The 72089-nt window shown below is 36.1% G+C and overlaps 2 protein-coding genes and 1 long non-coding RNA gene across 17 annotated transcripts in view; all 3 read left to right on the top strand.

The window, feature by feature from the left end:
- The first annotated feature begins 11917 nt into the window (after nt 1-11917).
- LOC110733241 lies at nt 11918-13705 on the top strand. Its single transcript, XM_021913257.1, has 4 exons — nt 11918-12168; nt 12345-12659; nt 12798-13641; nt 13700-13705. The coding sequence occupies exons 1-4, from the start codon at nt 11918-11920 to the stop codon at nt 13703-13705; spliced, it is 1416 nt and encodes a 471-aa protein (XP_021768949.1).
- Nucleotides 13706-35849: 22144 nt separating this feature from the next.
- On the top strand, nt 35850-58851 carry LOC110733207 (lecithin-cholesterol acyltransferase-like 4). Its single transcript, XM_021913216.1, has 11 exons — nt 35850-36253; nt 39066-39157; nt 41614-41732; nt 43460-43595; nt 43680-43731; nt 53458-53558; nt 56384-56566; nt 56647-56804; nt 56944-56998; nt 57906-57959; nt 58224-58851. The coding sequence occupies exons 1-11, from the start codon at nt 36010-36012 to the stop codon at nt 58584-58586; spliced, it is 1557 nt and encodes a 518-aa protein (XP_021768908.1). The 5' UTR covers nt 35850-36009; the 3' UTR covers nt 58587-58851.
- Nucleotides 58852-68571: 9720 nt separating this feature from the next.
- LOC110733206 overlaps nt 68572-72089 on the top strand; it is an 8014-nt gene continuing 4496 nt past the window's right edge. For 2 of the 15 annotated variants that reach the window (XR_002513608.1, XR_002513607.1), the window contains exons 1-6: nt 68579-69544; nt 70308-70414; nt 70933-71030; nt 71321-71416; nt 71607-71661; nt 71768-71869. This is a non-coding gene — a long non-coding RNA (uncharacterized LOC110733206). Of the gene's footprint in view, nt 69545-70307; nt 70415-70932; nt 71031-71320; nt 71417-71606; nt 71662-71767; nt 71870-72089 lie in introns of all 15 variants that reach the window. The other 13 variants (XR_002513596.1, XR_002513594.1, XR_002513602.1 and 10 more) reach the window with 12 other exon arrangements.

Here is a 72089-nt window from a genome sequence, read left to right as displayed (position 1 = left end):
TGTCCCTGACGGTTGAGAGATAGCACTCCCGGGCCGTCTTCTGATCCCCATTCAAGGAACCAACAGAGCCGTCATCCCTCTCATATTTGATGAGCATCAGAGACGGGATGATTACTGCCTTGGCTACGTTAAGGGTTGGCCGGCCTAGGATAATGTTGTAGGCGGTCAACTCCTCAACGACCAAAAAATTTCACGACAATATGTCGTCCCTGGCCTTTCTCTCCCAGCCGGATGGGCAAGTCAATTCTTCCGGCTGGGTAGACCATCCCACCCCCAAAACCAACCAAGGGGTGGGTGACCGGATGCATGCTGCTGACATTGTATTTTAGCTTTTGCAGGCACTGGAGGCTGATGATGTCTGATGAGCTGCCGGTGTCAATAAGGATTCTTCCAACTAGTTGGTTGGCAACCTTGCATTCAATGACAACCGGGTCATCATGCGGACGGTGGACGCTGCCCTTGTCCTTCTCAGTAATCAAGACGTTTGGGAAGGAAGTGCTTGCAGACGCCTGCTCATCATCATCCTTGTCCATCTTTCGAAGATGGCTCTTGGTGCCCCGAATGATAGGGCCACCACAGGAAAACCCGCCTGCTATTGTGTAGACCGGCTCCTTGTTGGTATCCGAGCTACTAGCAGGCTAGGGGGTAGTCTTGGAGGACTGACCCTTGCTTTTCTTTTTTGCCCCGGCTGGGGACTTAGAAATGTAGAACTTCAACAACCCTTTGTCAGCCAGACGGTCCAACGCCCGCTGAAGACTGAAGCAGTCGTTGGTATCATGGCTGACCTCCTCATGGAACTGACAGAATTTATTTTTGTTCCGTGACTGGACAGAACTCTTCATAGGATTCGGCTTCTCAATGGACAACCGATCCTTTCCCTCCATGAGGATGGAGTTGCAGTCTTTGTTAAACTCGTACTTGGGGACGTACGATTTAAACTCTTTCTTTTTCTTCTGAGACGGATGGTCAGAATCATTAACCGCCCAGATTTCTTTTCTTTTCTTGCTCTTTTCTTTATTTTTGGCCGGCTGAGCAGACCGGCTGTCTTTCGGTTTGTCGGACTTCTTGGAGTCCGACTGGTTACCAGGCGAGCAGAGGTCGGTAGCTTGAATGTAACTTTCCGCCTCCCTCAGGGCCGCCTATAAAGTGAAAGCCCCTTTTCTGACTAAGTCAAACTTAAAGGTCGACCCGTCTCTCAGACCCTTAAAAAAGTCTGTAAAAGCTACTTCGTCAGACAATCCTTGAATCTGAATTCTAATCAGATTGAACCGCCTGACATAAGAGCGCAGCCCTTCTCTCTCCCCCTGCTTAATGGTGCTCAAGTCCAAGCTTGTTTTCTTAGCAGGGATGTTCATTGAGAAGTTGGAAGCAAATAGGAAGGCAAGCTTCCTAAAACTGTCAATGCACCCGGCTCGCAGATTACCAAACCATTATTGGGCGATGCCCTTCAATGTAGCCGGGAAGCAACGACACCAAGTGGCATCATCCAACCCCTGCAGATACATGAGGTTGGTATAAGCCATGAGATGATCTTCCGGATTGGTGGTACCGTCATAGGTACCAACCAACACATTCTTAACCTTGGACGGCTGAGCCGCCTCGGTTATCTCCGATGAACGCAGAAGGTTGTTCACCCAGGCGAAGCAGACGAAGCTTCCAGTCAAGAGGTTGGACATTTTGGTATGCCACTTGACCTCCAAAGAGGGTCGGCTGCATGAAATGAGGGGGATACTGGTCGTAGACCTAAGTAGGCACATACGGTACAGCTCCAATCATATGAGGGCTAGAATGGACGGTATTACCGCCTGTCTAACTCTCATGCAAGGAAGATGCATTCCCGGCAGAGGTATTGTTAAAGTTGTCAGGAAAGTTCGACGTAGAAGCCGACTCAGACAGCTGCTGATTTCTCTTCCGGTTGATGATCTCCCGAGCATCAAGAGATAACTTCTTACTTCTCACCGGCTGTTGAGTCCGGCGGGAGTTATTGTTATTCCCCTTGGGAAGAAGAATTTTGGACCAATCAATGGTCCCGGCTGCCTTCTCCTTTGGATGAGGAGTGGGCTGCCGATCTTTGACTGACTTCCCCTTTTCCAGAGGATTCTTCTTGGCCGACTGACCTCTACTTGGGCCAGCCCGGCTCTGGGTGATCAACTCTTTAATTTCACCCTTGAAACTTGTCATGAATCTTATGAGCTCGTCTCGGGTGACAGGCGCTGATCCAGCTGCCGTTTGGGTTTCCCCTTCCGGCTGACAAGAGGGTCGGCTTGGACCCGCCTGGGAGGCACCCCGCTCTAGAGTCTCTCTGGGCCGGATGCGCTTGATTCTGAGAGATCCGTCTTCGGCTGTAAAGGTTTCGACCTGAGGATCTTCATCCTCATAGTCTGTAAAGACTTCTGGGTCTTCACCCAGATGGTTAGGGGGTGGTACAGACTCTTGAACCATCTTCGAGGTACTCTCCCCACAGACGGCGCCAAATGTTTTGGGTGTTTTTGTCCCTCGGGGGAGTTACAACACGAAGACTGATCCGGGGTGAGCTGTACCTGCAAAACAAACGAAGACACCAGTTGGGTGGTGCTCCGCCTCCGACGCACAAGTTAGAAACTTGAAGGGAGAAAAAGGTGCGGAAATTTAAGTAGGGATCTGCTCGGATTCCAAGCTCAGGATGTCTCTATCAAAGAGTAAAAATGTAATAAATGGTAAAACGTGCCCTCAAAAGGAGGGACATCTCCCTATTTATAGGGTCTTTGGGATTTGTGCCCCTGATTAGGTCACTGTACCCTAATCATTGGTGGGCTGCGCCGATTTGCGGCTTTCTCGGGATTTGGGCCTGAAGGCTGCCTTTTTTCCCTTAATTTCTGGAGTGACATGTGTCAAGCAGGGATTGGTCCATTTTGGGCCATCCTGAGGCTGACACGTGTCATCGTCTGAATGGACCACGTGGCGGGGTAAAATTACCCTAAACAACTAGGGTTGAGGAGATGTTTCCTCCAGCTCTTGAGGATCAGCGCTTTGTTGAGCGGTCTATTTCTCGTCACCAAACTCGGGTGAGTTACCTGGTTACTGTTTATTTGTACTTGTCTTGTACGGTTACTGACTTTATTTTTGACAGTTTTCTCACGAGGTGGTGACAGCGATGGCGAGGTACATAGACGCCTTTCAGAGTCAGCTAGTGAGGATGAGGAACCGAGCTTCCTGTCGTCGTGACGACTTTGCTGAGGAGGTATCTCTTTTTTCTTTATTTTGTATTGTTTAATCCTCCTATTTTCTTTGCATCTGACTTGGTTTAATTTTGCAGGGATAGCCGATTCCTTCACCACGTACTCGGACAAGACCCAATGCTAGGAGGGAGTCGTTCAAGTCTGGCTCGAGGCGTCGCCAACTACTTCTGGTGGCCGATCTGATGCTGCTCGGACCGAGACATTGGAGGGTTCGGGTTCTTCGTCTGAGGGCGCACAGACTGGGCCGATGGGAAAAGGAGGCACAACATCAGCTCCTCCAATGGTTGGTGGGACGTACGAGTTTGGCTCGTCGTCGCATCAGCCACATCAGTCTTAGCCTTTGTCCATCCAGTACTAGGATTAGCCTGGGTGGACTGTCCCTGATTGAGGTTCTCACCTACTGGCGAGTCTGGAGCTGGTGAGGAGCATACTCCTCAATCTGCGATGTTCTTTGATATAATGAACATTCCTCCTCATCTGCGTCCTCCAACACCATAGTTGTACCTATATTTTTTATTTATTTTTATTTTGTAGGACTTTGTCGGTTTGTATTATACTACCTGCATTTTAGACACATTGTATATACAAACTATTATATATTATGACTATATTATCTTTGTATTTTATTTTTCATTTTATGTGCATATGCGTGTGTGCAAAATATTTGTGATTAATTTTACGCAAAAAACTTCTGCCATTTTTTTATTAATGGAGGGTATCCGACTTTCTCCCCCAAAAAGAAATAATGAAAAATAGTTTGGACTAAAATAAGCCTAAATTGAATTAAGCTCAATTAATATCCAAGAAAAAACAGGAAAAATATATTGAATTTTGAGTATAGGGTAATTGAACAAGGGGTGTAATGTCAATGTACAAAATCGAATCGTAGTCAGAAAAACGCGATTTGCATAGAGCTTGAGCTGGCGTTGCACCGCTTTCCGTCGCTGGGCGCTGCATGTCGTCGCAAGAGGCTGCTTTCGTCGCCAGGCGACAGGCTTTGTCTCCGGACGACGAATTTGTCCTCTGGCGCTGTAGTGTTTTCCTCCGAACCCTTTTAGGAGTCGAACTGTATCACTTATATGCATTAATAGCCCCCTAATCTGCCGATTTCTATATAATTTGAACAGATTAATCATAATTATAACCTTGGTTTCTCAACAAGTAATCATGTCTTTAGTCACTAAGATTTTTAGCGATTTTACTTGTGAGTGGTGTCGGTCTTTGACTGCTAAGGAGAGAAAAGAACTTGACTTTTTTCACAAGGGAGGTATTTATGGTATTAAGGGGGTAGATATTGATATAGACTTTATTCATACCGTCTTAGAATATTAGGATCCAGACACACATTGCCTTAGACTAGGCTATGATGAAATTAGCCCTTTACCGGAAGAATTTGGTGCCATTCTAGGCTTCCCTTCATTAGATCTTGCGTTAATTCCTAGAGCGAGTGAGTATTATTATAAAGATTTTGAGCGCTTCTTTAATCTAAAAGACAGAGATCTAACAAATATTGTAGATGGTAGCATAGTTAATCTAAAAGAATTTGCACGCCATTATTTTGATAGACCGTCTTCTGAGTCTTTTCATGTTTATAGAAGAAGGGCTTTCCTCTTTTGCATGCTTAACCGATATCTTCTCGCTAGTGGTAGAAATAATGAGGGTCAAGCAATTATCATATTAATCTTGGAACAAATTGAATCTAGAAGAAATCCAATGCCATTAATTGTTGGAGAAACTATGCTTAGTCTAGATGAATTAAAAATAAATCCAAAAGCACCTTTTCGGGGCCCTCCAATTTTATTACAGGTAGAAAAATAATATTTTTAACTACAGCAATCAAGAACATATTTTTGTATAGTAATATTAATTATTTGCATTGAATTTTTTTGCAGATGTGGCTAATGGAGAGACCAGAATTAGTTAGTCCTCCTGACAATATTAAAAAATACACTCCAAACTGCTTTGTGAGGCGAAAGAAGCGTTTCTCTATAAAAATGGGTCGCCATAAGTGGAGCAAAATATTCGCCTCTTGTAATTTTGCTATCAAATGGGTCATCCCATGGTGGAAAATTGAGAAGATGGTTGATGTCAACAAGCAACCCTTTTGCCGTCTTCCAAGCTTAACCAAGATGACTTTTTATTATCTCTGCAGGGTAAAAAGGCAGTACGGTCTCCTTCAAACAATTCCTTCTGGGGATCTTCGTAGTCCCTATGAATTCCCTGTTTCTCAAGAAGTAGAGAGATTTGACACTTATTGGAGTGCTAGGCCTTTATGGGAAGTGATTACTCAAAAGGTTCCTCCTTCCTTGCCCAATAATGGGAAGAATTGGCTTCTTAATAAGCCTAAAAAGGACAAGGAGAAAGATTAAAGTAAAACCGATGTGAAGAATCATCTGGTGACAAGATAATTCGTGTTAAGGAACATTAAGGTGAAAGAGTTGAATTCAAAACATCTATGATACCTAAGAAGAAGGACACTACTAAAGGCAAAGAGAAAAGAAAAGCTGACTCTTCAGAAAAGAAAGTTTGGTGGAAAAGAAACATGGTGTCCTAGCTAAGGGAGAAACTATTTACTCCAAGATTGAATGTAGGTACTCTAAAGGATGCCTACTAGCTAAAGTAATGGATGATGAGGAAGAAACTGACAAGAATTGGAAGAGAGCAAAGAAAGAGAATAAAGATTGAAGCATTGCATAACTTCCAATTTATTAGACAAGTTTAATTTTTAAGTCAATTTATTTTATTAAGCTTTTATTTAAATTCCATCAATAATGTAATTTTACTTTATTTTATTAATGCAATCTTCAGTTTTATTAATTAAATTAACTTTTATATTTAATTTATTAAAGCAATGAAAACAACTTAAATTATTTTCTAGAAAATTTCTCGAGTACGGAAGTCGAAAATTTTCCGAAATACACCGAAATTTGCCCAGATATTCGCAGAAAATTGGCACCGCAATTTTAAGTCTGTTGCCAAACGCTGCTTTCGTCGCCAGGCGCTGCACTTCGTCGCCTGGCGCTGTATTCTATCGTCTGGCGACATACCTTTTTTTCTTTTGCGTTGATGCTGAGCGAATTTTTGTTGATGCTGGGATGCGAGATTTGTGAAAATTAAAGTGGCCGCACCCTGTAAAGGGTTGCCTACGTATCCTTTCCTAAGGAATCAAGCCAAACGTAGCTCTCTTGAGTGTCCTACTCAAGTAATTATGGGTAGTACTTTTTAAGTTGGTCAAGGTTCGTCATGTTTGAGAACTCATTACCATCCATATCAGTTAGTTTTGCTGCACCTAACAGGATGGTTTTAACGATATATGGTCCGGACCAATTAGGCCTAAACTTGCCTCTTGGATCCAAAACATTTTTCCTTAGCGCTTTTAACACCAAGTCTCCTACTTTGAAGTTTCTTGTCTTGACCTTCAGCCATACGGGTTTGATAGCATTGAGTATGATATAGAGCTTCTAGTCGCTTTTCATCAAGTAGGATTAGCTCTTCATATCTTGTCCTAGTCCATTCGAATTCATCGAGTTTACTTTCCAACGCAATGCGTAGAGAAGGTATTTCTAGTTCTACAGGTTGTATGACATCCATTCCATAGACTAAGGAGAATGGCGTATTTCCTGTTAATGTACGAATCGACGTGCGATAACCCCAAAGTGCAAAATATAGATTGTCAGGCCAATCCTTGTAATGTTCTGTCATTTTCTCGATAATAGTCTTTAGATTCTTGTTAGCCGCCTCAATTGCTCCATTTTCTTGAGGACTATAAGGAGAAGAATGATGGTGTTGAATACCATACTTTTGTAGCAATTCTTCGCATTCTGCTTGAAAGTGAGTTCCATTGTCACTTATCAACTCATGTGGGACTCCATATTGACAAATAATGTTCCTTTCGATAAAGAGTGCTACATATTTTGCGGTGAGTTTAGCGTATGACTGTGCTTCAACCCACTTCGTGAAGTAATCGATTGCTACTAGAATGTATTTGTGACCTCCTGTCCCAGGAGGAGTGATTTTTCCGATGATATCAATTCTCCATGTTGAAAATGGCCATGGTGATGTGTAGGTTTAGAGTAGAGATGGAGGAACATGTTTAAAGTTAGCATATATATGGCATTTAGGGTAATACCCCGTATTTTTTATACGTATTTTATTTAATATATATATTTTATAAGGGTATTTAAATAACTCTAGCATTTTAATTATGATGTTTTAATTATTTATCCCATGTAAATTGGGAATATTTTACAAAAGGAGAAGTCGTTTAATTAATTAATTAATAGAAGTTGGGGTTTTATTTTAGGAAATTATGATTTTTAACAAGTTTTAGTAGGGAAGGGATTAGGAAAAACTAAAGGAGGAAAGTTTAGGGTAAAAGGGGAGATAGAGAAGGGGTATAAATATCCCTCTTATGAGGCAATTCAACGTTGCCCAGAGTGGAGAAAACCCAAGGTAAACTTCTCTCCCTTTTCTCTTTATTTTTCTCTTTCTTTTTTTTCTTTCTCTCTCCTTCCCTTCCCCTCTTGCCTTGCACACCACCACCGGCTGCCACCACCACCACCGGTGGGCCGCCGGCCACCAGCACCAACCGGCAGCCGGCAGCAGCGGCGACCACCGGCAGTGGCGCCGGCCCCCCTGCTGTCGGCAGCCCCTTTTTGAAAAAAAAAAAAAGGTTTTTCTTGTTTAAAAATCAAATCTTTATTACCTATAACTAATCTACGATATAGTCTAATTATAAATTATGAGTTTGGAGATTTAATTTTGATGTTTGGTTATTGTAATTGTGTGAATTAATTTTCAGATTTGGTTTTTAATTAAAAAGCCCCAATTTTTGAAACCCTAGGTTCTTGTTTCATGATTTATTGAAAGATTATGATGTATAATAGGGTAGGCCTTTGTTTTAAGTGTTTTAAAACTATACTACAGCAAGTTTTAAGTATAATAAAGAGCTGGAATTTTATGTAAAACACTTGATATTAGGTTTCTTGAAGAAATTTTAATTACCCATTAATTGGGACTTAATTTATAGTGTTTTAAATATAATTTCAGCTTATTCTAATTAAATTATAAAGGGTTTTAAAATAGTATATATTGTTGGAAATTTGTTTAGAGTGGATATTAATACTCTATTATGGATTTAATGTGTAGGAGACTTTGAAGTAAGCGATTTCTACTAGTCGTGGCAGTTTTAATAGCGTACTCAAGGTACGTACGCGTACTTAGCATATTTCGGTGATGTAGAATCATGCTAGGTTTGTTTGTAATTGGTTATATGTAGAATCATGCTAGGTTTGTTTGTAATTGGTTATAAGTAGAATCATGCTATGGTTTATGTATGGAATTGTGAATTTATGGTGTCTGTGATTGAATTGTGAAGCATGAATTATTTGTGATGGTTTTAGATTGGAAGACTATATTTTGGGCATGTTGCGTTTGAACCACAATTTTATTTATGGCATGTTAGAAGGCATGATTAATTAAACTACATGTTTAATTATGTTTGGAATATTAAAAAGGAATTTTATTATGGTTCAAATAATTTTTATTGATGCTTAAAGCATGAGGAAGGAGCTATATAAGTGTCTATGTACACAAGGAATAAATTGTATGTTAGTGCCTTTGTGCACTTAAGGTGTTTTTAACACCGAGGGATAGGATTTTTGGCGCATTATGCGTTTAAGATGTCTTTGACACTGAGGTAGAATTAAAAAGGGTTCAACATTAAATAATATGTGGTCACTAATTATTCAAGAATTAAATTGGTATGTTTGTTTGATTGAATAATTATTGTTGATTGACTTATTATGCTTTGAGAGTCATCACCAAGTCTAATAATATGTAAATAACGTAAAGTGAAAGAGATTACGCACCAAAACTCTTGGAACGTATATACCTTGAGTATGAACAATGGGGGGGTTATGGGGTTTTATACTTAACCATAACTTCCAATGGAGTACAGGACGTTGTATATTCCTTTTTATTATTTATTATTATGCGCAGGAATTCCGCCACCTTTGTGTGGTTTTGTCGCTGGCACGGTTAGCTCCCGTGCCAGTTAACCTCAAATTTATTTGGGCGAGGTTAATAGGTGGAAACCCGTTCGATGCGTAATCAATGCAAAAATGAATTAATTAGGGTCTAGTCATTGTATTGTGTTGATTGGTGTGTTTGTGAACAGGTGCAATGAGGTAAGTGTGTGTTGATAGGTGAAAGCATGTTAGTGTGGCTATTTTACGCTTATGTACTCAGCTTTGCTAATTGTGTGTGTTTGTGTTTTTGGCCATGTCTTTACCTTGGCCCTATGATGACCCATTTTTAATGGAGAGTAGTGGAAACAAGTAGAGATAAACTTTTCAGGTATTGAAGCATGATCATGATGGGGCATGAGTGAAGAGTGAATCCTATTAGGTTACAATGTGTTTTATGCTTTATTTATTTATGATATATTATGTGTGGACTAATATAAAGGTTTGATTTGGGAACGGTTTTCGAATAAGGGCCTTTAATGGTTCCAAGTTGTAGTTTGATTTTATTTAACTTGTTCGTTGGGTTTTAAACTTTATTTTCGTTCGGTTTTAAACTTTATTTTTGTTTGGTTGACTTTGGGTTGACTTGTTTAATCGGTTTTTAATTTTGAGTCTTCCGCTGTGTATCTTTGATAATTGCCTTAGCCGTTTTAACGGTGGTGGTAATGTCTTAATTATTCCTAAATCGTATTTTTAAAAGAGTAGAATGAGTATTTAAAGAAAGGAATTTATAGGGTGTTACAAAGTGGTATCTGGGAGCTTAGGTTGAGATTTTAAATTACCACTAACCCTAAAACATTTTTCTTACTTGATTTAAACTTGGCCAAGTGTTAATTTAATTATTTAACGATGACTGCTCTAATTTTATTTTTTTTATATATGTATACATATATATATATATATATATATATATATTTACATTTTTTTATATAGAAAAAATTATATATAAGGGCCGAATTTTTTTATTTATTCATTTATTTATTTATTTATGGTCCGAAAATTTTTTATAGAACACTCGATTTTTTTTTGTGTCGAGAAATTGTTTTTTTTTTTTAGGGCCGAAATTTTGATTATTTATTTTTTTTGGGGTAAATATGTATACTTTATTTTTTATGAATTGCAGGAAGAAAGGATTAAGGTAAGTATTATGTGTTAAAAGCTTTTATTAACATGTTGGTGAGCTTGGGTAGGAGAAAGAAAGGGCATATAGGCTAAGATTTAAATTTCTCCCTAGGTGCATAATTTTATTTTGAGTGATCAAGCATGTGATTTGACCAGGTGTTTGTTGATGAAGGCATGAAAAATGTGTATTATTCTATGTGAACCCTAAAGATTGTATGATTGAACACTGAACTTTGTATTTTTTATTTTATTTTATTTTATTTCTTTAGGGAAGGGAAATCTTTTCTAAGCCTTTTTCTCTACAAGATGCCAATCTTTCCTAGCAAATTTACCCAAATGGGATCTCTTGTAAAGAAAAATAATGAACACCCCTATTACTTTGTAGAAAAGATCAGATACTTTTGTTCCTACATGAGCAATGTCCTACGGGAGAAAGTTTATGACACCCCTGATCGTATTTCGGCAATGATTGTCCATTGTCTTCCAGAGGATCCCCCTTACATTGCTGTTAAACAAAGATTTTCTGATTTTTACCTTCCAGGAGATGTCCCAAATTACCATAAATACAGAGACTATTATGGCCAGTGGTATCCAGATTATATTTTCTTAACTAAATATCTCGTAAGGGTGGAAAAAGCTTATTGTCTGTGCTTAAACCTTCCCTACCCTGACTACTGCTATGATAACCCAGTAGGGAACAATCCTCCTCCTAATCAACAACCAGGAAATTCTGCTTCTTCTTCTTCTTCTTCGTCAGGGGGTAATCAAGCAGAGAATGGAGAACAACAAGAGGGTAATAGTTCACTTATGGACATTTCTGATCCAAATCCACCTCCAACTCTAATAATTATAGATATTTCATCGGATGAGGAAGAAGAAGGGGAGTTTGTACAAGTGGAACCTGAACTTGAGTCACCTGAACCTGAGTCACCTGAACCAATGGAAGAGTCAAATGATTCTAATTTCGATCCTTCAAGCTACAAGCAATCCACCGACAAAAGGGACAACGTTCGAAAGGATTAGATCTTATGACTTTCCTCGCCACGAATTCATAGTCTTTATTTTAAAATTTATTTGTTATTTCAGTTTTAGCTAATAAGTGGCATGACCACATCAGTTCCTGGAACACACTTTTTATTTTAATATCTTCAGTCTATTTTAAATTAATAAAATCTTATTTATTTCCTTGATAAATTTTTATTAATAAATTCTTTTGTTTTACAAATCTTCCGTTTCACACCATTATTCCAGTAATCACCATTCCAAGCAACTTATCTCCAACAAACATTTATAAGCTGTGAACGTCTATGTGAATTTTATTTAATTTTTGCTTTTTGTGATGCTTTATTAAATGCATGGTTGGTTAGAAACCAATAATTAATTGATAAAGCTACATTAAGGGAATTTTTAGCAACTGCTATCCCAAATTGTTAGCTTCAAATTCTACTGTAAATGTTTAAAGGTCGTTAGGAAATAGACGAGTGTACGTCTTGAGAGCTAAACCTAGCCATTTCTAATAGTTATCCCTGTCCTATATTCAGGAGAAACAAAATGGCAGGGGGAAGAAGTTCAGGTAGTGGTGGAAACGATTTGAATGAAGTAGTGAGGCAATTGGCAGTAGTTGCCCAACAACTGGCAAGTAATTCAACTGGTAATGGGGATGCTCAAGGGGAGCTCTTTAAAAAGGTGGCGCAAAGCAAGCCACCAACCTATCAGGGCGAGCCTGACCCTGTTGTGTTGGAAAACTGGTTAAGGGAATTTGAGAAACTATTTGGAGCTATGGGATGCCCTAAAACTCAAAAGTGAGTTGTGCTACCTACTACCTGAGGGGTGAAGCTGACCTTAGGTGGCAACAAAACGGGGCTACCATTAGAGCATTACCGGGGTTCAACTGGACCAAATTCCAAGAAAAAGTGAGAGACAAGTTTTATCCTAGCTTTTTGTAGAAGCAGAAGGCTGAGGAATTTTCAAACTTTAGGATGGACAAGATGACAGTTACGGAATACTACACCAAGTTTATTGAATTATCCCGTTTTGCTGAAGGGTCTGTCTCTACGGAGAAAGCAAAAGCTAGGAAGTTTGAGAGTGGGTTAACTACTGATTTGCAGTTAAAGCTGTGCAGGGAGGTATTTGAGACCCTAAATGAAGTATATGGAAGGGCCGCACACCTTTATGCTCTGGAAGAAAAGAAGAAGAAAGAGTTAGCTGAAATAGAAGGAAGAGAGAATAGGAAGGAAGTGGGACAAGTTTCTGGAAACCAACAGGGAAACCAAAATGCTTTTAAGAAACAGAAGTACCACCATAACAATAACTTCCACAACAATAACAACTTCCATGGTAATAACCGTCAAGGGAACCGTAACAACAATGGAGGGGCTAGAAACAATAACCAGTGAAACAACAAGAATGGAAGAGTTTATTTTTGCAAAAGGTGCAAGAATAACTACCCTGGATTACTTGTTGTTTGTCGTGAGGGCAATGCGGTCACTTGTCGTTTTTGTAATAAGCTCGGGCATAGAGAATATGAGTGTTTCTCCAAGAATAGTAATGGGAACAGGAAAAACAATAATAATTCAGGGGTAAACCAAAGGAATTTCCAACAGAACAACAACAACTTTGCTGGGAACAAGGGAGTGCAACAAAATGGGGCAAGGAACATTAACACTACCAGTGGGAATAACCAGCAGAAGATTGGAACTGCAGGGAAACTGAATTTTCTGAGTAAGCATGAGGTGGATGCCACGAAAGATGTTATCACTGGTACTTTTTCTATTAACTCTATTCCTGTTAAAGTATTGTTTGATTCTGGTGCAACTTTTTCTTTTATTTCTAAGGCTGTTGTTGCAAAACTTAAAGACTGCTTAAAGACAGTAGAGGTAGTAGATTTACCAATAACCATTCCGACAGGTGGGATAGTAAATTGTACCACAACTTTTAGAAATGTGCCTTTAGAAATAGAGGGAAAGATATTTTCGTCTGAACTTATTGAGTTCGGGCTAAGCGACTTTGACCTTATTTTGGGGATGGACTGGCTGAGTAATTATAATGCTGAGATTAGTTGTAGATCACAGAAAGTGAAGATGGTCACAAGTGGAAATGAATCAGTGACTTACTGGATGAATGGTAAAACCAAGTATCCAAGGGTAATATCAGTGCTAAAATTAGCAAAGTACATGGAGAAGGAACATCCAGTATATTTCTGCAGTGTTAAGGATATGAACCATGAACAAGTGACAAATCCAGAAAATATAGAAGTGGTCAACGAATTTCTGGATGTTTTTCCGGAGGAGATCCCTGGAATGCCACCTAAGAGGGCAATCGATTTTACCATAGATTTAGTTCCCGGAACAGCCCCAATATCCAAGGCACCATATCAAATGGCACCTGCAGAAATGAGTGAATTAAAAGAGCAGTTACAAGATCTGTTGGACAAAGGGTACATTAGACCAAGTGCTTTTCCTTGGGGAGCACCTATCTGTTTGTGAAAAAGAAGGATGGAAGTATGAGGTTGTGCATTGACTACAAGGAACTAAATAAAGTAACCCTAAAGAATAAGTATCCCTTACCAAGAATAGATGATTTGTTTGACCAGCTGAAGGGTGCCACAGTGTTTTCAAAGATCGACTTGAGATCTGGGTATCACCAATTAAGGATTGCCGACGAAGACATTCCAAAAACCGCATTTAGGACAAGATATGGGCATTATGAATTTACAGTCATGCCTTTTGGATTGACCAATGCCCCAGCAATCTTTATGGATTTGATGAATAGAGTATTTCATCAATTTATGGATAAGTTTGTAGTTGTGTTCATAGATGATATCCTGGTGTACTCGAAGAGTAAGGAAGAGCACGCAGAACACCTAGGGGCAATTCTGCAAACACTAAGAGAAAACCACCTCTACGAAAAATTCTCTAAGTGTGAGTTTTGGTTGGAAAAGGTAGCCTTCTTGGGACATTACGTGTCCAAAGACGGAGTAGAGGTAGATCCAACCAAAATAGAAGCAGTTAAGGGTTGGCCGACACCCAAGACAGTATCTGACGTGAGAAGTTTCTTAGGTTTAGCAGGGTATTATAGACGTTTTGTTAAAGATTTTTCCAAAATTGCTAAACCGATGACCACCTTGATGAAGAAGGACAAAAAGTTTGAGTTAGACGATAAATGTGAAGAAGCGTTCCAACTCTTGAAACAGAAACTAATCACAGCACCAGTACTTACATTCCCGGATGATAGTGGACTATATGATATGTACAGTGACGCATCAAAGAATGGCTTAGGATGCGTCTTATGCAAAATGGGAAGGTGATTGCATATGCATCGAGACAGTTAAAGAAGCATGAAGTAAACTATCCCACTCATGATCTGGAATTAGCTGCAATCATTTTTGCGCTAAAAATTTGGCGCCATTATTTGTATGGGGTGAAATGTAGAATTTGCACGGATCACAAAAGCTTAAAATACATTTTCACCCAAAAGGACTTAAACTCCCGTCAGCGAAGATGGTTAGAGTATATGACTGATTATGATTTGGACATACAATACCACAAAGGGAAAGCGAATGTGGTTGCGGACGCTCTAAGTCGTAAGACTAGTCATGGAATCAACTCGTTGGCAGTGGCTAATGAACTATGTAGAGAAATGATGAAATTGAATCTGGAGGTCGTAGGATGGGGAGTACCAACGGGTATTCTTGCAAATCTAAGCATCCAACCAACTATCTTTGACGAGATTCGAGTCAACCAAGAGGGGGATGTAAAGTTGGATAGGATTCGCGAGAAAATTAAGCAGGGAAAGACTACAGATTTCAAGATCCACGAAGATGGGAGTTTGAGGTACAAAAATAGATGGTGCATACCGCAGAAATGTGAGGAGGTGAAGAGGAAGTTGATGGAAGAAAGCCACAATACACCTTACTCTGTACACCCGGGAGGAGACAAACTATATAAGGATTTGAAGAAGATGTTTTGGTGGCCAAGAATGAAAAATGAAGTTGCTGAGTTTGTGGCGAAGTGTTTAACATGTCAAAAGGTGAAGATAGAGCACATAAGGCCTCAGGGAACGGTGCAGTCACTAGAAATTCCAAGATGAAAGTGGGATTGCATTTCAATGGATTTCGTGACTTGCTTACCTAAGTCAAGGAGTGGAAATGATACCATTTGGGTAGTGGTGGACAGACTTACAAAATCAGCAGTGTTTATACCAATGAAAGAAACTTGGAAGATGGAGCAACTTGCGAAAGCTTACATCAAACATGTGGTGAGGTTACATGGAGTTCCAAAAGATATTATATCTGACAGGGATTCCAGATTTCTCTCAAAATTCTGGAAAAGTGTACAAGAAAATTTTGGTACAATACTTAAGATGAGTACGGCGTTTCACCCTGCCACAGATGGGCAAACTGAAAGAACTATTCAAACCTTGGAGGACATGTTGAGAGCTTGTGTAATAGACTTCCAGGGAGGTTGGGAAGACAATTTGGATTTAATTGAATTTTCCTATAATAATAGCTACCACTCAAGCATAGGAATGGCACCATTTGAGGCTTTGTATGGAAGAAAATGTAGGAGTCCAATTGGTTGGAATGACATTAGTGAGACCATGATCCTAGGGCCTCAAATTATTGAAGACACAGTTAAACAAGTAAGGGAAATTCAAGCTAAAATTCAAGCAGCTCAAGATCGCCAAAAGAGCTATGCAGACTCGAAGCGAAGAGAAGAAGAGTTAAAAATTGGTGATAAGGTGTTGTTAAAGGTGTCACCAATGAAGGGGGTGATGAGATTTGAAAAGAAAGGAAAGCTCAGTCCAAAATACATTGGTACATATGAAATACTACAAAGAATAGGCAAGGTAGCTTATAGGTTAGCATTACCTATGGAGCTTAGTAAAGTACATGATGTATTTCATGTGTCCCAACTAAGAAGGTACATCCCTGATAAATCCCATGTGCTACAACCCGAAACCATTGAGTTAGATCAAAGCTTAACTTATGAAGAGAGACCTGTCAAGATTCTCGACAGTAAAGTGCGTAGTACACGCAATAAGAACGTGAACATTGTAAAGGTACTTTGGTCTAACCAAGAATATGAGGAAGCCACTTGGGAGGCAGAAGATGAAATGAAAAAGAAATACCCAAAACTGTTTCAGGTATGTTGAGTTACGGGGGCGTAACTCGTTTTCTTTAAGGGGGGTGGAATGCGATAGAATTTCGCGCTTTTTCCCTATGTTTTACATACTTCTGGTGCTTTTTGCACAAATTCTATCAAGTGTTTTAGGTATTAGTGCTCTCAAAGAGACACAAAGGAGTGATAAATGACAAAAAGTACAACAATAATATACACAAAAAGGAAAAGTTTTGAGATTTGTTTCCCCAAGTTTCGAGATGAAACTTGTTTTAAGGGGGGTAGACTGTAATACCCTGTATTTTTATACGTATTTTATTTAATATATATACATTTTATACGTATTTTATTTAATATATATATTTTATAAGGGTATTTAAATAACTCTAGCATTTTAATTATGATGTTTTAATTATTTATCCCATGTAAATTGGGAATATTTTACAAAAGGAGAAGTCGTTTAATTAATTAATTAATAGAAGTTGGGGTTTTATTTTAGGAAATTATGATTTTTAACAAGTTTTAGTAGGGAAGGGATTAGGAAAAACTAAAGGAGGAAAGTTTAGGGTAAAAGGGGAGATAGAGAAGGGGTATAAATATCCCTCTTATGAGGCAATTCAACGTTGCCCAGAGTGGAGAAAACCCAAGGTAAACTTCTCTCCCTTTTCTCTTTATTTTTCTCTTTCTTTTTTTTCTTTCTCTCTCCTTCCCTTCCCCTCTTGCCTTGCACACCACCACTGGCTGCCACCACCACCACCGGTGGGCCGCCGGCCACCAGCACCAACCGGCAGCCGGCAGCAGCGGCGACCACCGGCAGTGGCGCCGGCCCCCTGCTGTCGGCAGCCTCTTTTCGAAAAAAAAAAAAAAAAGGTTTTTCTTGTTTAAAAATCAAATCTTTATTACCTAAAACTAATCTATGATATAGTCTAATTATAAATTATGAGTTTGGAGATTTAATTTTGATGTTTGGTTATTGTAATTGTGTGAATTAATTTTCAGATTTGGTTTTTAATTAAAAAGCCCCAATTTTTGAAACCCTAGGTTCTTGTTTCATGATTTATTGAAAGATTATGATGTATAATAGGGTAGGCCTTTGTTTTAAGTGTTTTAAAACTATACTACAGCAAGTTTTAAGTATAATAAAGAGCTGGAATTTTATGTAAAACACTTGATATTAGGTTTCTTGAAGAAATTTTAATTACCCATTAATTGGGACTTAATTTATGGTGTTTTAAATATAATTTCAGCTTATTCTAATTAAATTATAAAGGGTTTTAAAATAGTATATATTTTTGGAAATTTGTTTAGAGTGGATATTAATACTCTATTATGGATTTAATGTGTAGGAGACTTTGAAGTAAGCGATTTCTACTAGTCGTGGCAGTTTTAATAGCGTACTCAAGGTACGTACGCGTACTTAGCATATTTCGGTGATGTAGAATCATGCTAGGTTTGTTTGTAATTGGTTATATGTAGAATCATGCTAGGTTTGTTTGTAATTGGTTATAAGTAGAATCATGCTATGGTTTATGTATGGAATTGTGAATTTATGGTGTTTGTGATTGAATTGTGAAGCATGAATTATTTGTGATGGTTTTAGATTGGAAGACTATATTTTGGGCATGTTGCGTTTGAACCACAATTTTATTTATGGCATGTTAGAAGGCATGATTAATTAAACTACATGTTTAATTATGTTTGGAATATTAAAAAGGAATTTTATTATGGTTCAAATAATTTTTATTGATGCTTAAAGCATGAGGAAGGAGCTATATAAGTGTCTATGTACACAAGGAATAAATTGTATGTTAGTGCCTTTGTGCACTTAAGGTGTTTTTAACACCGAGGGATAGGATTTTTGGCGCATTATGCGTTTAAGATGTCTTTGACACTGAGGTAGAATTAAAAAGGGTTCAACATTAAATAATATGTGGTCACTAATTATTCAAGAATTAAATTGGTATGTTTGTTTGATTGAATAATTATTGTTGATTGACTTATTATGCTTTGAGAGTCATCACCAAGTCTAATAATATGTAAATAACGTAAAGTGAAAGAGATTACGCACCAAAACTCTTGGAACGTATATACCTTGAGTATGAACAATGGGGGGGTTATGGGGTTTTATACTTAACCATAACTTCCAATGGAGTACAGGACGTTGTATATTCCTTTTTATTATTTATTATTATGCGCAGGAATTCCGCCACCTTTGTGTGGTTTTGTCGCTGGCACGGTTAGCTCCCGTGCCAGTTAACCTCAAATTTATTTGGGCGAGGTTAATAGGTGGAAACCCGTTCGATGCGTAATCAATGCAAAAATGAATTAATTAGGGTCTAGTCATTGTATTGTGTTGATTGGTGTGTTTGTGAACAGGTGCAATGAGGTAAGTGTGTGTTGATATGTGAAAGCATGTTAGTGTGGCTATTTTACGCTTATGTACTCAGCTTTGCTAATTGTGTGTGTTTGTGTTTTTGGCCATGTCTTTACCTTGGCCCTATGATGACCCATTTTTAATGGAGAGTAGTGGAAACAAGTAGAGATAAACTTTTCAGGTATTGAAGCATGATCATGATGGGGCATGAGTGAAGAGTGAATCCTATTAGGTTACAATGTGTTTTATGCTTTATTTATTTATGATATATTATGTGTGGACTAATATAAAGGTTTGATTTGGGAACGGTTTTCGAATAAGGGCCTTTAATGGTTCCAAGTTGTAGTTTGATTTTATTTAACTTGTTCGTTGGGTTTTAAACTTTATTTTCGTTCGGTTTTAAACTTTGTTTTTGTTTGGTTGACTTTGGGTTGACTTGTTTAATCGGTTTTTAATTTTGAGTCTTCCGCTGTGTATCTTTGATAATTGCCTTAGCCGTTTTAACGGTGGCGGTAATGTCTTAATTATTCCTAAATCGTATTTTTAAAAGAGTAGAATTTTATTTAAAGAAAGGAATTTCTAGGGTGTTACATTTAGGGCATCTTTTTAAGTATTGATGACAGTCCCTATTCATGGTAGTCCAATAATACCCTTCTCGCATTATCTTTTGGACTAGCATTTTGCCATTAACATGAGTTCCACAAACGTCTTCGTGGACTATCCTCATAGCTCTTTGGGCTTTCTTTTTGCCTACACATAAGAGAGCTCGACCCTTAGGTACCCTTTTGTGTAACTCGTTTCTATGAGTACATATTGGGAAGCCAAGAGTCTTAATGCTCGTTTTGCTCTTTTGTCAGCATGAGGAGGATATTCTCCTTTAGTGACATAATTGAGTATGTTTGTATACCACGGTTCTTCTTCTTCTTCGTCTTAAACCACTTCATCGTCTTCTATGGCTTGAATGTAAGCCGGTTTATGCCTTTTTTATATGGTTAAAGGCATTTGCTCGATTTCCGTAGGAATCCTAACCATTGAGGCTAGTCTTGCCAAGGCATCAGCAAATTGGTTTTCCTCTCTAGGTAGATATGTGTATTCTACCTTTTTCAATTGGTTGGTGAGAGTTTCCAGATAATTTTGGTAAGGGGATAAACTTTCACTCCTTACTTTCCATCTTTTGGAGATTTGGTTGATGATCAAAGAAGAGTCTCCGAATATTTGAAGTTTCTTTACCCCTAATGCCGAAGCTGTTTCAAGACCTACCACGCATGCTTCATATTCTTCAGCGTTGTTGGTAACGTAGAAATCTAACTTTATGGAGATTGGAACATGTTCTTCTTTAGGTGATACTAATAATACTCCAATGCCACATCCCTTTTGGTTTGAGGCTTCGTCGAAGTATAAGGTCCAAGTATCATCTTCTATGACCATCAAGTCTTCATCTGTTGTCTTGTATTGGCGTCGAATCTTCTATTGGAAAATCCGCTAAGAATTCCGAGACCACGGATCCTTTAATAGCCTTTTGAGGCATGAACCTTACATCAAATTGGGCTAGGTTAACTATCCATCTTGATATGCGCCCATTAAGTGTAGATTTTTCAAATAAGTACATGAGTGGATCCATTCGAGATACTACAATGACTGTATGAACGAGCATGTAATGTCTCAACTTGGTTGTGGCCCACACTAATTCGAGACACAATTTCTCAAGTGGTGTGTAGCGTACTTCATACTCAAGCATTTTCTTGCTTAGGTAGTAGATTGTGTTTTCTTTTCCTTCTACTTCTTGTGCGAGCATAGCCCCCATTGTCTCTTTGGTGACTGTTAAGTACAACCTAAGAGGAATTCCTAGAAGCGCTGGTGCTAATACGGGAGGATTTGCGAGATAGGATTTGATCTTTTCAAAGGCTTTTTGACACTCATCGTCCTATATTACTGGCACATTCTTTTTTAGTTTCTTGATTATTGGTTCACATATTGTTGTTAGCTTGGATATGAACCTTCTTATGTATTGCAACCGGACAATAAACCCTCGAATTTGTTTCTCGGTTTTGGGCGGCGGCATTGACATAATTGCTTTGATCTTGGTTGGGTCTATCTATATTCCTCTAGAGCTTATGACATATCCCAAGAGTTTGCCTGAGGTGACTCCAAAAGCGGACTTGGATGGGTTCAACCTCATGTTGTATTTCCTTAGCCTTTCGAAGAATTTTCTTAAGGCTACTTGATGTCATGGGCAATCTTTTGATTTCACAATCATATCATCCACGTAGACTTCAAGCTCTTTGTGCATCATGTCATGGAGTAGGGAAATTGTTGTTCGTTGGTAAGTGGCACCCGCGTTTTTCAAACCGAATGGCATTACCGTGTAACAGTAAGTACCCCAAGTTGTTATGAATATTGTTTTCTCCATATCTTCTTCCGCCATGAGAATCTGGTTGTACACTGCGTACCCATCCATAAACGAGAGAAGCGCGTGACTTGTTATATTATCTACTAAGATGTCGATGTGTGGTAAAGGGAAGTCATCCTTTGGACTTGCCTTATTTAGGTCTCGATAGTCGACACACATTCTTACTCTTCCATGCTTCTTTGGAACTAGGACCACATTTGCAACCCATTCGGGGTATTTGGATACCCATATAAAACCTGCAGTTATTTGCTTTTGAACATCTTCTTTTATTTTAAGAGCTACATCAGGTTTCATTTGACGCAACTTTTGTTTTACAGGTTTCGTTCCTGGAATTAGTCGTGGTATAGTGTGTTGAGCTATTTCTCTGTTAATACCTGGAATATCTTCATATGACCAAGCAAATACGTTAATAAATTATTTAAGTAGATTGATTAAATCGGTTCTTTCATCTTCATTAAGAGTTAGTCCGATTTTAACTTCTTTTTTAATGGTTGGATCGTTTGAGATATCAACCGTTTCAATGTCCTTAATTATCGGTGTTTTATTTTCAAGTGTTTCCATTTCTTTAATGATTTCTTTATCGCTTTCATTGTTAGTTAAGCAATGCTCGTCATCTTGGGTTAGAGCATAACACGAGGAGTAAGTGGAAGAAGACATATTATTAAATTCGGAAATCATTACATCAAATGAGGAAATGTCCTCTAGGACTTGACTACTAACTACCCTAGGAGTAGGTGCTAAAATAGAAGTATTAGAGGAAGATGGTGCTATAGCTAAGAACTCAGAAGACTCGATAGGGGAAGACTCATACTCTGACGACTCTTCAAGCATTGGTCCTTGTCCTGTTGTTATGGAGATCTTTCTTCCACTTGAAGTAGTCACCTTGACTGTTTTGCGCCATCCTTGCACTAAATCCTCTGCTGGAGTGATGAGCTTCGAAGGGTCGAAGTTTTCACTTTGTAGGACTGTTTGAATGAGCGAGGAGTTGTCATGTATATACTTTGGCTCATTCTTCTTGCGCCCAAAAGGAGTCCCATGACATTAAAGTCAAAGCATGGGGGTGATTTCTCCTTGTAGATAGGAGTTGGGATCTCATCTAAAAAGTAGCAATCCAGAAAGATTTTGAACCTAGGTTGCCTTATGTCGTTTACAACAAAGGGTTAGGGAAATTCATGGCATATATAGTCCTCTCCTTCTCTTTTAAATTGCCCATTAAGAGTAAGAGGATATTGGTCCATTGGGATTGCTTTCTTTTGGGTACGAGCGTTCCTACACGCCTTAGACTTTTCCTGGTCTTGCTTTAGATCTTCTAGAGTCAGTTCAAAACCAAGTCCAAAAGTATCTAGTTTAGGGAGGCCAGGTAGTTCCATTTTTTTGGCTATCTCCTTTTTCTTTCCAAGAGTCATTCCAGGAAAGTGTCCCTACTTTTTGAGAATAGCGTTTATTGTCATATTGGAGTGGAGGTCGTAGCAAAGAGGGGTCCTTTCATCTTCTTCAATTAAGGAGACCTCTTCATTAAATCCCCACAGATCTTCATCATTCTCATCGTGCTCCACATTAATAATTGGATTTTCAACAGCTTTGATTCTCATAGGTGAAGCATCGATTGTAATAGGGATCCCTACAACTATAGCCTTTAATTGTTGATGAAGGGATGAAGGGGCGGGTTTAAGGTCATGAAGCCAAGGGCGTCCCAATAATAGGTTGAAGGAAGCGTTAATATCCACTACTTGGAAAGTGGTGGCATGTTCTATCGCTCCCGCCGTTACTTCTTGTCACCTTATGGAGGTAGATCCTTGTGAGAAAAGGTGATCTAGTTTATAGGACTAGGAAGGTCACTCGTGAGAAAGTTAGCCAACCCCTCATGAGTGGTTTCAAAGTCTATCCCTATCTTGTCCAGAACATTCATTACTGCCAACCTATGTTCTCGGGATGTGGCTAGAAGTTTCCATTCGTTCATCTCGACCTTGGTCTTTTTGAATTGCTTAACAACATCGTTGTCTTCTATAATTGGTATGGGAACTTGTTGAGTAGTAGGAATAGGTTGTGCAGCTATGGGAGGTTGCATTCTCCCAAATCTTGTGAGAACATCTATGGGTGAATCTTCTTCATCCCAAAAGTCACTTACTTGATATATCACTTAAAGTGGAGGTTCATCCATATCCTTGAGATAGACGTCCTCGTCATCGCTGTCCCAAACTCCATTGATGTTAGTATCTTGTTCTTGTGGAATTCGAACTAGTTTCTTATTATCAATTAGTTTTTGAATTAAATCTTTAAATTTAAAGCAATGTTCGATGGTATTTCCCCTGATTGATGATATGAACAGTAGAACCTACCTATCCTCTTTCACAATTTAAATGGTCTCGGTTATAGAGGTTTAATCTTACCACTCTCGGAGAGCATTTTGAACATGTTAGCATAGGAAGTCCCAATTGGAGTGTAAGACTTATTACTCTTTTTGGGTGTATCAATTACTTGGAGAGAAAATGGTTTCTTCTCCATGGGTGGAACTTTGTTGTTGACATGTTTGCTTTACACTATCTTTTCTTGTTTCTTTGCAAACTCGAAAGCCTCACGTAAAAAGTCTATGCCTTTCCTCATTGATTTTATGAGAATCCATACTTCTTCTCTAGTTGTGGGTTATTGTCCGGGAGGGAAATCACTCATGGCATCGAAAAAGGTTTCCTCCTCTTCTTCGACAGCATGAATCTCTTTAGCTAGTTTGATGAGGGATGAGGGGTCACCATGATCTTCCTCATCAGAAATAGCCTAAGAATCAGAAAGTGGTGCATTATTGATACTTGGCTTCTTGCTTGCAGGGGGAAATGGAAGTTTATTATTATCAATTAAGTCTTGGAAAGCTTCCTTAAGCTTCTAACAATTCTCAGTGAGATGGCCCCTGCCTTGATGATACTTGCAATATGCGTTGGGATTCTACTTAGCCGTCCTCTTTTCAACAGGTGGATCCCCAGACAGTCTAATGGGAGTTATAAGACCTTTTGCATGTAACTGGTCAAATGTGGTGTCATAACTCATACAAATAAGAGTAAAGTTCCTCCTAAATGGTTTCTTTTGTCCTTCATTGTTCATGGCAAGGACTTCACTCAAATTAAAAGTGCTAACATTGTTTGAGTGGGTGGTTTTAGAAGAAGAAGAAGGATTGTCGTTCTTCTTACCTTTCCATCCACTGTTAGAGTTATTATTAACAACTTTTTGTTTAGTAAGGTCGTCTTCAATGTTAATTCTAATGTCATAGACGGCCTTAAAGGTATGCAAGTTGTTTTGATACTTCAGATGTTTGGAGTACTTTTCTTGGAGGTTCTTAATGAACATCCTCACATATTCCTCTTCACTAGATACCTCAATCATCCTAGTGGAAGTTTCCCTCCACTTATTAAAGAAATAAGTAAAACCTTCATTCTCTTTTTGCTTAGGTATTTCAAGTTCCCTATGATCAGTTTCAACTTGAATATTACATTTATACCTATCAATGAAAGCATTTACAATAGATTCCCAAGTAGAGGTTTTCTCTTTGTTAAGGGAAAAGAACCATTGTTGACAAACGGTTTCAAGAGATAAAGAAAACAAGGAATGAAAAATTTTCCTATCAATCCCCTTAATATTCATTATTGTCTCGAAAGCTCTTAAGTGGAAATAAGGGTTGTCTTTTGCCTTGAAATTAGGGATGTTGTTGGCATTGAACTTCTGCGGAAGAAGCTCCTTGTCCACCTAGACCCCTTGCGAGCTAATGCCCTTGAATCTGTAATCATTGGATATTTTGCTCAAGCTTTCTTGGATGAGCTCCATTTGTTGTTGTTTCACAGGGTCATTGATTTGAAGGGTTAAATCCTTCAACACCTCAGTCACGCTAGCCATTTGCTTCTTACGCTCACTGACTTCTTCTTTACTTGCCATTATCTTCTTAGCTTTTCTTTTCCGACTGACTGGTTTATCAAAAAGTTGAGCTTGAACAAACAGGTTGTCCTTGATTAAACACCGTTCCTTTCTTGACCAACTGCTGTAAATTAAACCATTTTATTTGTTTTAATGACTTGAATCAAATTGACTTTGACTTTACTGGTTTATGGAAAAGAAAAAAGCAAAAATCGGGTGCATATTTTTGGGAATCAAGTATATGGGTTCAAACAAGTGTGGTTTAATTGGCAAAAATAGGGTGCATATTTTTGGGAATAAAGTATATGGGTTTAAACAAGTGTGGTTTAATTGGAGGATTAATATCCGACTTACCCCACTAAAAAAATGACAGAAAATATGTGCATACCAGACTCTCTAGACATGGTCAAAGAGTACATTCATATTAGTGTTTGCTTTATTTATGAGTGCAAGTGACATGCTTTGTCTCTTGTTTGTATGACGATGACACTAAGTGCTTAGACTCAAACAAAATTGATCAAACTGATTAATAAAATGTTTAATTAGACTCGTCGTGATGACTCAAGCAAAAAAACTGAATTGTCGCCTGAACAACATTACTGTCACCGCACACTGTGGTGCAGCGCCAGACGATAGGATTGTCGCCCAGCGTTGCACAGCAGCGTTTGGCGCCATAGCCCAAATCTTTGCGCCATTGCTGGAACATCGATCTGGGACTATTTTTAGTACTTTTACTCTAAAGGGACAGGCCTAAAGTCGTACTAAGTCGATTTGATTAATTTATTAGCCTTTAATTACTCAAATTAATTAATCAATTAATTAGGCAAAGTCCTTTTAGTTATTAATTAGTTTATTTAGACTTAATCACAAGTCAAACAAACGGTTACGAAAAACACATAGAGTATGCACAACAAGTAATGCACAAGTAGTCAAAGAGTCACAATATGATGCAATTAGTTTGCAACCTAATCATGGCTCTAGCTCTCTAAAGTTCAGGATATGGGTTAGTCAAAGAGGGTCCATGGTTATGAGTCCGAATGCACCGCGTGGAAGCCTTACCTTTGGAAGGGTTGGCGCGTGTGGATGGGACCCCGAGAGTTAAACTTCCTTCCATGGTTTGGTGAATTTAACATTCTCGAATGCACCCTTCGTTGTCAGGAGCGTTCGATTGGGTAGATGGAGCATGAATTCCCAGAGGGTTATGTCCATATGTAGAACACATATGGGTTTCAGAAGAGAGAAAAACTCAATCAGGAAGTAGAATCGAGCCAACATTGCTAGAACTAGTCAAAACAAGAAGGCAGAGTTTTGGCTCGGTATTGAAAGAACTTGGCGCCAGACAACATCTGTCGCCAGAAAATATCTCTGTCTCCAGACGACAAGGTTGTGCCAAGCGACAAGGCCATTTTTCAGGCGACGCACTCTGCTTTCTAGACGGTAGTTCCTACATGCCTTAGCAGCTTTATGTGTTCTTAGAATTTTCCAGTTTTTGTAGTATTCTTTCGATTCTAGTTGTGAAAGATATTTCTTAAATTTCCTACGTGTAAAAATCCTATGTTTTTTACTCATTACGGATGGTCTTTCCAACGAGAACCTTTTTATGCTTATGCCAATAATGTCAATCAAAATTACGCACATGAAATACTTAGAACTTTTCGAGTCTCATACACTCATTCTAAATCATTGCCAAAATAAATTTTAGGAATTAAAATAGAAATCCTCCCTAGTGGAGTCGACAGCATTTGCTAAGATTGTGGAGGTTGTCACCTAGATTTGAGAAGATAGCACGAGATGGGCAGTCTTGGACGACGTTTGCTAAGATTGAGGAGGTTATCACCCGGATTTGAGAAAATGGCACGAGATGGGCAGTCTTCGACAGAGTTCGCTAAAATTGTGGAGGTTGTCACCTAGATTTGAGAAGAACGGTTCGTGATGAGGCGGTCTTTGATGACATTCTCTATGATTGGGAAAGTTGTCACCATGATTCAAGAAAAAAGCTCGAGATGTAGAAGCATTGATCGACGGCGTTCCCTAGCTTGTGGAGAGTTGTCACAAACAACTGAGGATGACTTCAAGCGAAGTTATCTTCGACAGCGTTCCCTAGGATGTGGAAAGTTGTCAGAAAACTGAGGATGGTTTCAAGCGAAGTGATCTTTGACGGCGTTCCCTAGGATGTGGAAGGTTGTCAAAAGCAGGAGATGATTTCAAGCGAAGTTATCTTCGATCATATTCCCTAGCTGGCGGAAGATGGTCACAAAACGGTAGAAGGTCGTTTCAAGCGGAGCAATCTTCGATAGTGTTCCCTAGCTTGCGGAAGATTATCACAGCGGAAATTGGAGGCAATTACAAGCGTAGCAGTCTTCGGGCGGTATCCCCTAGCTTGAGGAAGATCATCACAAAATCGGTTACTCCGGAGACGTGTGCTCGGCGGTGCAAGATACGCGTTTCTTAACTTTTTTATATGTTTAACTAATGCTAGTTTGCAGGTATCAGCATTACAAGAATGATTTAGGATCGCAGAACGTTCTGAATCGTTCTCCGTCCCTATCGCTACTTTAACTATTGTTTTCGAAACCTAAGTTTCTCCAAACTCAGTCAAAGTGGGGGCTTCTGTAGACACCCATTTGTGTCTCCACAAAACCAAACCCAGTGATGAATTACTTTCGCGTTGAATCATAATCAAATGAAGTGAAAGTGTGGAAAGTCTAATGTTGCGGTTAGTTTTTTTATAAAAATCCTTCTTTTTGTTTTCGAAAACCTACTCTATTTTATTAAAATAGCCAATGTATTTATGTTTGGTCCATGACAAGGGTCCAATAATGGTGTAGTTGGATGGGGCTCGAAAAGAGCTTTCCAACGACATATTATAAGCTCAATTCTGATGAATAATGAGGAAGTTATGGCCAAAATACTAAACTGGGCCCGGTTTGGTTCTTATATGCGGCCCAATGATCTAGAGGAGGGCCTATTATTAATTATCATTCCTAAAGCTATTAGGATTGATTATAGTCTTCTAGAATCTTCTAGAAGGTTCTCTTAAATCCTAATAGGATTAGGATTGATAATTATGTTTTATGAGTTTTATTTGGAATAAAATAAGTGTTTTATATGAAAATACGATTTTACCCCTAACACGGATTTTACAACTCAATTTTATCAAGAAGTGAATTCCGTGTTGAAAATGCGTTGAAAACATTCTTCATCGCCAAACGACAGGTTCGTCGCCTGGTGCTGCAGTGCAGCACCTAGCGACGAGCCCTATCGCTGGCGACGGGAAGATATTTTATTCCTTTTTTAATTTGATTTGTTTCTATCGATTCTGGACTATTTTCTTATTAATAGGGTCCTTGGACCTCCGTTTTTCAATAACCAAAATTCTCTAATTATTCTCTCTCTCTCTAAGCTAAAGCTTATTCTCTCTCTCCCTCTTTCTAGCCTAGCCTTTTACAAACACAATTCCTCATACATTAGCACTAGACACACCTAACCAAATTCGAAGTTGTCTTCGCCCTAGACGTGAAAGGTTTGATATTTTTGAAGGTTTGGTCCCAAATATCTATTTCAATTATTTAATTTAATTGTTTTGATTTTATTTCCTTGAAGTTACTAACGCGTGTATTTTGTTATTAGAAAGAGATACGAGGCATCAAAGTAAGTAATTTTAATTGTTTAATTGATATTTTGATATAGAAATCATGCTTTGATTATTATTTTGATTCCTAGTATCATATTAAGATGTTTTATTGCTTCCTAGTATCATGTTTAGGGTAATGATTAAGTTTCTTATATCAATTGTTATTTCTATGATGCTTCCTATTTTCTTTCGTAATAACATGTTAGTATCATGTTAGGGTTAAAGCTTTGATATTTAATGTTTAGTGACATGCTAGGGTTTGTTATTAATCTTGTTAGTATCATGTCTAGGATCTTATTATTATTATTACGCTTTAACATGATTATTAATATGATGTTATTGTTATTTATTATGTTGCTTAATATATTATTGTAATTTCTTGATCACACCTTTTATGCATGTTTAAAGGGAATTTATACTTGTAATCACGCTTAATAAGATAATTAATAATCTTGTTTAGGGTTAATATGATTATAATTCATGTGATCGGCAATAATAGATTTATTTGTGTAATAATATTCAACTAACATAGATAAACAGGTTTAGGGTTGCCTCATTGATTGCATGTTAGTCAGAAAGCGCACATGAATACGAGTAGAATAAGTAGAGGCCTATTATTAGGGCAGGTTCTTTCTCTTTTAGATTGTATTTGTATCTTCATCCTCGAAATTTTAGTCTTGGTTCCAGACCTATTGGAGCTAACGATCTCTTGGATCGTTAAGGGGTGTAACCTTCACCTTGTGAATGGTTTACAAGTTCCTAAAACTTGTTGGCGACTCTTTTGCTCCTGCTTCTTTCCCTTTAGACGCCACCATGCTTAAGTGTATGATCACGGTGAGGTTCAAGTTTGGGGTAATGCTTGAAATATTCCCTACAGTAATGCATTTAACAACTTCCTAAACATGCAATAAGCAATCCATTAACCTATGACTCGCGCGTGCACATAGATATAAGACTCAAATTAATGCAAGACAGTGTAAAATGTGGATTTAAAAAAAATTCATATTTCATTGGACTTCTGGTCCATGATAAACTTTTGATGATTATCATTATGTCGACATCATAATGGACATATGTTTTAGATCCCTTATTCAATAGTCCATCCTATCATGCATATGTATATTATTTATCGGTTCCATTGTGTACCGGTATCATAAAATTACTTTAATGTACATTCATGCTATTTTATAATGATATATGAATACATTTTTTATTGGTACCATCATATCTTTTCTTACATATATAATATAGGCCATCTATTATAATAATTCAGATATCTATACCACCTATCAAGAGTATTTCTCACACTATGGTATTAATATACTATTATTATACTTTAAAAGTACCAACTGCACTATCTTGTCATATATCACATATTTATATTGGAACCTATCATACAAACTACACTTCAGGTGTAGCGATTTAAAGAAAAATTGGCAAGATGTATCTTAATGTATGCACATAATATCATTATCACTATAATAAAAATATATATCTCTCTATGCCTCTAGATGGGCCATAACAGTATACAAATCAAATCATAAATGTGCAACATATATTGATATAGAAATTGGCATATAACTTTACAAAGTATCATTAGAGGGATCATCTAATTATAATTTTATAATTTTGCCAACTTACTTCAATTCTTCCCCAAAAGTTGGTAAAATATCTCAAATATTTGGGCAGTTCTTCACCAACTTAGAATATAATTTCATGTGCAACAAATTTCATCTCGTAGGATAATAATATATATTCAACAAATTTCTATCTCTTCTGGAGAATAATGAAATTTTGTTCTCTTCTAGATATCAATATTAATAGAGGGGTAATAAATTGTGCAGTTGTCTAATTTCTTATTCTATTTCTTATGTGCTGACATACAATAGCCCCAATCAAGAGAATTGTTATACAAATATAAACTTTCTTGTAATTTCACTAGGCGGAGAACTTCGGGATCGTTAGAAACATTGATAGAATGATACTAGTTACTTAAAATTTCCACATATAACTTGTACGTGGTGAGCTTCTAGTCACCTAATATATGTCAACATATAAATTATTCTAGTGAACTTCTAATCACCAATAATTCGGAAAACCCAATATATTATCTCTTGAAATTTTCTTTTAACACAAACTATATATTAAAAATCACAATCCAAATATAGCTCAATCTCAATGTTATGTCTTGCCATTCAATTTATTTCATATATTTAACATGAGAGAGAGTCAGTGCATTATCTTTTTCATATCAAATGAAACTTTAGGTTTTCATAACGGGAATTTATTAAACCCCGGATGGCCTAATTATTAATTATCACATCCAATCACTTTTCCTTTAGTATTTAAATTATGGTCAATTTTATAATATTGGTGATCACCTAATTAAATATACTTTATGCATGGCCATGAATATGATGTGATATGAGTACACCAATGTGTTTCTTTTTACAATTGGCAAGACAATTAACTAATACTCATACTCCACTGGAGCATTGATTGTAATCTTGATACATGCTAACCGTGTTGGACAACATTTTATACTCTTCTGGAATACTTTATATAACCATATCACATTTTAATGTATTAAAAATGATCTCTTCAGGAGATACATCAAAATGTGTCACTTTCTCAAGTTTGTCATTGTCAATTAATGCTCCTTTCCTCTTCCAATGATTCTTATCGTTGTACCCCTTTGGATTACCACACTTCAGGTGTGCTAGTTCAATAGCAACTAATCTTGTCCATCTAGGATATCAACTTAATATTTACTTTTATAGCTAGTTGATAAGTCTATTTTATATATATTTTTATTCCCCGTCCCACGGTCATATATGTGCTTATTTGAGCTCTCCGGAGCTATTTTTTATTACTAATATACGTTTTCTAGTGTTTTTGTAGAGTTGGTTTTATTTTGTAGGAATTTGCAGATTTATGACGATTCCCAAGCTTATTGAACTATGACAAAGATATTAGAGACGGAGCGTATTTTATGACCGTATATTTTAAGCCCAAGGTCGAGCTAATTAAATTTGGTTCGATGATTAAGGGCTCGATATTTGAAAAGGTCCAACATTTTACGAGTTATTATCATGGACCAAGCAAGGAAGAAAATTGGGTCCAAGTTTGAGGAGCCCAATCCCAAAAGAGCAGCTCAAGAAAGCCACGAGATTGATTGTTGGGCGTAATGTCTGGCGGGCCCAATCAATCAAGCATCATTTTGGGCCACGGAATGCGCATGATTGTTGAGCTTATTTTGAGACTTTGACTCCTAGATTAATTTTGGCAGCTTTATCATAGTTTGAGTTAAGCTAGGATTTTCAATCTTAATTGTTTCTTAATAAGATTCCTTTTCCTTATAAAAAGGGAGTAGTAGTAGTTACGTAGGTAAGCTATCATTAGGTAGTTTTAGTTTTTCTTTTCTTTTTAGTTTTGAGTTTAGTTTTCTTTACACTCTCTCTCTCCTCTTAAACTCTTAGTATTAGTTTCTCTCTCTACAACTCTTGGTTTAATTCCATCTCTTATTTCCCTTTACTTTGGTAACGATTTTCTTCTCCTTTAATCTCAGTTATTTACTTTATTTCTATGATTATGTCTTGCTTTATTGATTTGATTAGTTTAGTTATGAATATGTCTGAGTAGTTTAATTCTAGGGTTTATGGGGATCCATAATTAATATGAAGGGATAATTTGTTATTATTGATTATTGGTATTGCATGATGATTTCTTATTGAATTGTTTTAATTCTTTGCAATTAGATTATGAATCGAGCAGATGTAATTTGATTGTGAATGTTTAGCAATATTGAATTGGTGAATCGAGTAAATGTTAATTTAATATTAAAGGCTATTTTCAATAGGAACTTAGATCTAGTAAATTGCGAGAGCCTGTTAGATCTATGTTGATTAATAAATTGCGAGAGCCAGTTAATCATGTTGTTTGTGGATTGTTAATTATTAATTACTTCGTTTTATCCCGGAATATTAATTATTGGTGAATTTGTGACCCTAGGCTTCCTTATTATTGTTTCTTTTCTCCCTAAACTTATTCTTCGTAGTATAGAATTTATTCCCAAAAATATTGGTTACTTAGATAATTTAGATTATAATAAATAATTAGGAGTAAAAAGACTTGTTTCCCTGTGAAGTTCGACCCTAATTCCCTATCTACATTAGTTAGAGGATTTATGTATTACTTTTGATTAGGAGATACGACTTTACCCTGTCACTAGTATATAGGTAATGACATTTATTCATATTCATCTTTAGGATGGTATCATTTTAAATAATTGATTGTACCAAACTGACCATTAACATATTTAATTATTCATGTGCAAGGATTACATAAAAACAATGGAATAAACACTACTATCTCCCCCTAATCCTTGCATATGGGGGCATAAAAATAGTCAAATAATCTTTAAATCCCTTGCTTTTTTAAGCCATAAATTCTTTTAGCAATGCATGTATCAAATATAATAAAAGTATTCTTATAAACTCATACCCGTAACTCTTGCCCAATTATATTAATCTTTATATTGAAAATTCTTAAAAATATGGGCATAATAAATACATTTTTCAAACAAGTTGCTCAAAATATCATGTGTAATTTATTTTTTTTTTGAATAGAATTATCATGTGTAATTACTTGAACTCATAACACATTTTTTTTCAAATAGATATTCTTATCAACTTTTCCATGAATAATATAATTAAAAGAATATCATGCAAACATGTTTTTTTTTTTTTTTTTTTTTTTTTTTTTTTTTTCAAGCAGCAATTTCTCATTCACTTCTGGGAATGAGCTAGTGAGTCTAGTTAGCTATCATTCACCAATTGATCTCACACAGAATTTGCTATTAAAAATATTCAACCAAAAGAAAGATACATTAACTCTTAAAAAAACTTTATATACAGTATATTTTAACATGGTGGATAATCTAGTCAACATACTTTAGAAACTATATTAGTCATTTATGTTTCGTATTATTCTCAAGGGTCTTTGATCCTTGTTTTCATAGATTTAGGTAACTTCAGATCCAGTATTATATATACAAAAATTATATGTTCAAATAATTCAATTGTTCCAATAATTTAATTTTATGTAGACATATACTATCAAATACTATTGATATTGATCACACATCAAACATCATGACAATATATTCTACAACACTATCAACTTAAATATTAATATGACCATGATATTTTCAATTCAATTGTAATTTTAAAACATGTATATCAACAAAATCTAGAACTTCTAATCAAAGATGTATAATACAACATGTTGTGATACCATGAAAGAGTTGAGGAATGGTAATACTTTTACTAAGCAAAGGAAAATACAAGTGAATAATACAAAAGATAGCTTTGCATTATAACAGAATATAAGATATGCACATAGCTTCTTATAGTTACAAGAGCTAGCAATAAGATAAGGTTGAATAATTCAATTATTATCTTCAACGAAATACAATCTCCGTATTACAGGTTACTAGCATTACATTACATATCTTTTCCCATTATGTTGAAAAACATGAAATAGTCATTATATTACCATCACAATTATAATTCATTAATCAACTAATTTCATATTTGATTGACAATTTAAAGGATTGTACTCATATTCATATTCAACATTAAAAGATGATCATTGTGATTATATAGCATAATTTCCTATCAACATATTAAATCATCCATGTGGCCAGTGAATTAAATTATGATACCCAACATAAAATAGTATGCTACAAACATAGTGCAAAGAATTTTAATGACTGTAGCATAAGAGTATCACACATCACTCACATATACTTGTGATTCCCTATCAATTACTCGACATATATAATACCTTGAAGAAATTGAATTATATCAAAAAATTTGTCAACAAAAAAATTCACATTTGACAACCCTTAAATATTCTTATAATAGATTAATGAAGCGTATTATTACACAATCACATTAATCAATATAGATCATTAACTAATACTATCGGTGGTAATTGAAACACAAATCTATTGAATTACATCATCAACGTAGATTTCAAAGTAAAAAAAAAAAAATCGAGACATTAAACCCTTGAACAGTTGAATGATATATCAACATCATCTAATTAAGCTTATGTAATTCTTCATTATAAAAATTAACAATGATAATCATTAATCAAACATTACTAAATTACAGTAGAAAAATTAAAGCATAATAATCATGAATATATGTACAAAAATCAAGTTATTTAATCAATTGTATAAAATAGTAAAGTAGACAGCAGTCAGGACTCATGGTTTGTCGGCATCTAAGCGGAACATAACAAACAAATTAAAGACTAAAATGGTTATACACCTATATAAATAAGTATGCATACATTGATGCAACACAAAGCATACGGGGTAAGACTAAAGAAGTTTAAACTAATAGGAAAATAAACTATTATAAGACTTTCCTTGATTTATCTGTTTAGATTAACAAAATTTATCGTATTCGTATTCAACTTTGTAAAATTGAACCATTAATTTAGAGACATGCAGTTAAAATAGATATTCTACAATTATAGCACTTAAACAATAATCTCCAAGCAAAACAATAATTTGTACTTTGTATATTGGACAAACAAAACATACTTGCACAATGTTAATTCGTAGGAAAGATGGAAAGTATGTAGAAGTTGCATATCCCCTTTGATAATACATTATTAACGCTGATCACGGTATCCAAGCTCGATGATGATTGCTATCTAATTCCGATGATGAATTTCGTTTTTCTTTATCAGCTACAGATTGACGATCCACAAATATTTTCAAAGAGTAGTAGCAATTAATCACGTAATTCTCTGATTGATTAGAGAGTGGTGTTAAAAATGTGTTATAAAATAAAGAGAACGAGAGAGAAATTGAGAAGAAAATAGTATATTTCCATTCCATATGATAGAGGTACATATAAATTCAATATAGATAGAGTTTGCTTAAATAAGAATATAAACCCTATACTTATCTAGAATATTATAGAATCATATTTCATAACATAATACGTAGTAATAATTCTTGCTCTCCATCCTTTTTATTTATCCTTTTTTACTTCGTCTTTCCACGGTTGCTTCCGTCTCTAACCCAAAAACCTTTATTTCCTTCTGAATTCGAGATTCTGGAAGCATACTCAACCTGAAAAATTAAAAAAAAGTCTTCCTCTCTCTTCAACCTTGATCGATCATACAACAATGGCGGTTTCTCTTGAAGAACTAGTCAAAGTGTTGGAGATTTGGCTAAAGCTTATCAAGAAGCCTCAAGAACAACAGTACGTAGACTCTAATCTCGATCCTGTTCTTTTGGTACCTGGAATTGCTGGCTCTATTCTCGAAGCTGTTGATCAGAATGGCCACTCTGACCGCGTTTGGGTTCGAATTTTTGCTGCTGATTACATGTTTCGCACCAAGTTATGGTCTCGATTTGACCCTTCTACTGGTAATTGTATCTGGAATTTCACACCTTTTTCTTTTTTTTAATTTTAATTTTGTTGGTTTGGTGGGTTGGATTTAATCAGGTATTAGTAAATTAGGGAAATTAAATTTTGGGGGAGTTTAATTGAGAAGAATTAAGGGATTGAATATGAAATTGTGGTTTTTAGTAATTGAAAATGGCTAAGTTAAGCAGGCAATCGTGCAATTGTTAGATTATACTCACGAGATCATGATGTTCAAGAAAGTGAATGTGAACCAGACCAGTTTAAGATGGAGAAGCACATAAAGCAGCCTATTTTATTGAAAGAGAAATTGTGGATTTTAATCATCGAAACTGGATAACTTAAGCTAGCAATTAATAATTGTTCGATTATACACATAAGAACATGATATTCAAAAAAAGTGAATGTGAACCTGTGCAATTTAGGATTGAGAAGCACCTAAAGTAGCCTATTTACACGCTTGGGGATCTTGTAGAGGTCAATTTTGTGTTCTCTAGAACAGCTGAGTCCTAGGGAAAGTGCATACAAGTTCGTTATTATATGGAGGAAGTGGAAAGGGAGGGGGACAAATTTTCTTGTTTGGGTGAAGGATTGGGGAAGGGTAAAGGATTGGGGGAAGGAAGGGGGAGGAGAGGGAGGAATCTATTTTCCCTCTCTTTTTAATAAGCATAATCTTGCCAAAATTGGAGAGATTTGGAGGAAAAATGGAGCTCATATCACCCTCCCTTTCTTTTCCCATCTCTTCCCCCTTTCCCCTCCCCTTCCTTCTTTCTTTGGTATCCAAACAAAGTGTTAGTGTATCATTTGCCACTATATCTGGTGATGGTCTTTGTACAAAACCGTAGTAGTTATTTGCCATCCAAAAAGCTGTAGTGATCTCATGACTTCAGTAGCAAAGGGCTAACAATGATATTGCAATTTTCTTTTAGCTACCAAATTCTTCGTATAATATATGGAGTTGAAGGCTGTAAAAAACCATATATTATATCTATGCAGGTTTTACTCATTGGTAGCAAATTTTTTTAACAAATCACCTAAATAACATCAGTTTAATGATTGTTCTCTTATCTCGCTTTATTCAACATTTCTTGACTTAACTAACCTATTAATCCTTGATTAACCCTATTTAACCCATATTTATCCCATGGTATGCTAATCAAGGGGTTTCTTGGCATAAAAAATGTTTATCTCAAATTGAATTTTTAAGGGCTAAAATAACCTCTGTCGAACAAATTTTCCCGCATGCAAGTGGATATGATTTTCGAGCATGCGTATCAAGAAATTTGACCTCAAATTTGATTTTGGAAGGCTAAAATAACTCCCAAAACCCTAACATGCCAATTTACCTTTGCATGCAACCCAAGGCACTTTTTGGCATGCAGTTCGAGCTGTTTTTTTTTTTTATTTTTTATTATTTTTTTTATTTTTTTTTGCTAATTATGATTTCGATTTGGATCTTGAAAGGCCAAATGATCCCCAAAACTTAAATCGAGCAGCTTCATTCGCACGCACGTCAAAGAAGATTTCTGGACACACAAACTGGGACATTAATTATAAGAGTAAGTGGAATTAATCAAGGTAGAATTAACCGTATATAGCAAGAATAGAAGAAAGTTATAAACTAATGCTATTTAGGAGATTTTAGAAAAAATTGCACCAATGGAATGTGCAATACTCCCTCTGTATTTGAATTAGTGAAAGGTTTTGACTTTTTGCATTTTTCATTTAATTCACTTTGACTAATGTTTGTGATTTATACATAAGAATAAATATAGTCTTGTGGGTACTTAAAGGAATTGTCTCAATGAATAGTTTATTAATTTTCAATTGTTATAATATTTACTTATTGATAACTAAAGATATTCTCATTTAAATTTTGCATTGGCATACATTCACAAGAGATACATTTCATTTCTTTAAATACGGAGGGAGTAATATATTGCTACCAATGAGGAAAAACTTTATTATTTTTTTTAAAAAAAACTTAAGTAATCCTTTTTCAATAATTTTGAGTTTATATGAAACTTAGAACCCTTAGGTCCAGGAAGCTTTACTGGTTTGTTATCTCCTAAGGGCACCACCAAATACTAAAGATTTAGGAAGGGTTGAGGAAAAACAAATTTGCTTCACTCACTATTCAATTTATCCTCACTTAGAATCAGGTTCCGGACTCCTAAATCTAAAGTTTGCATGTTAAACTTAACTATCTGAACAATTCTGTATAAGAATGTTCAAATTTACAAAGCTTAAAGTTAAGAACAAACTCAAAAACAACATCTGAAAAATTGAATTTCAGCAAAACGACTATATGCCTAAAAAAAAATCTTGAAAACAAAGGCAAATTCCAAGTAGAATTCAAGATTTACCAGTATTCTTATTACTAAATAAAATCTGTAAATTTAAAGAATACTAAGGTGTTTAAATCATGAGAATCCTATCCCAACCTTTTTGAGGAGAGTATATATGGGATAGGGCTGTCTTAGAACCATGCAATTCATTCCAAGGGGTGTGCAATATGAAGGGGATGATATTTTTTATTTCAGGATAAAAAAACAATATCCCAAAACAGATGGGCATTGGTTCTTTCATCCTACCTTTAGTCGAAACGAGACGGTCCATCATAACAATTATTTTATTATTATATCCAATCCATTTAATTGAAAATCATCCTCTACCATTGCACTGTAGGTATTAATATTATATTTTCTATTTCTTTGTTGAGTGTAATGCTATACTATGATTCCATTTGTTGCAACTTTCGATTGTCAGATCAGTATTTCCAATTATTTTTATTTTTTTTTCCTTTTAATGCAGGTAAAACTCTGTCTTTGGATCCTAATACAACTATTAGAGTCCCTGAAGATCGAAATGGACTGTATGCAATTGATGTCCTTGACCCTGATCTGGTAAATTATGTCTCTTTTTGGAAGTCTACTTTTATATAGAGAGTACATAATCATTATTCTGAAACATAATTTACCATCATTCTTTAATTGTTTTTACATATACAAATTTTATGATCAATGCAGCTACAAGCTTGATCTTCTAAGCTACTGTTTCGTCTGAATTAACTCTGTACATATGCAAGTTTGCAAACTGATATTACATTAGGAAGGTTAGCTAGACAAAAACAAGTCAATGACCCTGCATTTTAAATTATCATAAGTTTTTCTTTGCAATCTTTTTGTAGGCTTATGATCAGAATCTTCTAAATTTGGCTTGTAAATTACTGGTGCTCTCCATTCTGCAAGATTTTTTTAGCCATGATGAATTTTGGCAAGTTGTCTAGATTTTCTCAGCATTAATTTGTCGTTAATCACTGGCAACTTTTGTATTTGTAAAGTAGGCGGCTGCAGTGCCTGGGTGGGTTTTATTTTAGAGTACTGATTTCCAACTAAACAAATGAAGATTGTTTTAAAAGGTAATTATTTACTAAAATCTGGACAAAAGATTATGTCTGTTTATCCAACAGGGCCAAACTTAGCATTATTCAGATGTTTGGTGTTCACTTATCTGGTTGAAGCTGCTACAATTCGTTGTTTTTTGTTATGTCTGTTTACTTCTATCTAGACCAATCTAGCAGCTGGCCTCAAAGAAGAAAGTGAAAAGTTCGGCAATGTGTTCCTCTTAGCCAGCTTTGGGTTACACAAATTGGTTGATGTTGAAATGCTGAATCTATTTTTTTTTACTTTTTTTTATTTAACTCTGTGTAACTAAAGTGTATTTCATTAATAAACCAAGGATGGTTCATACAAATACATATTCATAACTAGGGCTAAGAACAAAACAGCTCATTTCATGAAATTAGTTTGTAAAAAATCATAAAATGTCAAGCAATTCTCAAAATCCTGTTGCTTGACTTTAGCTGTACAAAAGCCTGAAATATCTTAATGTGAAGTTATGTTGAGGGGGAGCAATACCGTTAAAAATTGTGTGTTGCTTTGTTCACATGTCATTGCAATATTTGAGTGGGCATTGTTTTTGTATTTCTTGGGGGGGGGGGGGGTGGGTGGGTGGAGGAAGAGGGGGAAATGGAGATGTACCCCAAATTCTGAGTTTATCATCAGTCTAGGAGTAGGTTCTTCTGTAAGGATTAGAGTCAGAATTATTTGGCCTTTTTCATATTTGATGTTGATGCTATATGAATCTCCTAAATACAGAAAACACATACTGTTGGGGGAAAGATGGTAGTACTTTTTGAAGTGAATCTGTCGAAATAATAGGGCGGCTAAATCATGAGAGGTTAAAAATAGTAAAAAGATCTGAAGGCAAAGGGGGGAGAAAAAAGGGGGAGCTGGCTAAAATGGAAAATAGGTAAGTAGTGACAAAGCAGTAAAATGAAGCAAATATACTTGCAACAAAATTCCTGATCAATTTTAACTATAAAATATTAAGTCTCTCTTCTTTTACTTAAAGTAACCTTGTAGATTTCAACCTTAATTATTGATCATTGTTTGTAGGATTGGGTCTTTCAACTTTCTATAGACCTTAGGTGCTATTTTTTACATTTATATAAGAGAAAGGGAAAAGCAAAAGGGAAACAACAAAAGGGAATAAGAAGAATGGAAACAAGGAAATAACTTGAATATTACTGTTTGGGTAAAGTGGGAGATGGAATTTTGATTTTCATTCTTGTGTTTGGTTTACGTAGCAAAAGAGAGGTCATTTTTTCTTATCGCTGCAAAGAGTGAAAATGCCATCAGACATATCTCATCTTCTCTGCCTTCTTCCCTTCATCAGATATTCTCCCTCTTCAGCAACTTCCACCATCTAGAGTTGTACTTATCCTTTGTTTTTTCTGTTTCTCCGTGTTATTCAATCATCTCTCTTAATTCTTCTCATTTCATCTTTAAATTCATTCCAAAGCTGTGTTAGCTCAGTATTATCCTTCTATATATTTTTCTTATATCTTTTCAATGTCATTATGCTAATGTAATCAGTTATCTCAAGGGTAATATGGACAACTTGTAAGTTTTTCAAATCGAATATAGAAAGTGGACAGTTATTTTGGGACAATCTTAAATAGGAATGTTAATTATTTAGGGACAGAGGGAGTTATACCTGTATCTATTTATAAAAATGTACTATTTAAGTTGCTGTGGAGTGGACTCTAGTCTAGGTCGCAAATCAAGTTTATGACTGTATGATCTGTAATGCTGATATGTTACAGACCTGTACAACTCAGGAATCAATGGTTTGGTGTTTAAATTAGATACGTATCAGTTGATACCTTACCTTGCCTGTGATTAAAAACCATGATATAATAGCATTTGTGCATTATTTTCTTTCCATATATTTTATCCATCATCAAGAATACAGTTACACAATGGCAATTTTACTACTTCCTACTTTTGGCATTCAGATTCTTGGAAGAGAATGTGTTTACTACTTTCATGAGATGATAACACAAATGATCAAGTGGGGGTTTCAAGAGGGAAAAACGCTGTTTGGTTTTGGTTATGATTTTCGGCAAAGTAATAGGTATGTTCCATGCTCTAATACTAATGAGTTGATAATAATGTGTGCCTGAGTTTCTTGTAGCTGTTGAAGTCCTATTTCTACAAGTGTGTGTTTTTGTCACTTGACTTATTTTTATTATAACTCTATATACTTCCTCTATTGTTTTTAGTTGACACCTTTCTATTATCACCCTTGCCAACACATGTTTTTAACGATTAATATCTTTAATTATCTACATTATAAAATTATAAAAAGTGGATATTAATAAAATGGGTAATCCTATATGCAACCCTTAGGGCTGCATATAAGCATTTAATATACTTCCTTTTTTAGTATTAAGTTGGGAATTTATCCACGAGTAATCGGTGTAATAAATGTTTATTTATTTTCAATTCTTTCCATTTTTAGCTTCTTATATGCAGGGTTGCATCTATCTTTTTCCTAATAAAATATACATTGAAATGATTTAAACAAGATTCCACATGAATATGTTTTATCGTATCTATAAACCACAAAAGCAAGTCAAAGTGTAATGTGTGAATAGTGTAAAAGTCAAACGGTATCAACTAAAAAAACGGAGGAAGTATATATTTTTTATTATTACCCCTGGAGTGAATTGGATGACTAGGTAAGCTTTTCACAATTTGCATTTAATTCTTCGTATAACTGTTTTGTCTAATGTGACTAGACATCATGACATGTCATTTGCACTCTTGCAAGTCTTTCATCTTTTAATGTAATCTTTGTTCATGCTTTCTCCTAAAAAAATTCACTGCTGTACAAGTATAATTCTAAAAGGCATGCACGTTTGTGGGACTCGCAATTTTAAGATGTACAATAATGTAGTAATTTAACCCTTTGCTAATATTTGAGACTGTAGACATATGAAATGGACTAAGGTGTCAAGAGGAGAGGATAATAGGGAAAAGGTTCTCTCTGGGGGTGCTTTGTTTTAAATATGTTTTGTCCTTGGTTGGACATAAATCTGCTAATTTTTTCTTTTGTCCAATATCATTGTTTTAGTTATCTGGGTAAGATTGTAATTTTTTACTAATTGGACATATGTGTTACTTGATAGGGCTTCTAGAAGCTAATCAATACATCTTTTATTTTTTCCTTAGCCTCCTTTTAATTAGGGTGACACCCCCTTGGTGTCGTCTTTATAAATTCTTTTATTGCTTATTTGGAAAAGAGGGTTTTTTTTTTTCCCTCTGATGTCCTAAAGTGAAATTCAAATTATTTCCTTCAAAAAAAGAAGTTAAATTCAAATTACTACTTCAATTTAACTGTTTAACTTAATAGTCATTTACTTATTTTCTGTCTGTATTGCACTAATCCTTTCCCTCTCTTTATCCCCGCACCATCTCTTGCTTTTTATTCCTTTATCTATCTATCATTTAATTTCTGTGCAAAATCTAAATGTACAGCTTTATGAGGGACATAAATGTAGCAGGAGCTTCCATGCTTATTTGACCAAAGAGTTCACTTTAGGGTTCTACTCTTGTATTATGATGTGACTAATTTTTTTTTTCTTTTTATTATTCTTAATGGGATTGTTTTTATCCAATTGTCGTTTAGTTTGGTCTACTGATAGTGTATATTTTTGTGTTGATGACTTGTTTGTTTAATTGCAAGAGTGCAGCTGTTGTATTCAATTCAAGGAAACATCTGTTTGCTGCCCTTAAATAGTTTTAGCCAATATTTGATGGATTTACTTTCCCCTTTTGGTTTTCTTTCCACTGCATCAGGCTACAAGAAGTAATGGAGCGATTTGCTGCAAAATTGGAATCAATTTTCACGGCATCAGGTGGAAAAAGAATAAACATAATTAGTCATTCTATGGGTGGTATTCTTGTTAAATGTTTCATGTCTCTCCATAGCGATGTGAGCACTCTTGCTTTATCTAGCTTTGTTGTAAATATAAATGTCATTTTTTTTAATGAAGAGATTTTTTGTAAATTCTTGTAGGTGTTTGAGAAGTATGTTAAGAACTGGATTGCAATTGCTGCTCCATTTCAAGGTGAGTGTTCTTTGGCCATGGTTGACTAGCTTATTATTATTGTCCACGTAAATCTTATTAAAAGAAACTGAAATTGGTCCCTTCCATCTTTCGTTCAATTTTCATTTAAATTGAAAATGTAATACTCGAAATTTTGCCGTCACTGCGGATTTCAACAGGCGCACTGCGCTTGTTATGGCTAGCCCTCTAAGAGTAATTATTGCCAGTGACCTTTATGGCTTTATGCCCTATTCATGTTTGCATGATTTTTTATTATAGCTATTTGTATATAGGTGATAAATGTTTGGATGATGTGTAGCTAGCAATATTCGAAATTTTTGTAGAGTTGCTTTGATTTAAGCAAGAGAACAGTACAAAAAAAAAAAAAAAATCGAAATCTAGAAATATAAATATCGAATAAATTTTAAAAACTTATTGAAACATTGAATAAATTAAACAAGACATTACAAAATTATGTACTCCGTAATTTTGTGCTCCATGTATTTAAAATTATTGTAGAATACTTCGTATTAGATTGTGTTTAAATTCCAAATAGGGAAAAAAAAAATAAAAAAATATGGAGAGTAAATAATGGCTTTAAATATTGAAATAAACACTACTTTTTATTTACAAATAATTAATTAATTCATGGGATTCAAGAGACAATTTTGGGGGCCATTTGGTTGGGGGTATTCAAGAAAGGGAAAGGTAATCAACTACCTTAAATCCCTTTGATGATGTTTGTTGGACAAATTCAAACATTTCCTTTACCCCTCCTATTATCCCACTTTCCTCTACTTTGATTTCTCCCCACATAGGGAATCACTCTTATCCCAAGACTCCTCTCCACCCAACTATCTTGACCACCCCTATAAGTACCTTTGACCAACCTTTAAAACACCACCCACCACCTAACACTACTGACAACCACCAAGTCACTCATCACGAACACCGCCCAGCGCCTACACCTCTACCTAATTGCCACCAAAACCACCCAAATCACCCTAAACCCACCCACACCCAAAATCGCCCACTCCCACCCGAAAAAATCCACACCCACCCACCATGAAAACCCCCCAAAAAACCCTAACTTTCTCTATATGCACTCCAAACCACCCCATAAATAACCCCCTAACATCCATAAAAATAATCCTTAACCCTAAAAACAACCAAGCAACTAGATCTAAGAAATTGCACAAAAAAAAAAAAAAAAGAAACAGAAAAAAAGAAGACAGATAAGATAGGTGGCAGCAAAGGGGAGGGTCAGAAATCGGATACTGGCAGCAGCGGTGAGAGAAAGCAGAGGAGGGGGAAACAACGGTGGCCAAATTGGTGGTGGCGGTGGTGCTGGTAGGGTGAAGTGTAAGATTGAAGGGGTAGTGGTGGTTGTAGAAGGTGCCCAAGGAGGGGTAGTGGTGATTAAAGTTTATTCTCTTTTATGTAAAACAAATAACTATGCAAAAATAGGTATTGGCTGTCCTTTCTCTTTCTTTCCCTTTGTTGTACCCATTTCGTTTACCATGTGTAAACCAAGCAACCCCTTATGGCTTTTGAAAGAAGAACATTTTAAGGGATATAAATGTCCATGCATTATTCATAAGTATTATGTTAAACTTTTTATAAGGTAGGGATTTTGTTTTGCTCTTTTGCAATATGATGCTTTTTATTATTTTTTATCTTTTATTCATGCTTTGTGTTTCTGAAGAATTTGAAAATTATCAGTTTTGTAAAACCATTTACATTCTTTGGGTGGATTTGAGGAATTGTATGTAAGGAGCACCTTTTCATCTCGCAAGAGATGTGATCTGTATAACTTTGTTTATACCATGGTGCAAAAATACATCTGTGTCGTTTTGGTAGGACTTTATGCCTCATAAAAGATTTCAATTGACTGAACCAAAACCGTCTGGTTTAGTTCAATGTATTATAAAAATCTGCGATATTCTTGAAGCTCTGAAACCAACATCGTTAGCCTAATTCACCCGGAGAATCATCTCCTCATTTAATTATCATTGTTACTTCCTCCGTTTATTATTAGATGCATCACTTTTAAATTCACGGCCTCCTAGGCAATTTTTGGAGGGAAAGAGAGAGAAAAAACTGGATTTATGTGATATGAGAGATAGAATAAATTTGTTAACAAAGAAGGAAAGTGATGCATCTAAATTGAAACTTCCAAATATAGAAAGTGATGCATCTAGAAAAACCGAGGAATCATTACTCTTTTTTTATATTTGGGGGGTGGGGGGGGGGGTTCAAGAATTCATGAACTGGCACGAGCTGTAAGGAAGCAACATTGTCTCTCATGCTAAGATCCTACTTCGTCAGGACTGCTTTAGCTACAAAAATTACTTTCAATAACAGTATATATTGAAGAGTGAAAAAGCCTGAAGTGAATATTGCTTGAATTTAGGCTGTTTTGGTTATGCAAGCAAATCCTAATATTGGTATGGGATCATGGGCTGTAGGCTCTTTGATTAGCTGGTAGCCACTTTCTACGCATAAAGTTCTATACTTGACTTTAGGCTGTCTATGCTACAATTTTTTTTTCAGCCATATGCCATCTTTTGACATGAGTGTTCAGTAATTTATCTAGAAAAATTTAGGTATGTTGCAGTGTAAATAAGTATAGTGATGTAGAAGTTGGGCATTTCTATTTTATTTGTTCAGTGATCATTATTTGAATATTTGTATGTATCATGAATTTAAAACTTGGCCATTTTGTTGTATAAAGGCCACATTGTTATGGTTTAGGGCCAGTTTTGAGAAAAGTCGTTACATAATGGCGCATTGGAAATCACACCCAACTCACTGCGACTGCAGTTATGTAGCAATAGAACGGCACTCTATAACTGGTTAATAAATGTAGCGGCCATTAAAGTTTAGTAAGAAGAAAAAGTAGATTCGATATTAACTTAATTTCCAAATCTAAGGTTCGAAAGTAGAACCTTAGAAAGATGTTGGGGGTTTTAGTTGATAAGGTCAGGCGAATTAAAAGCAGTTTGCACATTGGCCGACTTCCTTTTTGTAACACTAGTGGATATTTATATGTATTGGTATAAATTTAAGCAATAAAGATTCAATCTTGGGGAGAAAGGAAGCTTTTTGATTAATTCGAAATGGATAACAAACACAGGAGTAGCTTGAGGCTACTAATCTCAGATTTAGCACCTTTAGGGCACCACTCTCTAGCTCTAAGGAATTACAATGATCTTTCCTGCCTTCATAACCTACCCTCCCTTTCTTATATATACATACTCTGCCAAAATTAAGGAAAACAACAAAAGTTGTTGCTGCAGCTATCAAGGCTCTTCCTTGATGGTTGCTTGGTGACTGCCCTGCTGCTCATTCTCTGACATTCGCTGACCATTTTGTTGACCCCTCCTTCTCCTTCTTGTGTAAGTGATCAGCCCCCTACCCTTGTTGAGTATTGTGTCCGTTGCATTCCCTCTCCCTAGAAGACTCACCTTGTCCTCAAGGTGAAAGGTAGGAAAGCGCTCGGAGATGAGTGAAGCCTCTTCCCATGTGGCCTCAAGTACACGTAAGCCAGCACTTGCTCTGCTTGCAGCTCCAGCTGGGCCGGTATGGTGGGGCTCACTCCTTTGCTGCCTAGTGCTCTTTTCAGTTGAGACACGTGGAAGACAGGGTGTACTCGGCAAGAATCAGGTAGACCAAGCTTGTAGGCCACCTTTCCCACGCGTTGCACCACCAAAAACGGTCCATAAAAACGCGGGGAGAGCTTCTCATTATACCTTTTAGCGAGCGATTTCTGTCTATAGGGATGGAGCTTAAGATAGACATAATCTCCTACTTGAAATTCCTCTTCCCTTCTCTTTAAATCGGCATTGGCTTTCATCCTTTGCTGAGCACGGAGCAGATTCATTTTCAAGTCCTCGAGCACCCAATCCCTTTCTTGTAGCCACACCTCCAAACTATCTACCGGGGTTTGGCCTTTACCCACCTTAATTAGCCTTGGAGGGTCTCTTCCATAGACTACTCGGAAAGGGGTGAACCCGGTTGATCATGGTGGGCGGTATTGTACGCGAACTCAGCCCAATCTAACCACTTTCCCCAAGTTTTAGGCTGCCCATTGATATAGCACCTCAAATATGTTTCTAAGGTCTTGTTTACCACCTCCATTTGACCATCAGTTTGAGGATGGTATGCCGTGCTCCTCCTCAATTCCGTGCCTTGTAGCTTGAATAGTTCATTCCAAAAATTGCTCATAAAAATGCGATCACGATCCGACACAATGGATGTAGGAAATCCATGTAACTTCACGATCTCCCTCACAAACGTTGCTGCACTAAAAGGATGTCTCAAACCCACGAAGTGAGCATACTTAGATATTCGATCGACCACCACCAAGATTGAATTCATACCCTTGGACATGGGGAGACCCTCTATGAAATCCATGGATATCTCCTCCCATATTGCCTCGGGTATTGGCAAGGGTTGTAATAGCCCGGCTGGTTGCAATTGCGAATTTTTTGCTTGTTGGCAGACCGAGCATTGCCTTACATGAGCCCCAATATCCTTCCGCATCCTAAGCTAATACCACCTCGCTGCCACCCGCAAGTATGTCTTCGTTTCCCCTTGGTGTCCTCCTATGGGACTGTCATGATATTCCCTTAAGAGCTTGGGAATTAATTTGGAGACCTTAGGGATGGCTACTCTCCCCTTAAACATCAACCTCTTCCCCTCAAGTGTGTATCCCACATATCCCCCTTGTCCCGCGGCTATATCAGTGGCAATCCTGCCCATTAAGGGATCCTCCCTCACCTCCTTGTCAAGCTCCTCCCACTCCACCCCTTGAGTCGTGACCCAACTCTCTTTCACTTCCGCCTCTACGAGATAGCGCATCAGCCACACGGTTACTAGCTCCCGGCTCAAATTGAATCTCAAAATCAAAGCCCAACAATTTTCTCACCCACTTTTGATAATCACCCCCTACTTCACGTTGCTCCATAATATATTTGAGGCTTTGTTGGTCCGTTCTAACCACAAAGTGCCTTCCGAGTAGGTAATGCCTCCATTTGACTACGGCGAGACAAATAGCCATTAGCTCCTTCTCGTAAGTGGCCTTCGCTTGTGATCTTGGGCCCAACAACTGAAAAAAGCAATGGGCCGTGAGTCTTGCATCAGCACTGCTCCTAAACCAAACTCAGAAGCATCAGCTTCAACAACAAACAATTTGCGAAAATCAAGCATCCTCACAGGACTGTGCTCATGGCAGTTTTGAGCTGCTCTAAGGCTGCCGTGGCTTCCTTAGTCCACCCAAAGTTGTCTTTCCTGAGTTGCTCCGTTAAGGGCCTAGCAATTTGGGCATACCCCCTTATGAACTTACGATAGTACCCCGTCAATCCCAAAAATCCCCTCAACTCCTTTAAATTTTTTGGCACCGGCCACTCCACCATGGCCTTAACCTTTTCCATATCGACGGACACTCCCTCAGTGGACACAACGTGTCCCAAGTACGCTACTCTAGGCTGCCCAAACTCGCACTTCTTGAAATTCACCACCAAGCTTTGCTCTTTAAGCACATTCAAGACTAGCTTAATATGCTCCACATGACTCTCCTTATTTGAACTATATATCAAGATATCATCGAAGAAGACCAAGACAAACTTCCTTAGATACGGTCGAAACACTTCATTCATCAAGGCTTGGAAGGTTGCGGGGGCGTTGGTGAGTCCAAAGGGCATCACCAAGAATTCATAATGCCCTTCGTGGGTACAGAAGGCCGTCTTGTGCGTGTCCTCTTCCTTTACCAAAATTTGATGGTAGCCCGATTTTAGATCGAGCTTTGAGAAAATGGAAGCTCCATGGAGCTCATCTAGTAGCTCGTCAATGATGGGAATGGGGTATTTATCCAGAATGGTTTCCCGGTTGAGGGCGCGGTGCCACGAGCCATCTTTTTTCTTCACCAACAAGACTTGAGAAAGGGCTAACGGAGGGCTTAATTATCCCGGCTGCCATCATCTCTTTAATCATCCTCTCTATCTCATCCTTCTGGAATTGGGGGTAACGGTACGACCTAACGCTCACCGGGTTACTCCCTCCCCTCACCTGGAAGATTGGAAGCCCCTTTTTCCAGCTCCCTTTCCCCTGTTTCTTGCTCCACCTGATTGATTTCTACCCAAAGACCCCCCCCCCCTTCGTGCCTCAAGGTTCGAATCATGGCCTTGAGTGACACCTTGGTGCGCTCCAATGCCAGATTTCCCACAAGGGTGATGCACTCCTCGCCATCCATGAAACTCATTATATGAGTTTTCCAATTGTGAGTGACCGTACCCAACTTATCCAACCATTCAATCCCAAGAATCAAGTCGGCGTTCCCAAGTCGTAGTGGCAAAAAATTGTCCACCACCACATACCCACCGTTGAGAACTAACCTAACTCCTTTACACCGCCCTTCACCCAGTCTGGTCACCGTGGCCCCTGGGTCTACCAGGACAACCTCCGCCCTCGGCCCCACCCTTCCCTCTAGCTTCATAGTACGGGGATTAGAGAGCCCCACCACCGAGCAGAGGCTCGCTCAGGGGTGGTGGTGAAGGCCTCGTCGTCACTCGATTTGGGTTCCGGTGGTTTGGATGGTCCAACCCCGTCGTCGGCCGTACTGCCTAGGAGGAGAACACTCAGCTCTCGGTTCTTGCACCGGTGGCCAATGCTCCACCGCTCGTCACATCTAAAACACAAGCCCTTGGCTTTTCTTTCTTGGTGCTCGAAATCGGTTAGCCGCCGTGGTTCACCGGACTTCGCCGTTGATTGGGTGGTCGACTTCGGGAAATTAACCGACGCTTGCGATTCGGAGGTGGCTCCTGGAGCCTTGGGCCACCCCTTGGATGTCGTGGTCTGTTGATTCGGAGTCCCAAAAGTGCTAATGAGACCCGGTCCGACGGAAGTTCTGGATCTGGATGGCCCAGATGTGCTGACAAGACTTTTACCCGACCCGTAATATCCGGGTTGTTTTCTTAACCCGCTCACCCGGTTCCGTTCTTCGACCCGACCCGCAATTTCCATGGCTTGTTCCAGGTTGAATGGATTCATCATGAGTCTGACATCATGATGTCGTCTTTGAGCCCATTTATAAAATGGCCCATCATAATAGTTTCAGGGACGTCCTCTAGGGGTGCTGGGAGCTCGATGAATTTTTTTCGACACTCAAGCACGGTGGTTTCCTGGGTGGCCAGCTCGTGGAGACTCCCGGTGTGGGTGGGTCGGAATTGCCGCAAGACTTGAGCTTTCATGCCTTCCCAGTTAGCAATCGGCCTCCTCCTATTGAGACCGCCGCCTGCAGTTTTTGTTCCTCCGTGAGGCGGTAATGGAGGAAATACTTTTCACCTTTAAGTATCCAGCCATCTGGGTCCGTGCCTTCAAACAAGGGCATATCTAGTTTCCTCGGTTTCCAATGGTGGTCACCACCACCGAATCGTTCCAATTGCGGCCTCCCGCCCTGTTAACCATGGCGTTTGCTGCCGTCTGGGCTTCTTGTTGCTGCCGTAGCAGCTCGAACTGGTCAGGCTGGCTTCGCCCAACGACTTCTTGAGCGTTTCTTGTGTTTTCATCGCCGCCTCCATTGCCTCAAGCTACGTCTGTACTCCGGCCATTTGCTCATCCAGAGTTGTGGAGGTTACCATTTTTTCTCTCTCTTTTATTTTTTTATTTTTTTTTTTTTTTTTTTGATAATAGAGTATGGAGTGGTGGTTCGCAAGACCGCCGCTCTGATACCACTTGTAACACTCTAGTGGATATTTATATATATTGGAATAAATTTAAGCAATAAAGATTCAATCTTGGGGAGAAAGGAAGCTTTTTGATTAATTCGAAAATGGATAACAAACACAGGAGTAGCTTGAGGCTACTAATCTCAGATTTAGCACCTTTAGGGCACCACTCTCTAGCTCTAAAGAATTACAATGATCTTTCCTGCCTTCACAACCTACCATCCCTTTCTTATATATACGTACTCTGCCAAAATAAGGAAAACAACAAAAGTTGTTGCTGCAGCTGTCAAGGCCTGATGGTTGCTTGGTGACTGCCCTGCTGCTCATTCTCTGACATTCGCTGACCATTTTGCTGACCCCTCCTTCTCCTTCTTGTGTAAGTGATCAGCCCCCTGCCCTTGTTGAGTATTGTGTCCGTTGCACTTTTCCGGTTACTCCTCTTTTGGCTGCTTCTTGGCTTGTATGCTCTTTATTCTGTTTTGCTTTCTGTCATCACGTGGCTCTCTCTCTCTCTCTCTCTTTTACTTTATTTTATTTTTTTTAACTTTTTTTTATTAGTTCTTTGGCTTGAGGGAGTTTTTTATTTTTTTTTTTTCCTTTCATATAAATGGGCCATAGGCATTTTTACTAACTGTAAGCTCTTTGTAATTTGAGCCCAACAAAATTTATTAGTAATCTTCTAATAATATAAAAATACACACAATATGTGTTTTAATAGATAAATAATACTATGTACTAAAACTCTTAAAAATAATATATAAATATCTTGTATCCGATGTGCTGTGTTTAAAAATTGTTTTGGTATTAACTTACAAATACAAAAAATATGAGTTTAGAAAGCTCAAAAAATGACTTAGTGTGAAATGTGTGAAAAAAATATGCGTGGAAGTCCGAAATTCGTTCTATTTAACCGTTCCTAGCCACTCCTATAACAACGTGAACTCCACTGCATGTTTTCCATGGTATATGTGACACCTCTAAGTAATTAAAAAGACATGTTTTTATTATAATGAGAGGCTCATCAGAAGAAATTTATAGGACATAGGAAAAATTGATGTTAATTTAGCAATAGTGGTAATTCGTTTTTACATATAGTGGTTGATCTTCCAACTAGTTGTTGGTCTGATGGCGCAGGTCATTATAATTTAATAATTTAATCAAACTATATCTATTTTGGCTTGTTTGTCACTGAGAGGTTAAGTGGTGGTTTTTTTTTTTTTTTTTTTTGTTATTATTATTTAAAGATGATAGCTCAAATGGTTTGTTGTTTCTATGAGCTGGTTTGACTATAAGAATAATTTTTTGCATTAATAAATATAGGGTAAATGATAAATCAAATCCGTTGTGAAAAACAAAATTAATAAAAAAAAATGTAGTATGTGTAATTTCTTACAAATTTTATTATAGTGCAATTATTTACAAATTTAAATAAGGTGTTATGCAATGAAAAATTTTCAATTAAATTAAACATTAATACATGAAGGTTAATGCATGGAGTTTTTCAATCATGAATGGACTGGTATGATGTGATGTCACATCATATGCCAAATGGCAAAATAGTTGTCGTGCTATGAGTTTTGATAATATATATTAATTTCGCAGAAGGATAAAGATGCCAATACACGTGAGAGAAATTTCTAAGACCTTATTTGATTACCATTATTCTAAATATATCTCAAAGTGCTGTCACAAAAAAAAAAAAAAAAAAAAAAAAAAAAAAAACGCAAAAGTGAATTTTAAGGCAAACCCGATGCTTACATTCTAAGGCAGAAGCTTTGGACCCTTTGGTTATCAACTTATCATCTTTAGACACTGCTGTATTGTAGTATAATCTGTTTTGTCAATTCTGAAGAGGCCCGGTAATTTGACTGCTGTAATAATTCCATCACCAGTTGTCAAGCTGAAACTTTAATATTGTTCCCTGTCATACTCGTTTGCAATGTTGAATATTTTATCATTTATCCTCAGTATGCTATGCAGAAGAGGAACAGAAGATAACATAACTGCTTTGAAATGGCAGGTGCTCCTGGATATGTCACTTCCACGATGTTGAATGGCTGTTCATTTGTTGAGGGATGGGAACAAAACTTCTTCATATCAAAATGGAGCATGCACCAGCTGGTATGTGGCTTACTTTCTTTTTTTAAGCATGCTGAAGATTTTACACTATTAAGCATTTTAAGCAGGCAGTTACAGCAGCATTAAGATTTATCTTGAAATAATTTTATTTGGAAAAATCTACACCTTAAATTCCTAGTTTGGGTATTTGTTCATCTAATACGAAGTTTATTCTTAAGAAATCCAAGTGTGGGGTATCCTACCCAAGTATTAGTGACTTGTAACCTGTAAAACTGTTGAAACTTCTCTTCTTCTTGGTCTTTTTTATTTTTATTTTTTTTATTTTTTTTTCATGTTTTAAATAATATAAATTCCCCTTTTCCTCCACTCCCTTCCCTCATCCTAAACAAAACCTCTCTTTTATATTTTTATTATGGATTCGAAATCCCATGCTAATTTGAAACTGGGATGGATTCTATAACCAATCCTACAGCCTGGTTAACTTTTGTCAGAATTGTATTTTATTTTTATGTAATATACTCTCCTTGACCCCCAAGATTCGACTCACTTGAAGAATATTTTATTCAAGTATATTTTGAAAAATAAGTGAGTGGGTGTAGGAAAAGGTAAGATAAAATAAGAAGATGAAGTAAAAGATGTGACTGGATTTATTATAAAGTAATAGAGTGGGTAGAGGTAGAAAGGTGTAAATGGAGTGGGATTAGAGGGTAAGGTAGTAAAGGGGTTTACCAAAATGGAATAAAGTATAAGTGAGCCAAAGTTGCGGAAACTTCCTGAAACGAAGTTGAAATTTTGAAATGAGGAACTATTTCTCGACCTTAATTTAATGTAATTTGTTTTTTTGGTTGCAAGTTTGATCTGTATCCAGCATTTTTATCTCATTAATGTCCAACTAAAATCAAACATACCAAAAATAATAGTTATTGTTATGAATTATAACCAAGGCAATTAATTAAACATAAAATCTGTTTCCTAAATCATTAGTAACAACTCTAATTAGTAAAATATTAAAATTAAAATTATATATAAAAAGAATGTCATTTCAAAGACCATTAGCATTTCTACCCTGAGAACAAGCAAAAGTAAAAAATTGAAAAAAAAGGGTAGTGGTTACCACCATCAACACGTTACCACCATCAACACTCACGCATTTAATAGAAGCGATTAACATCAGCCCTTGATTTCGTTGCCCAATTTAAACAAAAATATCAATTATATCCATCAATGAAATTGAAAATAAATCCAAGTTAATAGCTAGTCAAAAACCAGAATAGATTCTTAGGACTTTAGGACAGAAAGAAGAAAAGATGAGAGAAGAAAGAGGGGGGGGGGGGGATGTCTGAAATCTCTGAATTTTACGCTGGGCTGGAGAAGTGGAAAGTACTAGCAGTGATTGGATGATGGTCACTGGTAACTGTGATTTCTCAGTATTATGACTGCTAAAAAATGCGTAAACAGAATGGATTTAGGTTTCTTTTTCTTTTTTTTTTTTTTTTATTTGTTATTGTGTGTGTTAAGTTGGGGGGAGGGGGGGAGGTACTTGGGTATGCCATTATTGGTGCTTTAGGGTGATTTTTTGTGCTCCCTATTCCCTTGCAAAAATGTCTAATCATACAATGCACTACAGTCAAATAGAACGGATGTAGACTCCAAATAAGGTAACCTAACGCCCATTTGATTGTTGTACTTGAGTTGCATATTGTATCTGGATTGTTTTTCTTCACCATCTACTAAATCATTAGTTTGGATGTTCAGGATTTCTGGCAGAAGTTGGGTTTTTATTTTTCAATTTATTTTCGTTAAAAAAAGATATTAGTTACCAAAAAGGTTCAACAGAATCACCAAACCAATGCAGTGTAAAGATTTTTTAAGAACCAACCTAATTAAATCATTCTAGCTCTGCAAATTAAGCCTAACTTCCACCTCTTGAAGAGTAGAAAGACTAGAAATCTAGCAACAAAGAAGGAAGCTCTTTCACAAGTATAGCTCTCATATTATCTAGAAAGTTTCTAGAAACTGGTTCACTAGAGATATAACTCCCATTTAAAATCTTGCTTGTTCTTTGTAGCGATATATATAGTCTCAATAACATAAATTTCTAAAGCTTGCTTCTGACATCAGACTTCCTGCTTAGTCCAACAGTGTCAGCTAGGAGCCTTGATCTTGGTATAGCTTTCTATAACAGATGGATTGTAGCTGAGAATAGGGGACTTTTTTTTTTTGGCTGTGTGTCTTTATGTCTTAGTTGCTTTTATTAAGAGTCTTTTTGGAGCTGAACCCTGGAGGACTCCTGTTGGTATACTTTGTAATCAAGTGTGATTGGTAATGTAGTGTGTTTTGCAGCACATAAAAGTAGAAAAGGTGTTTTTATTGCTGCTCCTTGTGCTGACTTTAGTAGTTAGACATTGAACTTGTTAACGATGTTGCATGTGTTTTTAGTCTGATATATTTTGTGTTATTTACTTTTAAAAGCTTGTCTTTCTTTGTACTTCATTGTGTATAGGAATAGAAGTTTGGTAGCATGAGTTGAAGTGGGAACTATTTTTTTTTGCTATAGTTAATGAGAAAGTGATCAGGATAAAGCAGAAGGCTGCGTGTGTATGCGTGCGCTTGTCGTTAATACTCACATGCTAATTGTTATTGACTAGTATTACTTTTATGTTTCAGTACATGAACTTGATTAATTAATCTAATTCACGTCTTGTATAATACTGTATTCCTTATTCTATGGTATTAGCATGAATTTTATTTGTGGTTTTGATCCCTATTACTTGACTATGATAGTTGCAAATGTATCCGTGTTGCTAGGTGTTGTATTGCTCTGCTCTATCGTTTGATATTTGATGATTGGTGGTTTTTAATTTCAGCTTATTGAGTGTCCTTCTATTTATGAATTGATGGCTTGTCCCAATTTCCATTGGCAAAATCCTCCATGCCTTGAACTTTGGAGGGAAAAGCATGATGATGATGGGAACTTCCATATAAGGTTGGAGTCATACACTCCGGAGGAAAGTATAACCATCTTTGAGAAGTCCCTTTCAAGCAATACGGTTAGTAGTGATTTTACTTCCATCTTTAATCTTATAACCATTTTAGCACTACATAATTTTCTGACTTAGTGTGCTATCAGGTCGACTATGTAGGTGGCAGTATGCCTCTTCCATTCAACTTGGATATACTAAGTTGGGCTAATGAAACTAGGGAGATACTATCTCGTGCAAGGGTTCCTCCTAAAGTTAAATTCTATAACATCTATGGAACCAGTCTTCAAACTCCTCACAGTGTTTGGTATGATATATCAGTTCTATTCTGCTCATACAACATGTGCCACCATATGCTTGGGCATATGATGTTTTACATTATTTGATTTGGCATTTCCGTCTTTCAATAATCCAATCGGTCTCATTATTTATTTGTTGTGCTGCAGTTATGGCAGTGAAAATTCACCAGTTACAGATTTAGAAGAGCTGAGATATTATCAGGTAGTCTTATACTACTACAGTGTTTATTATGTCTTTTTTTGAAGTTATATCCACTAGCATATACATTGCAAGCATGCCTAACACTGTATTATCTGCATTTTTTTATGTTACTTCTATTGGGTTGGCTGTGGGATAATACCTTTGGTCTCTATAGCAACTCTCTGGACAGAGGTATAAGTTTTGTAACAGTGGGTTTTATGAGCAAATAATTTTCAGAATGTTTCATGTACGGTAGTGTGTCACATTTGATGCGCCATAGTTAATTATGAAATGTAACATGATACTCCTTTTCATACATAGTAGCATTTTCTTGTAAGTACTTAACTTAGCCATGGATAGCGAGACCTGAGACTGTGAACAACGGCTTTGTAAGAATACTAGATGACCGCATGTACTAATTTTAATGCTTGGTGTGGCTGGTTGTAACAGATATAAATGCTTTCTCTTTGATTGTCGAGATTTTTCTTGTTTAATTTTTTTTTATTGACTCTAGCAGATTATCTAAACGAGTTATGTATCGGCATACCATTGAATAACAAATTAAGTTGTTTGGAGGTTATTGTAATTTGTTTTCCCTTGGTCCTTTCTGTTAACGTTAGGGGCAATAAATGCATCAAGAAAATGATGCAGCTAATATAAAGCCTCTTTGTGCAGTAGAAATCATCCTTTTCTGGAATCATTTTATTGTGTTAATGCACTACATCTCTTTTGGAAAGATATAAAAATTTGTATTTTTGCTATGGCATTTGACTTGAGAGATATCTATTTGACTATTTCTGTTCATCTTTGTTCTGTCCATCCATTCATTACTCATTTTTGGCTCAAGTTTAGACAACTATGTTCATATGAGTAATGAATCTTCTAGTTTTACCACATAATCTATCTGACTTGTTTTTTGTTATTATAGGCCAAATTCACAAGTGTTGAAGGCGATGGGACTGTTCCAACAGAATCTGCGAAGGTATTTTGTTTTCATATTTACTGCTCCAAAATTCGTAGTTTTTCCATTAGATGATACTTTTGGCAGCAATCCTATTATTATGATATATTTCACGTTTGGAGGGTGTTTTACTTGTCCATGCCATGCACATATTATGTTAACATGATATTTAAGAGTGATTTGGTCTTGTACTTTTGCATACCTTTGTTGGCAGGTAATATTTTTAGTGGATATTGTCTATGCTTTAGAACTTTAAAAGTGTATCCTTATGGTGCTGTTTTCCAGGCTGATGGGCTCAATGCTGAAGCTAGGGTTGGAGTACCTGGTGAACACCGTGGTATCCTTTCGGATCATCATGTTTTCAGAATTTTGAAGCATTGGCTGAATGCTGGTGAACCTGATCCCTTCTATGATCCTCTGAATGATTATGTGATTTTGCCTACGGAATTCGAAATCGAAAGGGTTATGGAGACATGCCTCCATGTCACCACATTACAAGAAGAATGGGAAATTATACGAAAAGACTCAGATATGATTGATGATAGTGTGGATGCTAATGAGCATCCTATAAACATTATATCGGTTTCTGAGGTAGCAGTCTCTCTGTGCAATGATAAGGCTCATGTTGCTGATCACCCTTACAATTGAAGCCAATTAAGGTGATTGCGGTCAGCATGTTGCCGATCGTATGTGAAATGCCTTGTGCTGGCTTGCCTGATCAAAATTGTGAAGATAATGTAGCAATGTGTACATATTGTAAATATGATTGGACTTCAGTAGCTAGATAAATGCGATGCTGAAAAGTTTAAAGTGTATTCATGTTTATTATGTATTACGTAATAATGGATCGTCTTAAGTGTGAGAGAACAGACAAGCACTCCTTATTTATACAAGTATTATTATTATTATTTTTTTTTTTTTTTTTTTTTTTAAGGAAAGCTACACAGAAGTTAGGAAAATCTTATCTGAATACTAACCCTTAACTTATCAGAAGTAATAAAAAAAGAAAATTTATTATAGCATAAGGCTTATGCTGAAAACAAGGCTTATGTAGAAAACAAGTCTCAACGATTCACTATTAGCATAAAAGATCAGACGGTTTAAAAGCTCTAAGATCCTTCCCATCTTACATATAATCAATTCAATCATTTTAAAGGTCACTATATACTAAAATACTAATGTAACTTTATCTAAATTGACGACATTTACATAGAGTCACTATATACAAAAATAATGTAACTACATCAATTTTGATGATATTTACACAAAGGTCATTATATACAAAAATAAGGTAATTATATCAATTTGGACAATATTTACATAAAGGTCACTATGTATAGAAATTAAGTAATTATATCAACTTTGTGTTTTTGACACCATTTACATAAGATAATTATATACAACAATAAAAGTCACTATGTATAAAAATAAGGTAACTACATCAATTTTAAAAACAATTACATAAAGATTGTTATATACAAAAATAACAATTTACAACATTTTCATGATGCTAGCTAGTGTCACTCATTATATACAAAAATAAGGTAATTGGATCAAACCTTCACAAGTCACAAGTAAGAAGTTAGAAGTTAGAAGTCAGAAGTCAATCCTTGCTTGTTTTGCTACCCACCTAAGCCTTCTCCACACCTTCTAATCCTACATTGCACTCTTTGTTAAATTTGACAATATTTACGTAAAGGAAACTATGTACTTTCGAATAAATTAATGTAACTTCATCAATTTTTACAACATATACATAGAGGTCACTATATACAAAAATAAAATAACTATATCAATTTTGATAACATTTACAATGAGGTCACTAGTACAAAAGTAGGGTAAGGCCCCGTTCTTTAGAGCTGCTCTGCTCAAATCGAATTTGCTCTGCTCTGCTCAAAATAAATCTGCTCTGCTCTATTTTTAAATAATAATTACTAATAATAATTAATATTCAATAATAATAATTATTTCAATATTCTACTTTTAATTTCAATCAATATTAATGTTTTATTATTATTTTTATGATTAATATTATTGTTGGTATTATTATTATTACTATTGTTAATTTTTGTTATTATTATTAATTATTTTGATTATAAATTATTAATTATTATTATTATTTATTATTTTTTTTTATTATTATTTGTTATTATTATTATTGTTGTTGTTGTTGTTGTTAGGAAAATTATTATTATTCCCTACAAATATTCCCTATTATTATTATGAATAATTATAATAATTGTTATAATAATAAAGACAAATTAAAATAATGGTGTTAATTGTTAATATGAAAAATAATAAAATTATTATACCTATGACGTAGAATATTTGTTTGATAAGCTATACTCAATTAGGCAATTAACAATGATATCAAAAGAATAAAAAAGCTATACCCAATATTTGGCTACATGAAAAATAATACATTGGATTAATTACTAATATCTTTGTCAACCAATGTATTTGTAGTCAAATGTTCCCAAAACCAACACAATATTGTCCCCAATTACCCAACAATTGTCTTAAAATTGGAAATAAAAACACAAAAAAAAAAGGAAAAAGGAGTAGTTTCTCCATTAAAAGCCCACACCCCATTCAAAGGACCTAAACCAATGACTACATACACTGCCATGCAATTCAAAGACCCTTAAAAAAAAAATCGATAACAACAAAGCTTGCACCCTTACAAGCCGCCGCTTGATGACCGGCCACCGACGCTGCCTCCCGATCGCTGCTCTTCCGGCCTAAAGAATTCCAGCGATAGCCCTGTACTCAACTTCAGGTAACATATTACCAAACTGTGATGTGGATTATTAGTATACAGTAGTTGTTTTTATGTACCCAATTCTCTCGATTAAATTGAATGTCATCCCCAATTTCCATTATGTTGTTGTTGTTTGGCTGCTTATTGCTTGTTACTTCGTATTATCTTGTTATTGCTTGTTATTATCTAGTTGTTGCTTAATATTATCTTGTAATTGCTCGATTAAATTGAATGTCATCTATCAATAGTGTTGTCATATCATCTTTAATGAATTGAAACTTTCTTTATGAGATTACTTTTCAACCTTTTGTCAAACCGTGATGTGGGTGTGAAGGAAATCTAGTTGAGAAATTTGGAGTAGTCATGAAATTTGGAGTAGTCGAGAGTAGTAGAGTCGAGAGTAATAAATGTAGTATACAGAGTGTGTATGTTTAATTTGATAAATGTAAAGTATGTCCTTAAATCTATTTAAGATAATTGACTTTACACCTATGGACCTACCCTTATAAAGGAGACACATCATGGTTGCCCATGGAAAATTACAGAAAGATTTTTAAGATAAATCTTAAGGATTTAATGAAAATTGGTGGTCATTTGTAGTTGGAACAACAGTTAAATATAACTTGTCTTGTTTTATGCGCATGTAATTATATACTCCAAATTTAATTTACATGTAATTATATAGTTTACTCCAAAGCATTATATACTCCAAATTTAATTTACATGTAATTATTAAATATTTTATAGTTAATTATAAAGTTTTTTGCATTGTACGAGATATTATGGTGTATCTTAGGAAGTTTTATCTTTAGAGAATAATAGGTATATACTGATGTATTGTGGCAGTGGTTTAGAGATGAGAAATACAAAAACATTACTGAACAATCTAATTTTTAAAGTATCTCTAACTTAAATTGTAGTGAAATAACTATTTAAAAGGGGTGGGGATGAAATGATGAATTATATTATGATTTGATGTGTTTTTTTTACAAAAATTTAAAGTTAATTAACAATCTATACAGTAATAAAAATATGTACTATATACATTTTTTGTAGGTATATATTTAATTAACAATCTATACATTAATGAATTTGCTTGTCATATATGTCTTATATTTGGCATTTTTTGCATGGTAATACAACTTGTTAATTGGACAGTTAACAAGATGGGAAAAATGCATTGGGATAACCGTACCTCCACAAATTACTTAGAAATTTTAATCCAGGAAAAAGGTACAGGTGGTAATAATAAGTGGAATGGGAACGTGTCTCTAAACAGTTAAGTGCATGCATTAATAAGCATGTTACATCACGGCAAGTTGAAAATCGATACGCTGTTCTGCGGACGCATTACAAAGCTCATTGTAGATTATGTAACATGACTGGGTTAGCGCGACACCCCATCATAAATACAGTTGATATTGAAAAAGAGAGCCAAACTGAAAGATGACACAAGTTCTTGGCGGTAAGTACCTACTACTTTTTGACCATTGCTATGATGTTATGGATGATCTTTAATGTCTTTTAACTTTCCTTTTGTAGGAATTTCCAAAATGTGGGTTAGTAATAGCTACAAAGGGAATGGCAAACGCAAATTTGATGGAGAAAATATTTCAAGGACAGCAGTTGTAGGTGTCGGCGGATGCTTTTCACCAACAATGGCAAGGGGTGCTTCGTACTTGTCAAACAATGTAGCTGGTATTTCTATAAATGATGACAACGAAGAATTTGGAGATGATAATCAAGACGGAGAAGATGATGATGGAACAAGAGAAGTTTCAGGGGATAACGAGAACATTGATAGTGATTATGTTGGTATTGATGTCAATGCTTCAAGCGCTGCCCAAAGTGTATCCCCTCCAAAGACCATGCGGAAACAAGTTAAAGGTGGTACTAGTAGTAAACGGAAAAGTGAAGGTAGTATTGATAATTTTGATGAAAAAAGAAGAAAAGCTAGTATTGATACTGTTATTTAATTGTTGGAGAAAAATCTTGCTAATAAGCTTACGGACAGATTTTCGAATGTAGTTCAAACTCTAAGTAGAATGGACTTTCATATCGTGATGCTTCCGAAAAATTTAAGCATTCTATTTCTACAATATGCAAGACTGCAAGTATCATAACGAAGTGTTGAAAGCATTGGTTAATTTGTCCTTCGATATCATTAGACCACATCGTGACTTATCCGAGGTGCCTCCAGAGGTAGCTAATGGTACAAGATATTGGCCTTTTTTCAAGGTATACCTTCATTATTATTTATATTCGCTTGTTTAGATTTCAACGTCGAAAGTCTAAATTTTTTCTATTTGTCAGGATGCTATTGGAGCTTTGGATGGAACTCTTATCGATGCCATTGTAAGTGATACCAATGGTGTGCCATTTCGTGATCGACATGGAAAAAAAAGTTGGAATGTCTTGGCTTATTGTTCGTTTGACAGAATTTACACATTTATTAATGTCGGCTGGGAAGGAAGTGTGCATGATACCACGGTGTGGAAAGACAGTCTGGGCAATCCAAAATTTAATTTTCCTCATCCACCTCCAGGTATACTCTAATTGTTAAATTACGTATTAAATATATTTTTTTATTTATTTCGTGTAAAATATTCTGAATATTCTAAACTCTATATAATTCAGGAAAATATTATTAGGCGGACTCGGCATATTCAAATACTCTTGGATATATGACGCCGTACATCGGGGGAGTAAGAGTACACATGCCTGATTTTAGAACAATGCCACCTAGAGGATTAAAAGAACATTTTAATAAGCTACATTCATCATTAAGAATGAAGGTGGAATGTTCGTTTGGACAATTGAAAAAAATGTGGAGGATATTACATAACATGCCAGAGGCATCACAAAGAGTCAAATGTCAATTATTATTGCCACATGCACACTACATAATTTTATTCGGATGCATAAGCTTGGCATACCAATCATTCAACATGATGCGAATATAGGAGTTGCAGATTTAACTATGTATGCACAATGGCGCAAAGATAGTATGGACATAGTGAGACATGATATATCACTTTGAATTTGGAGGGCTAACCGATCGGAAAGAGACAATGAAGTTGATAACAACCAAGATCAAAGCAGCAATGAAGATGATGAGAATGCCAATCATATGGAAGTGGATGGTTAATTATGCACGATGTTAGACGCTAATATAATTATATTCCTATTTTGATATGCGGTTGTAGTCATTTGAAAATGTTAAGTTGTACTATTTTATCTTTCTACTATTAACATATGTTATATATGATACACATTTATTTATAATAATAATAATAATAATAATAATAATAATAACAACAACAACAACAACATTGATAATAATAATAATAATAATAACAACAACAACAACAACATTAATAATAGTAAAATTAATAATAGTATTAATAATAACACCATTAATAATAGTATTAATAATAATGTTGAAATCCGCTCTGCTCGGCTCGGCTCTGCTCTGCTCAAAAGAAATATGCTCTGCTCTGCTCTTCTCTGCTCTGCTATGCTCGGCTAAAATTTAATCTGCTCTGCTTTGCTGACCCCTGCTCTGCTCTGCCCAGAAGCTCAAAAGAACAGGGCCTTAGTATATCAAATTTGACTACATTTACATAAACTTCACTATATATATAAAAAACAACAATATCTTGTGTAAACTGGTAACTATATATGAAGAAAGCATTGACATGGTGGGATCTTACTTGGTTTGGTATCGGCGCCGTGATTGTGTAAACAACCCATAGGATAAAGTAATTATATAGATTTTGATAACATTATATATAGGTCACTATATACAAAAATAATGTAAATATATCAATTTGACAACACTGAAATAAAGGTCACTGTATATAAAATTAGGCTATTTCACCAAAGGCCACTGAGAACTTAAAAAATTCACCAAATGCCATCAGACTTTTTAGAATTCACAAAATGCCGCTGACAAACAGTATAATGTCATGTCATGCCATTAATGAGGTCTGGATGTTAATTATCTGATATTGGGATTCTTAATTCACCAAATGCCACTGACTAATTTTAAATTTTCATGAAATTCCATTACTTATGTAAATTATTACACAGTGTATCTCTAAACTACCGAGTACTAATGACTAATTTGTTTCAAAATTTTTGAATTTTTTTGGGGTAAACTAGCAGTTGCATCCACTTTCTTGTATAAATGTGAGACTTAGAACACACATAGCAACCCTCTACCTGGATAATCATGAGTTTGATATCAAACACATCCTCCTCAATACATGAGTATGCGTATGTAAGAGTTCCAAACAAATTTTGCGTTTGTGGTAGAAAATATGCAATTAGAAGCTCGAAGTCAACATCTAATCCACAAAGGCTTTATTACAAGTGTGACTCATGAAATAGCTTCAAATGGTGCAAAGTTCTCAAGCCGGAAGAAGTTTAAAGTAGGGGAACCTATTATGATAGGAATGGGCCGGGACATAGCAATTTGCATGATGAATTGAAGCAATTGAAGAAGAAAGTGAAGCAACAGCAAAAAGTTCTCAATTCTATTATGAAATTAGGTGTAGTGATGTGTGTAATAGTTGTGATTGTAATGATGAAGTGAACCATAATGTAATTGCAACGAATTTGAATAAAGTGTTAAATTGAACATTCATTTGAGCATAATTCTTCTTGTTTCAATCATGTTCACCAAATAATTTGGTTTCCTGTTCACATAACATCCCCAAAAAATTACAGAGAATATTTCCAAGAAAATAACCACAACAACACAACACACAGTTGAATATTAATGTTAAAAAACTAGATAATATTTCCAATTTTTCTGTGCATTCAACAGGAAAGGGATTTGGAGTTCAAGCAGCTTTCTTTGCTCTCTTCTTTGTCTTTGAAGTGCTAACTTCAGCTGCTATAGTCTTGTTCTTTATTGCACATGTCAACATGTTGTGGCCTAACTCACTGCATAGGCTACACTTAACTGTGCTATGCCTCTTTCTTTTTCTTACTTCATTTGGCCTTGTTTTTCTCTGCTTCTTTAGTCTACATGCAGATCTTTTCACTGAAGGTAGGAGTATGTTAGGGAGGTTGAATGAGGGCCATTGAGTTTGGTCAGGCATTGAGTGCATATGCTCTGTATAAGTGCTTTTGTATGCCCTCTCTTTGAAATAAGGTGATACAAAATCTACATGTTGTAGCCTTTGGTAGTAAATCACCCTAAGCACATGCTTGCATAGGATCCCTAAATGTTGCCACTTCCCACAACCACAAGTTCTAGCCCCTAGCTTGATAGGAGAGTTCACATGTTGATCCCTCATCTCAAACTCATCACCACCACATGGTGTTGCATAGGAGAACCTGGACTCATCTGATCTTGTTTGCAGGATCTTGGTTGCATACTCAGTGAGTTCCCCATCCCCAGGGCTGTTGCTTTATCAAACCTTGGAGCCATCCTCTTCACGCACCATTTCCTTATATATAGCTGAAAAATGGAAACCATTTGAAGTAAAGCAAGAGAGAAAATGCATTGTCAAACTGATGCATTAGCAGACAATAAACCATTTTATTACTTTTAAGAAGTTTTGGAACTGGTAGATCTCTGTATGGCTTGGTGCAGGAGTTGAATGATTCAACAAAATTTTTTGTGTTATGATCACCACAAAGTGATGTGTCAAATTGATACCTTGACCAAACCTCAGTGGTATTGTTCAAGTAGTCAACAACCTTTGGATTGTAGGCATGAATATTCCCCATAGCTTTATTGAAGATATATGGATTGTAAGCATCAGTAGCAACCCAGAAGATCTTGTAAAATTGTGTTCCACTAAATCCATATGTTTTGAAGTTACTGTACAGGTGCTGACATCATATTCTTCTACTTGCTCTAGGGAATGTTTCCATAACTGCTGCATCAACCTCTTGCATATGCATACGACAAGTGTATAAGCTAGAATATGCAAGAAAAAGAAAATTAAACTCATTTGTAGTAATTTCTGAGTTACCTTCATCCTGTTAATTAGAAATAAAGGTCAAATCATCTCTGCTACATCCCTCCTTATCAAAAAGACATTTCAAATTCCTCATAAAATAACCCCAAGTATCAGCACTCTCTGTACTAACTATGGCATAAGCAATCACAAATTTCTCATTATTACCATAAATTCCAACTACTGTTTACAATATGCCTTTATATTATCCATTGAGATGGGCCCCATCAATGCCAATGATTGGCCTATAGCCTGCCAAAAAGCCTTATTTGTGCAGCAAAAGAAAATAGGAAAGCCTTGAATCTAGGTTGGACATTTGCAGATGCTTGTGTTCATGTCACTAGAGCATGACTTCCTGGATTGGTTTGTTTAACCATCTTTTCATATCTTTGAAGGAGACTGTAGGCCTCTCCAAAACCACCATGTATCATCTCCTTGGAAATTGCTTTCACCTTATAGAGCAACCTCTTCTTAACTTGAATCCTGTACTTTTCCATACAGATTCTTTTTAGAGACTCAACTGGAATGTCAAGGTTGGCTTGAAATCTTATTGGAGATGTTTGTAGAGCCAATCAAAACTTACAACGGGGTTAATCTCAAGACTGCCACAAGTTGTATGCTCCATTTTTAATGTCTTTATTGGTAGAAGCATGAATTCTCCGGTTGCATAAATCTATAGCACATCTTTCTATATGTGTGTCACTCATTTTAACAAAGACACCAAACCCTTCTTATATAAAGTAATCCTTAAATCTTCAGTGAATGGTTTTATGTCTGCAAAGATCAACCAAGGCTCTAGTTTCATAGCTCTAAATTCTTGATTAGTCCAGACTCTGCCATTCATGTATGTCTTGTCCATAGCTGAACTCCCATCAAGGTAATCCTCAAATTGCTTTTTAGGAAATGTCATCATATAAGAATTAAACTTCTTCTTCATCCTCTATGAAGTCAGCAAGATCAACATCATCATCATCTTGTTCACTGCCAGATTGTATGTAATATGAATCCTTACTATCATCATCATCAGATCTATCATCCTCACTTGTCTCAACCCAAGATAACCTTTTGTTTCTTCCAGATCTCCTTACACTCACACTTTTCTCATTACTTCTCTCAGCAACCTTTTTGCCACAACTCTTTTTTGTTCTAAACCCCGGAGGTCTAGATCTACCCCTTTTTTTGAATTTCTCAAGGAAAGGCATTTGTAGGTTCTACAGTTGATGGGATTGTTGTATGAGGTGAACTGTTTTTGGTTAAGGTGAAACTGGTGGTTGAGGAGATGGGGTTATTTGAGGTTAAGGGGAGGGTTGGGTTCTTTCAGTTGTGTAGGGAATATTTCAAGCATCCCACACTTGAGCCCCACTATGATCATACACTTAGCATGGTGGCAACCAAAGGGAAGGAAGATAGAGCAAAAGATTCGCCAACAAGTTTTAGGAACTTGTTAACCGTTCACAGGGTGAAGGTTACACTCCTTCACGATACATGGGATTGCTAACTCCATAGTGGTCCTGAACCATGATTGAATATTATGGGATGAAGGTACAAATCCAACCTAAAAGTGATTGAACCTGCCTTGAAAATAGGCCTCTACTTTATTCTTCTAATATTCATGTGCGCTTTCTGACAAACATACAATCAATATATTAATCCTAATCTTGTTTAATCTATGTTGGTTGAATATCAATGCACAAATAAATCTATTATTGGCGATCACTTGAATTAAAATCACATTAGCCTATATAAAATTATCAATTATCTTATTAAGCATGATTTCAAGTACAAATTCCCTTTAAACCTGGAAGAGAGGACGTGATCAAGCAATAACAATAATCCATAACCTTTAAAAGCCAAATTCCAGGGTTGAGGTTGCATTTTTTTTTACTTTTGCTTATGAACAGTAAAATACCGGTTATGCCCTTAATTCATGCCTATTTTTTTTGCTCAAAATCCTTATGAACAGTAAATTCGCGTTTTTACCCCTTGCCTTTTCTTTTTTGTTTCTGTTTTATTTTAATTTTTGGTTTTGTTTTTCCTTTTTTTTACTGCCTTTTACCCTTTAGTCGGTGCCTTTTCTTCTGTAGTCACCTCCTCTCCATTCATCTTTCCTCTCTCATACCTCCATTTTCTCTCTTCTTTCTACTTTTAACATTTCTCTGTGCAAAGCTCACATCTAAAAAATGGAGCTTACCTCTTTTGCTGCTAGAATTCTCTAATGGAAGCGGCTCATGACCTCGGTTCTTCCGCTGTTGATGGTAGTTTTCCAGCGAATTCTTACATCTTAAAAATGGAGCTTACCTCTGTTTCTCCCTTCTGGTTTGTTGTCTCGTAGCTCATTTATCTCTCATTTAACATTAATTTATGAATTTGGTTGATTATAGTAGTTTTGATTGAACATGATTTGGATATTGTGCGAAATTTAGGGGTTTTTTTTTTTATTTTTTTTTTATGTTTATGATTTTGTTGATTTTTTTTTGGGTTGCAGCAAGATGACGAGACTTCTTTAATGGAAGCAAGAGGGTTTTAATTCTCCTCTCTTTTCTATGATTTGTAATTTTTTATTTTTTTTGGTATTTGGTTTTTCCAGTATTTCATTTTTGTTTTATAAAATAGTTAGGATTTGGGTGTTTTATTTTCAGTTTGATTTAGGATTTCTAATGATTTTTATAGATTACCTAATTGATTAGTTTAATTTTGTTTTTAGTTTCTCAAATTTTATTAATTTAGGGGTTCTGATGAATTTTTCTTTTGGTTTGTATCTTATCAGGAGCAGTTCGGCCTAATTCATGTGATGAAAGTGGGAATAGGCATGCGAGCAAATAGATGGAGTATTTGCTGGTGCTTTCTACTTTCCTTTTGATGCTATGGAGGTGAAGCTTTTTTCTTCTAGCTTTCAAAACTTGAATTGTGTGACTTAGGCTTGTTGCCTTTGGTGTTATGCCCCATATGTGCAGTAGGGTTGACGGTTGAAACCCACTAGAAGTAGCTTTTCAAACAGAATTTAGTGTAAAATCCATGCATTCTTTCGATTTTCATTTCTAATATAGCTTCCCAATGGTTATCATTCATCAATGCAATTTTAATGTCCAAATGATTAAGTGCATCATTGATATTTGGTTTGGGGATTGAAAATTATTGATAATGGAGCGTGGTGAAGATGGGGTTTGGTTTGTTTTGTTATCTCTCCAAAAAGACTATTGAAAATGGAGCGTGGTGAAGAAGGGGTTTGGTTTGTTTTGTTATCTCTCCAGAAAGACTAGGAAATTTTAGATTATTGTCTGCCTCCCTACATTATCCTCCATACCTTCAAGAATGAGGGAGATGGGACAGTGAATTTAATGTAGTACACTGTTAATTTGTATGATGATTTATGATCATTAGCTTGTGGTATTATTTTCTAGTTGGGGATGGGGAGGGGCAGGGGGTGCGTGAGAGAGCTGAGAAGGCATGTAGTGTGTAATATAAGGTGAATGTTTTCTGGTTAAGTCTTTCTGATAGCTGGTTTGCACTTTTGATGCTGACTCTTCCAAAGTTCCAATTGCTTGGTGACTAGAATCATACATAGCAGTTAAACTATTAATTCTTTAACATGGGAGGCTGAAAACTAAAAACATTTTCCCATGGATTTTGTAGAGTTTCTTCATGTGAAACCAAGAAAAGGGGTTGCTTTTGTGAGGACTAAAATGTGAAATTAAGTGATGGGGAACACAATTGAAAAGACCTTTCGAGCTGGAGTCATGGTATGTTTTCTGAATGGTCAATCTTCGTCAATGGTTTGTTTTCGAAAATTGACAGTATAAGCTTCAGTAGCATTGTTTCTGGGTTATTCAAGAGCTTCAAACTCATATTTTTAGGTGGTTTCAGTTTCATAATTTTGTTGATTCCTAATTTTTGTCAATGTTTTCTGTTGTTTTATTTTCCAAATATTTGCTAATTATAGCATAAAAATCCGATATAATTGGTGGGTGTTAGTTACAAATAGAGTGGTGGTTGTGGGGTAAAGATGAATTTGGATGATTTCAGAATTGAGAAATTTAGGGGTAGATATTTGGGGATTATAGAACTGCACTAAAGGTAGCATCTTTATTATGGAGATGAGCTTAGAGTTAGGAGAGATGGTATTGTGGGGAAATTATACACAAATTGTCATAATTGTGAAGCTGCATTTTGTATTGATAATAAAAAGATTTATTCCTTTAGTTTTGACGTGAAATATATTATTTGATTCTGATTTTGATCCATAAAATATCTATCCTAGGGTTTCCATGCTATCGTTTTTGGGGTTTCCCTGTCTTTCGACCGGTGACTGATTACACTTTGTCATTTTCTTTCTCATCAATCCTCTTGCAATTTCAGGTAATTTGTAGTTTTAATTTCATTTTATAATTTAAGATTTTGTTTTAATTCATAATTTTTGCTTTGGTTTTCACTTCGATTCCCTTATGAACAGTGTTTCTTGAATGATTTAACAAATTATGGCTGTGGGGTTTGTAATTTTATTTATTTATTTATTTATTTTTTTTAAAATCAGGTTTGTAAATTTTGCAGAATGTTTCATGTGATTTTCCTTCTTTACCAAAAAAAAATAAAATAAAATAAAAAACATTTGAGAGTTTAATTTCACATTGTTGTTTAATTGATGTTAGCATAGTAAATTAAGGGTTCTACATTGGTGGATTATTCAAAAACTTGATGAGCAGATTGGTCAGCTTATATAGTACAAGCCTCTTTCCGAAGAAAAGGTTTCATTCTTTCTCTTTCTTCAATTAGAATGTGCTAGATCCATTTGTTTTGTTTTCATCTATTTGTTAATTTTGGGATTTTTGTTTTGTTTTTTTAGGGTCTCTGGTACATGGAAATTTTAGGATTTTTGTTTTATTTTTGAGGGTTTCTGGTTCCCAAAACAATTTAGGGTTTTTGCGTTTGTTTCAGGCAAGCTTCAACAATCTTCAATGGCGGACGATGATTACAATGACATGGATATGGGGTAACTTCTCTTCTAATTAATTCATGTTTTTTTCGCGAATTATTGTATTTTTCACTGATTAAGCTCTTTCTCCTTCCTCTGCACACTGAACACTGATTAAAACTAGACTTTGAAGATTCTAAATTGCCATGGCATGAGCACGATATTGAATATTCTAGAACGAGTTCTTCAAGTAGAGAAATTCTTTAGTAACCTCATCGAGAAAGAGGTATTTTCTGATCTACTAGTTCTTTTTAATTTGAATGTTAGTAGTTTTGTTTTGCTTAAATTGATTAGAAAAATGTATGGGCTAATTTAGCTAATCATTTCTCTCACCTCGTTTTCTCTCTCTACATATGGTTGTTTTGAGGTAAGCTGGTGTTTTTCTTTTTAAGGAACAATTTTTATTGCTTAATTATTGTATTAATTGAGCAAATTTTAGTTAGTCA

The sequence above is a fragment of the Chenopodium quinoa genome, unplaced genomic scaffold (assembly GCF_001683475.1).
Source record: "Chenopodium quinoa cultivar QQ74 unplaced genomic scaffold, ASM168347v1, whole genome shotgun sequence".
Taxonomy (NCBI): domain Eukaryota; kingdom Viridiplantae; phylum Streptophyta; class Magnoliopsida; order Caryophyllales; family Amaranthaceae; genus Chenopodium; species Chenopodium quinoa.
The sequence above is the reverse complement of the archived record's forward strand: the minus strand, read 5'-3'. Positions and strand labels throughout refer to the sequence as shown.

What these genes read in the sequence shown, in the direction of transcription:
- LOC110733241 (XM_021913257.1), top strand. Translation starts at nt 11,918, where the DNA reads ATGGCAGGGGGAAGAAGTTCAGGTAGTGGTGGAAACGATTTGAATGAA. An exon ending in GGATGCCCTAAAACTCAAAA is followed by an intron (nt 12,169 to 12,344) that starts GTGAGTTGTGCT and finishes TTCAAACTTTAG; the next exon opens with GATGGACAAGATGACAGTTA. An exon ending in AATGCTTTTAAGAAACAGAA is followed by an intron (nt 12,660 to 12,797) that starts GTACCACCATAA and finishes TTTTTGCAAAAG; the next exon opens with GTGCAAGAATAACTACCCTG.
- LOC110733207 (XM_021913216.1), top strand. Translation starts at nt 36,010, where the DNA reads ATGGCGGTTTCTCTTGAAGAACTAGTCAAAGTGTTGGAGATTTGGCTA. An exon ending in TCGATTTGACCCTTCTACTG is followed by an intron (nt 36,254 to 39,065) that starts GTAATTGTATCT and finishes CTTTTAATGCAG; the next exon opens with GTAAAACTCTGTCTTTGGAT. An exon ending in AATGGAGCATGCACCAGCTG is followed by an intron (nt 53,559 to 56,383) that starts GTATGTGGCTTA and finishes TTTTAATTTCAG; the next exon opens with CTTATTGAGTGTCCTTCTAT.